Source organism: Scyliorhinus torazame, chromosome 18, assembly GCF_047496885.1.
Source record: "Scyliorhinus torazame isolate Kashiwa2021f chromosome 18, sScyTor2.1, whole genome shotgun sequence".
Classification (NCBI taxonomy): Eukaryota; Metazoa; Chordata; class Chondrichthyes; order Carcharhiniformes; family Scyliorhinidae; genus Scyliorhinus; species Scyliorhinus torazame.
Window position 1 is genome coordinate 34,766,262 of NC_092724.1, and position 72,089 is coordinate 34,838,350.

At 48.7% G+C, this 72,089-nt stretch overlaps 1 protein-coding gene across 1 annotated transcript; it reads left to right on the plus strand.

Annotated features, from left to right (window-relative positions):
* The first annotated feature begins 5,638 nt into the window (after window positions 1–5,638).
* LOC140395773 (mucin-16-like) lies at window positions 5,639–25,199 on the plus strand. Its single transcript, XM_072483931.1, has 7 exons — window positions 5,639–5,694; window positions 5,792–5,952; window positions 12,389–12,525; window positions 12,612–12,679; window positions 14,551–14,714; window positions 21,707–21,774; window positions 25,053–25,199. The coding sequence occupies exons 1-6, from the start codon at window positions 5,639–5,641 to the stop codon at window positions 21,730–21,732; spliced, it is 612 nt and encodes a 203-aa protein (XP_072340032.1). The 3' UTR covers window positions 21,733–21,774; window positions 25,053–25,199.
* Window positions 25,200–72,089: the final 46,890 nt, after the last annotated feature.

A 72,089-nucleotide genomic window follows, 5' to 3' on the forward strand; every position in this document is an offset into this window, starting at 1 on the left:
CAAACTCAAGAGTTGAATATCAATTTGGAGGTGATTGTATGTCTGTTCCTCATTGACAGACACTCATGTGTTCACTTCCATTTTCAATGGATTACCGTTCACTTGCAGTTCCACCATTATTGGGATGACCTTGGTGGTGATGATGTGGTCTGTCCCAGTTTCTGGATGTGGGTCTACCTGCATGCTATGGACCTGTACCAACCTTGGCCTCTTCCCTCAATAGCACTCGTTTTGCCTATTCCCATAACTTTTTCTTGGCTGTTCCTTTTAGCGCTGCTTACAAAAGTCAATCATTTGACATCTGCACTCTTCCAGAATAGGTTCCCTGTCATAACGCTTCCTTAACTGGCGGGTGACACGAGTTCAGATCAGATTTTGTAATCGATTATTTGGCAACTTACTTACACAAGCACCTTCAATTGAGGAATGGTCACTTTTACACAAGGCTCCTCCCCTAATCAAAGGACATTGCTGTCTGATGCCCCTGTAGCTCCTGAGCCCCTTTTCTGCATTTTCCAGTGATAGAGCTATTTCAATGTTTAAAAAAAAATCCAGAATAGGTTCTGCAAGGGAATTCTGTTTGAGTTGTCACATTGATTATTCCACATGCCAACCTGTCTTGCAACATTTTGGTCAGGGATGGTCCGAATTCACAATGTTCTGCCAAATACCGTAATCTGGTATTGGGTTCCATAGGGTTTTCCCTGCTGTGTTAAAGCAGTATCTCTGGAGTACAACAGAACGCTTCAAGTCTTAGTGCTTTCTTACCAAGTCCACTAACTCATTAAAAGTCTTCAAGTCGGGGCATCCGGGTAGGTCAGGCTTTTTAACATGCGAATGACGGGGCTCCCGCATGCTGTGCAAGATCACATCTTACCTCCCCCAGTAGTATTAGCCCGAAGAAATAATGCATGTGTTCTGCCTATTGGGTCCAGTCATCTCTGCTTACATCTAAGGGTTCAAATTTACAGAAGCAAGGTATTTTTTTTCTTACTGGAGAAGGTTGCCCAAAGAAAAAAAACTTGTTTACTCCTCGTTGCCAATGTAATAAGCTTTCCAAGGCTAATCTTCCAGCACTATGCCCTTTTATTAAAGCAATTGAAAAGGCCACTGCCACGACTTACAACACATAAATCCAAGCCAGGGGCCTGCAGAATCCCAGCCCGGGTTAAATCAGTGAGTTTTAAGGTCCCGCTGCTCATTTGCCACTCCCGCCCGCTTTATAGGGGAATTCATATTCTACAAAGCCCAAGGGGAAATCTATTGACGCCCCCCTGTGTCCTTTGTGGCCACCATAACAATAAACATATTAATTATCAGAGAATTAGAGGTAATGGAGAACCATGAATGTGTCATTTGGCAATAGGTTTTCTAGAAAAACTCTGGCGAATGTTTGTTTGTAATATAAAACATATACAGTCTCCAATACAGAACAGGGGAACTAAGTTTCTTTTTGCATGCTGTGGCTTTTAAGGAATGTATGTAAAGTACTTTCTTCGTCAAAACGATTCATTTTAAAAATTTAATTTTAGGTTATCGGGAGTCAAAGCCAAGTGCACAAACGCCAGAAGTGAAGGGTCAGTTATTCAACCTCGGTTTCACAATAGTAAACAGAAAGTTTACAAAAAATCTTGAAAATAAAGATTCACTTGAATATAGAAGTATGGTGACCAATATCACCAATATGGTAAGGACGATTTCTAGTTACTGTGTTAAATTTAAAACAGTGTTAGGTGCTTTTCCACGTGTGGAAGCACAGACCCTTTAAGGGGGCAGGCTTGATGGACCACATGACCAGCTAGGGACTAATCGCGCGGGACCCCACGAACACTGGCCAATAGGAAGTTAATGCGGGGCCCTTGGGCTGGATCCCGGGCAGCGTGGACCCCGGAGCGAAAGTGACCAGACCTGTTATGTTGTGTTCTGTGCTTGCATTTACCTGCCTTTGCTCTTCAAAGGGCAGCACGGTAGCACAAGTGGATAGCACTGTGGTTCACAGCAACAGGGTCCCAGGTTCGATTCCCCGCTGGGTCACTGTCTGTGCGGAGTCTGCACGTTCTCCCCGTGTCTGCGTGGGTTTCCTCCGGGTGCTCTGGTTTTCTCCTACAGTCCAAAGACGTGCAGGTTAGGTGGACTGGCCAGGATAAATTGCCCTTAGAGACCAAAAAGGTTAGGAGGGATTATTGGGTTACGGGGATAGAGTGGAAGTGAGGGCTTAAGTGGGTCGGTGCAGACTCGATGGGCCGAATGGCCTCCTTCTGCACTATATGTTCTATGCTCTATATTCATCAGTAAAACCCTTTGTTAACTACTGGAAGCCTCCAGCGTATGTCTCAAGCCACCATATTGCTTACTGGCATCCATGTCTTCAAGTCATGAAGAGCTTTGAGAGGAGAATGATTGAACCAGGGCACACAGGTCCAATTCAGTTGCCATTTTAAAATCATACATTCCGTTCTTAATTTTGTCTTGCTTTTATATTATTATTTCTAGTTAAACAGTAAAACATACAACAATTTAGGAAGAGAGCTGGTTTGTTTATAAAGCGGGATGAAATTTTGGGGGTCTTGTGGAACAAGCATTGGGGCACAATCCACCTCCCACTATGCATAAGGGAACCCCCCCCCCAATGGGGATCATCAGAGAGCATACCACTGTAGTGCCACCCTGGCACTGCCATGTTGGAAATGCCAGGTTGGCAATACACTGGTGGCAGTGCCATGCTGACAGTTCCAGGGCACTCCTTGGGTATGTCCTTCTCCCTCCAGAGGCTATTCTTAGCTATGTATTCCAGGCGGGTTCTCCTCAACACCTTCAAGTTTTTCTCAACCTGTTGTGAACCTTGCTGACATCACATCATGCTGGCGAGGTATGAGTATTCAATGAAGGGGGAGCATATTGCAGGGGAGTCCTATAATAATATTTATCCAAATTAATTGAAATGAAAGGGTGGGAAACCAATTACATTATGGGCATGGGTGTTGAAAATCGGTCGTCAAGATCTCGCTGGCAAGAATCTCATTTTCCAGCTCTTGTGAGATTTTGGGCCAGTAGCGTCATGTACACTGATGGCTCAGGTGGGCTCAAAATCACCCCCAATATGCCTCAAAAATAATTTTATAAATAACATCCATTCTTTCTAAAATGTAATGCCCAGAATTAGACACAATTCCCCAGTTGAGGCCAAACCCGTGTTTCATACAGGATTATCATAACTTCCTTGTTTTGTAGTCTACGCCTTTTTATAAAGCCGAGGATACCAAATGCCTTTTTGACTACTTTCTCAACCTACCTTGCCACTTTGAACAACTTGTAGCCATATGCCTCCAGATCTCCACGTTGTTTAGAATTGTGCCCTTTATTTTATACTGTCTAAATATCTTTGTTCATCCTCCCTAAATATGCCACTTATGCTTCTCAGCATTAAAGTTCCTGTGCCACATTTCCACCCATTTCAGCAGGTTGTCTCGGTCCTGGTGAAGTCTATCATAGTTCACAATACTTCACAAGTCATGTGTTATTCGCAGATCACAATGTCACAAAATGCCACAAAGGTTTTAATGAAAAATTATGACATGATTATACATTACAGTGGTTAGCACTGCTGTCTCTGTGTCAGGTACCCGGATTCAATTCCAGCCTCGGGTGACTGCGTGGAGTTTGTACGTTCTCCCCATGTCTGTGTGAGTTTCCTCTGGGTGCTCCGGTTTCCTCTCACAGTCCAAAGATTTTCAGATAAGGTGGCTAAATTGTCCCTCGGTGTCCAGGGTTGTGCAGGTTAGGTGGGGTTAGGGTATTATGGGGATAGGGTGGGGGAGTAGGGTCGGGTGCTCCTTCAGAGGGTCTGTGCAGATCCGATGGGCCAAATGGCCTCCAACTGCACTGGAGGGATTCTCTGATTCAATTTAATTTTCCATTGGAAACGTAAACAATGGAAAGATCTGGGATTATGCCAATATTCCAAATCTGCTGGATTTCCAACAAAGCCCTGGAATCAGAATTGGAAGGGCTGGATTAACCCAGGAAAACTGAAGGCAAGGAAAAATCTAAAGAAAGGTTTTATAACAGGCTGATTACCTGAATGAGATAAATAAACGTAATATTTGGGGGAAACTATATTATTTACTATTTTCTTATGAACTATTTTGCAGCTTTCAGAGTTATTTCAAAAAAGTACCTTAAAGGACCGTTATAGATACAGTCGTGTCATCGCATTGAGGTAAGATGATATTCTGTGCAAAATGGGAATACTATATGAAATATAAAGACATTGCAAGTATTCTAGTAATTGTAAAGAAATCCATCAATTAATTCACTGGCAAAATGTTGATGACTTTAATTGCATTGTTTTCTGATCACCAAAAACAACCTTGGCTTAACTATTAGAATTGTCGTACAGGGGTGTCCTGCAGACTTCAGGACCACAACATTAGGATCAAGTGGGGTCCTGAACCGGAATTCCCAAATACCACCCTGCTGGTGGCAATCATCATAATGTGGACCCCTCCTAATTCCATTGTCTCCCTGCACCTCCCTCTACCCCCTGCAAAATGTTGCCACCTCGGGCTGGGATCATTCCATCCTGGTGTTTGAACCTTTGGACCCAACCATTCTCATGTTACCTACATTACTATTGTGACTACACTTCAAAAGTACGTCATTAGCTGTAATGAAGCACTTTATGAGGTCCGGAGGCCATAGATCATAGAATTTACAGTGCAGAAGGAGGCCATTCGGCCCATCGAGTCTGCACCGGCTCTTTGGAAAGAGCATCCTACCCAAGCCCACACCTCCACCCTATCCCAGTAACCCCACCCGGCACTAAGGGCAATTTTGGACACTAAGGGCAATTTAGCATGGCCAATTCACCTAACCTGCACATCTTTGGACTGTGGGAGGAAACCGGAGCACCCGGAGGAAACCCATGCACACACGGGGAGAACGTGCAGACTCCGCACAGACAGTGACCCAAGCTGGGAATCGAACCTGGGACCCTGGAGCTGTGAAGCAATTGTGCTAACCACTATGCTACCGTGCTGCCATGGAAGGTGCTTCATCAGTGCAGTTTTATTTTTATCTTTAGCATCTTTGCAATTCCAACATTGTGTTCTGTATAGCCCCATGTGGCTAGGAATGGACCAGTGCTCTTGCTGAAGCAGATCAGAAACAAATTCATTATCTTCATTCATTTGCATTGGTATTTGCTCATTCCTGCGCTAAACTTTTCCTTTAGATTATGACCAAGTCCTGGATTCAGTCCTTCGAGCCGGCAGGATCTTCCGCTCACACTGACGTAGTGAACGGAGATTTCAATGGTTCGCCAGACCCATTTCGCAAACCCATGGCAGAGAATCTTTGACTCTGAAATGCTGCAGGGGATGTGAGTGTGGGGCGCTGGTTAGTTCAGTTGGCTGGTTAGCAGTTAATACCAACAGCACAGGATTTGATCCCCAATCTGGCAGAAGTAGATTTGGGGTCTGCCTCCTCATCCTACCCATAAGTAAACTGGTTTGGCAAATAATCACCAAGGACCAGCCTTAGAGAACCAAAGAAAAAGCTAGTGTACAAAATGTTTATTATGTATCTGTGAAATCCTCTCTCGACTGCTTCAGTGGACATCAGAATCAGTTTCAAATAAATGGATCAATGTGTCAACTTGAGCAAAGACACAGGAAGCTCAAGTGAATGCATGAAGTATCAATGCATCGCCCAGCATGGGATAAGTTCAGAGTTCACAACTTTAGATGTGAAAATATGCATGTAGCGTCCTTGGGTTGTGCTTTATCAACAGAAATGGATCAATCGAAGTTTTCACTCGGAGCTTCTTTGCAGAAAACAGCACAACTGGACTCGTGACATCAGCTGAAATTGGAGCAGAATTCAGAAATGCAACAAATGGTGTACACTGGCTTGGAACTTTTTACCAGTTGCGCAACACCAGCTTTGCTGTTGGTATGTTCCGAGGTATTTTTGTCTGAAAAGAGTTTCTCCACTTCATGTTGCTCATTAGCATGCATTAAAGGTAGCTGGGCTACTGGGAAATGGAAAACATTTATCTTTTTCAGATGTGCTGCGCCGAACATTTGATCCCTGTTAGAAGTTACACATTTCTGCACTTAGTCAACCCGTGCTTTCTTAAAGTGATTCCAAGTGAAAGGTTTAAATTTAAACATATGATCGTGATCTGGAGGATATATAAGAATCAGTCAGGCAAGAGGTATCCATTAAGTTATCCTGACCAAAACTGAAGAAATATGAAAGTATTTTCTGGAGCTATTTATCTTCACATAACAAGTAAAATAACACCCACACTAACATTACAGAATGGGCCGATTATGAGCTGTGAAACGACAATCTATTACGTAAAGATCATTATGTTCAAGCAGTCATTGGTATTTTGCCCCTAGGTGGTGCTAAAAGTCTTGTTTTGTGACAAGTACGTCAAGGTTTAGATAATAATAAGTAGGCTTACATTAACACTGCAATGAAATTACTGTGAAAATCCCCTAGCCGCCACACTCCGGCGCCTGTCCAGGTACACAGAGGGAGAATTCAGAATGCCCAATTCACCTAACGGGCGGGATTCTCCGGGAATTGGCGGGGCGGGCAGAAACGGCGCAGTGGAATGGCAGGAACCACTCCGGAGTCGGGCCACCCCAAAGGTGTGGAATCCTCTGCACCTTCAGGGGCTAGGGCGGCGCCGGAATGGTTTGCGCCCCGCCGGCCGGCGTGGAAGGCCTTTGGCGCCGCGCTAGCCTGGGCCGAAGGGACTCCGCCGGCGCGGATCCGCACATGCGCGGGAGCGTCAGCGTCTGCTGACGTCATCCCCGCGCATGCGCAGGGGGGTTCACCTTCCCGCCGGCCATTGCGGAGGGATACACTGCCGACGCGTAGGAATAAAGTGTCCCCATGGCACAGGCCCGCCCGTGGTTTGGTGGGCTCCGACAGCGGGCCAGGCCACCGTGGCGCACCCCTGGGGCCAGATCGCCCCGCGCCACTGCGAGGACCCCGGAGGCTGGCCACGGAGCTGGGTCCTGCCAGTAGGGTCCTACCTTGATTGACGCCGGCGGGTCCCAGGAAAAACAGGCGGCAACTCGGCCCATTGCGGGCCGGAGAATCGCCGGGGGGAGGCCGCCGACCGGCGCGCCGCGATTCCCGCCCCCGCCCAATCTCCGGCGCCGGAGAATTCGGCAGCCGGCGGGGGCGGGATTCACGTCGCCCCCCCCCCCCCCGACGATTCTCCCACCCGGCCGGGGGGGGGGGGGGGGTCGGAGAATCCCGCCCAACGTCTTTCGGGACTTGTGGGAGGAAACCGGAGCACCCGGAGGAAACCCACACAGACACGGGGAGAAGGTGCAGACTCCGCACAGACAGTGACTCAAGCCGGGAATTGAATCCGGATCCCTGATGCTGTGAAGCAACAGTGCTAACCACTGTGCTACTGTGCCACCCTATGCTGTCCCTATTATCTGCCATTTACCTTCCTCTCTCCTTCTCACCTTCTGTCAACACCCCTACCCCACAGTGGTTAGCATTGTTGCTTCACAGTGACAGGGTCCTAGGTTCAATTCCCGGCTTGGGTCGCTGTCTGCGGGGAGTCTGCACTTTCTCCCCGTGTCTGTGTGGGTTTCCTCCGGGTTCTCCGGTTTCCTCCCACAAGTCCCGGAAGGCGTGCTGTTCGGTAATTTGGACATGCTGAATTCTCCCTCTGTGTACCCGAACAGACGCCGGAATGTGGCAACCAGGGGCTTTTCACAGTAACTTCATTGCAGTGTTAATGTAAGCATACTTGTGACAATAAAGATTATTATTATTAATATTTTTCCTCACTGCTCCTTTCTCCTTTCCCCCTCACATCTCCTTTCAGTCACCTAATTATCCCCTGTAATCCTGTTTGACCTAAAACATGCATTAGCCCATGATCTGTTCCATTAAAGATTGAGGATTTCAATTTAATTATTGATACAATATTTTAAGTATAGTATTAATAATATTGGCCAATCCCATTTGTGTTCCCACCTTCTGAAGATGATAAATCAGTGTGATCCAGAATCTCATCCCAAATTGCACCTGCAGTATATGAAATGATTAATAAAGTAAATTAATTTTGGTAAGCACGCCAGATAAATCACCCAATCTTCTGTCCATCATCCTCATGGTTCTTTGCATCATCAAACATTAGAGAATCAACAAGAAAACCTGGATAAGAAAATGCTGTTGAACCATCAATTAATATTTCGAAATTCAACATTTTAAGATGGGTCTAGGAAAGGGCATGGAAATAGAACTAAATGGGGAGCTCACAGAATATGATGAGTTGAATGAGCTTGCTCTCTATTGTAAAGTTCTCTGATTCTAAGTTGCCTTCCTTTCTAACGACCAGAGAAAGATTTTCTCAATTGGTTGACTGACATTTCCCCTTTGAAACTTTATATACAACAGACAAAAAACTAGAGTGCATTAAATTAAGTAACCATGGGCGGGATTAACCGACCACGTTGCTCCTGAAAGTCAACTTTCCACTGACCAATGTGGCCGGTAGATGCCAGGAGGTCCCACTACCAGGGTCTACCTGACTCATTGCCCCTCGCAATATCGAACACGATCTCATGAGACATCGCAATGTGAATCCTGCCCATTGTGGGTGGGATCACTTTTTGGCAAATCTGCATTTTCGAGTGAGACAGCTAGTCTCAGTCTGATATGCAGTTCCCTGAGGTAACCGAGGGGTTGGTATCTATATCATTCCCCGTGGAGACCTCGGGCGAACGCTGTTCAGTATTATTCCCCTGAGAACCTCGAGGAACTCAGGAGGGATTACAAAGGTTGGAGAACCGTGAAACCCCTCTTTGAGGCCCCATATCTCTGGTGGGAAGCAATCAAGGGGAATATCAAGAGGTTTTTCATCCTCAAGGGCGTTCAAAAGGTGAGAGAGAGACGAGGGGTCATGTCCAGGCTCCAGAAAAGTATGCAGAATTTGCTCCAGCTGCAGGCGATGGGGGTGGATGTCAAGGAGGATCTCCAAGAGGTGAAGAGCCAGCAAGCCTCGCTCTACACCTCGGAGGCCTCCAAGGTTATCTTCCGTTCCAGAGTCCGCTCCGTGGAGCAGGACGAAAAGTGCTTACGCTTCTTCTTCCAAAAGGTGCACAGAGAGACCTCTGTGATCAGCAGCCTGAAGGAAGAAGATGGCTTTGTAAAGTCATCGCAGTCTGACATCCTGAGGATCAGCCAATCCTTTTATGCCGGACTGTATGACCTGAAGCCAACAGATAGCACTGTTTCCCAGACCTTCCTGTCAACCATCACGGAGGTCATAGGCGACAGCGAGCTGGAAAACCTGGACAAACCACTAACTCTGGATGAGCCGACAAAGGCCGTCAAGTCCTTCGAGATGAGTAAAACTCCCGGAAGCGACGGTTTACCGGTTGAGTTGTATTCGGCTCTGTGGGACTGGATGGGCCCAGACCTGCTGGAGGTGTACGAGAGTATGCTTCTGGAAGGCAGCATGTCAGAGTCCATGAGGAAAGGCATCATCACCCTCATCTACAAGCAGAAGGGGGAAAGGGAAGAAATTTGAAATTGGCGACCCATTTCACTGTTGAATGTGGATTACAAAATTCTAGCCAAGGTCATCGCCAATCGGGTCAGGTCTGCTCTGGAATCGGTGATCCACCCTGACCAGACCTGTGCTGTACCCGGCAGGAAGTTCTCTGATAGCCTCGCGCTACTCAGGGATACGATCGTCTACGTGCAGGGTGGACACCTGCCTCATCAGCCCTGACCAGGAGAAGGCTTTTGACAGAATATCGCACACCTACATGATGGATGTGCTCTCCAAAATGGGGTTTGGGGAGGGAATTCGCAATTGGATCAAAATGCTCTACACAAACATCTATAGCGCAGTCTCAATCAATGGGTGGGAATCAGAAAAGTTCCAGATCAAATCCGGAGTCAGGCAGGGCTGCCCTCTCTCCTCTGCCCTTTTTGTGTGCTGCATAGAACCTTTTGCCGAGTCCATCAGGAAGGATCCGTGTATAAGAGGAGTGACGATCCCAGGCAGTGGAGGCACGCAAGTCAAGGCCTCCCTGTACATGGACGACGTCGCCGTCTTCTGCTCGGATCCTGCGTCTGTACGCAGGCTCTTGACCACCTGCGACCAGTTTGAACTGGCCTCGGGAGCCAAGGTAAACCGTGGCAAGAGCGAGGCCATGTTCTTTGGGAACTGGGCCGACCGGTCCTTTGTCCCCTTCACTGTCAGGCCAGATTACCTGAAGGTGCTGGGGATATGGTTCGGAGCTGCTGGGGCGTGCACCAAAACCTGGGAGGAGCGCATAGCAAAGGCAAGGCAGAAACTGGGCTGGTGGGAGCAACGCTCCCTCTCCATTGCGGGCAAAACCCTGGTCATCAGGTGTGAGGTACTCTCGGTGCTACTGCACGTGGCGAAGGTCTGGCCCATAACCCGACCCTACGCCGCAGCAGTCACCCGAGCCATCTTCAAATTCATCTGGAGATCCAAGATGGATCGTGTCCGAAGGGACACCATGTACAAACCTCTGGAGAAGGGATGGCGGAACGTACCCAATGCCTCCCTCATCCTGTTGGCCACCTTTGTGTCCAGCTGCATCAAGCTGTGCGTGGAACCCCAGTATGCAAACACCAAGTGTCACTACATACTGAGGTTCTACCTGACCCCGGTGTTACGAAGGATGGGCCTGGCCTCATTGCCGCGGAACGCTCCAAGTAGTTGGACCGTACCGTACCACCTGTCCTTCGTGGAAAAGTTTTTGAAGAAAAACACCTTTGACCACAAGGCAATGAAGCAGTGGTCAGCACGTTATGTCCTCGAGGCCCTCAGGGAAAAGGAGACCGTGGAGGACGTTGGATGGTTCCCTGAGCAGACTGCCAGAGTCATCTGGCAGAACGCCTCATCACCAGAACTTTCAAACAAGCACCAAGACCTAGCTTGGCTGGTGGTGAGAAGGGCCCTCCCTGTCAGATTCTTCATGCACACCCGAAGGCTCTGCACCAATGCACGCTGCCCTCGGAGTGGCTGTGGGGGAAATGAGACGGTCACACACCTCCTTGTGGAATGTGCCTTTGCAAAGAAGGTCTGGAGAGAGATGCAGTGGTATTTGTCAAGGTTTATCCCGAACAGATCTGTGACACAGGACTCTGTGCTCTACGGACTGTTTCCAGGGACACACACCGAGACAAATATCAACTGCTGCTGGAAGGTCATCAACTCGGTGAAAGACGCTTTTTGGTCTGCCCGAAACTTGCTGATCTTCCAGTGCAAAGAATTGTCCTCGACCGAGTGTTGCAGACTGGCACATTTCAAGGTCCAGGACTACGTGCTGAGGGACGCACTCAAGCTTGGGGCAGCTGCCGCCAAGGCGCAATGGGGAAAGACCACTGTGTAAGGTCTTACCAGCAAATGTACACCGAGGGGCAGGTAACAGTGTAAACCCCCCTCGGTCTGGGCCACCAACACTCCAATGTATAAAACAAACATGACAATGTAAATATTTAAGAAGGAATTGTAATGTAAAGAGTGATATGTGTATAATAATATCAAAATTGAATGGAAGAAAGTCAAGGCTATGTGTAGCTCTGACGGAAATGTACAGTCAAGACAATTCGAAATGCTCTGTAATGCTTATGATAAATTTTATGAATAAAGTATATTTTTTTGAATTAAAAAAAAAATGATTCCCCACAAATGGGGACCAGACAGAACAGCATTAATGGGGTCTCCCAGTGGATCAGGCAGGATGGCATGCTGGCACTGCTGGTGCCAGCCTGGCACAGTGGCAGTGCCACCTGGGTGCCAGCCTTGGCACTGCCAAGGTGCCCATGTGGCACTGCCAGCTGGCACAGGCAGTGCCAGAGTGCCAGGCTGGCATTTTCCTACTCATGGGGATCAGATCTGGAGGTGCCATGTCCACCTAAGGTGTGGTGAGGGAGAGGTGAGGACCTCCTTATAGGGGTGTTGGGGCTTTGGGGGCTCAGAGGACGTGTCAGGGGTTTGAGATATCTCTTCCTGCACTGAGGTGTTTCGGCAAGCGGGGCTCCTTAGTGCAGGAAACGGGACGAATTGCGGCCTCGGCCACACATTCCTCGCTGATTTCCCGTGTCTAACCGGAGTCGCGTTACATAGCGTTGTGCTTCTCGGCGCTGCGAGCACTTGGAAACACGTAGCTAAATGCACTCGTTATGAAACTCTGTTCCAATTTGGTTAGATCGGACAATTGAAACAACTAAATAGCCTGCGATTTTATATCTTTGGACATTGTCTGAAATTTAACAACCAAGTTCCTTTAACTGATATTAATTATTCTATTCTGCTCAATATTATTCTATGCTTTGTTTTACTATTGTTCCATAACAGCAGAAGAACAAAACCCAAATCAAGTAAAACAAACAATTTATTTTAACCTGCTGTTCAGTATAAGTACGCTGCCACTTCCAGAAGATGAACAAAGTCCCAGCTCCCACATAATCAACTCCAGTATTATTGTTGACATGGTGAGCTACTTTAATATTATTTTTCTGTCAATAGTTTGTATGTTTGTGCTGTTTCCACTAACCTATTGCATATGACTTCCTTGCAGCTCAACAATTTGTATCATAACAGCAAAATCAATGAAACCTTCTTAACCTGTAGGATTTTATCTCTCAGGTGAGCTTTGCTTAAATCTGTACACTGTTTTGCATTTAAGTAGATTTAAGGAAATTGCAATGCCTTTTGTGCTCAGATAGGAGTCAGTAGAACTGTTGCTATTTATGTGCAAAAGGTACAGGCCAGAGGCAGAGGCCATGGGGGTTAAACCTGGATATCTGCAAATTGCCATCTGTAGAATCCGCACAGAGTGACCACAAGGTACAAAGTGTAGGATGCAAAAATGAACGTTTATTAACACGTACATCAAACTACTCTACTCGCCGAAGGGTTCTCCCGCCCCGACCTTTACCTATGTCGGGGTTTTTATACTGCACAGGCTCCCCTCATTAAAGGGGAAGTCCCGCCCAGTTACCTGGGATGTTTATAATTGGTAGACATTACGGGGAACCAGATGGTCCCACCCCGTGACCTCGGTGGGTGTTGGAACACTGTACAAGATGCCCAATCTGCTGTTAGTGTCACAAAGACAGCATCCTGTTGTCAGTCCCAACATCAAAATGCATTGACTGACAGTTTCCAGAAAATTAAGACTTGATGATTTTGTGTAAGCACCCTTTTAACACATGCTAAGTATTAATTCCTACCAATCAATCTCTATGTTAGTAAAAATTTATGACTGCAAAAGAGGATTCTTATTCCTTCAGATTTAATAGTTGCTGATTTAGAAAGTAATTATTTTTTTTTACTTTGTCTGTATCCTTTTTCTCCTGATCCACTTCCCTCCCTTTATTTGTCTTTCTGTATCTGATTTGCCATTGAATTTACAATTTAAATTATACTTCCATGTTCCGGCTTGGTATTACCATTTTCATAACCTTTAATCTGTAATGTTATGTTGCTTACCCTGTTCACTCAGATCACGGGTGCCCTGTAAAGGGCACACGGTTATTTTAGTCTAGCACTGTCAGCAACCTCCAAGGCAAAATATTGTCAACATTTAAAGGACAAGGACAAGTCTAACCAATAATGGGCACCATTTGTTGACCAGTTTCAGGATTGTTTGGGCCATAGTCATGTCCTGGATACTGTATGATTTTATAAATCAATAAATTCATAAATAAATAAGTGTCTTCTCCTTCAGCTGCAAACAAATACTTTTGAATAACAAAATTCCAATTACAAAATCAAAAAGCAAACATTAATTCATCAATGGTATATGATGGTTCAACATTTTCTAAATATATATTCATAATTTTGCAACTGATTATTTTAAATAATAACAATTGCATTAATAGGTCTTTAATACAAAAAAAAATGTGCCAAGGCATGTCACACAGCTTTCGGAAAAAATGGAGAATGAGCCAAAGAGCGATTAGCAGAGAAGGCACAAAGTTGGGGCAAAGTTTGAGCTTTGACTGCAGTCTTCAAGGAGGATAAAATGGAACAGAGGAAATAGTTTAGGGAAGGATATCTAGAGTGTGAGACTTAGCTGAAGGCTATGGTGAGGTGAAGGGAAAGGACGTGCAGAGATCATTGTTTGATGGGTAGAAATAAGGGGTCGGATTCTCCAGTACCCCAGCCGCGTGTTTCTCAGCGGCGCGCCATTCACTGGCGGGGGGGATTTTATGTTCCCGTCACTTATCAATGGGATTTCCCATTGTAATCATCCAATGTCGCCGAGAACCCCGCGGGCATGGGTGCGCTCCCGGCAGGAAACGTGAATGGCAACAACCAGAGAATTCCTGCCCAGAAAAAATCTGTTTGAGTTAAAAGTGAAAAATGACCATGTTCCATTTACATCAGTCATTAATAAGATCTGCATTTGTTAAGATAATTTTGAGTTTTGATTTAGTGTTTTATTGTTATTCTGTTGATTTTTAAACAAAATTTAATTTAAAAAAATTATTGAATTGTGTTTGACTTGGCAGGTCTGCCGGTGAAGTTACCGTTAAAGTTCATGCTGTCTGTAATTTTAAAAATGAGTCCAAGGTCCAGCAACTTGACAGAGCTGTTCTTTATCATGAGTTCAGAGATAAAATCAACAATTTTTTGTCACTTGAACTGTATTCATTGGACAACTTTACTGTAGATGGTAAGAATTTTAAAGAGCTTTCCTAGTAAAATCTGTTTAATTTAATCCTTCTGGCAGCATAAAAGCACCAAATTATTAAATGCCCTAATACTTTTATTTATATTTGTTTTCATTCATCAAGGTGAGGTAATTCATCATTAGAAAGTTGAATAGCATTTGCATCAAATGTTCACAGATTAGATTAACTCGAGAAAAACCCTGTCTGATAATTCAACAAATGGAAACCCCTGTCTGATAATTCAACAACTCATTTGTCCATAATCACAAAGAACAATGCAACAGTGCAATATTTCCATTTCTTCAACGTTATTATTTGAGCAAAACTACCAATTTAATGCAAAGTTATGGATAGTATTGTGCTGCAGATTTATGTGCCTCAAACACAGCTCACTTTGAAATCTGTACCTGCTAGCACGACAGAACTTCCCTCCCATCAGCTTCAGTTTCAAATGTATCCAAAAGACCAACAAACCTCACCTAATTCTGACTCTTTTAGCAGAATAGTTACCCAGGAAAAGTTAAAAGGATTAAAACCAGTTCTAACTCCTGGGTAACTATACTACTATACTACTGACCCCCATCCCCACCATTCCTGAGTACCCCCCATTCACCATCCCCCTGACTACTACTTCTGCAATCCCCACCCCCCCACCCCGATTACCCACAAACCACCCAGCTTACTGGGTAACATCCCAAAACCTCTTGTCCAAACCGTTGATTAAACCCCCATCCCACAACTACCCCCCTCACTATTCCTCCCACCCACTAATGCTCAACCTCCCCACCTACTGACTATCGCATCCCCCCTTCCTGACTATCCACCCATATCAACCGATTAACTACCTCCGACCCTCCCTACCCCATCACACACACATCCCTCATGAACTTCACTTCTTTCCTAGCTTCTCAAGTGGCTAGGACATTTAATCCTACTGGAATACAATAGGTAGTGCCACAAAAAGGGGCATGGTTTCACGTCCCTCAATGATCATGCGCTACACTAAAAGACTTCAGGAACAGCATCGCTGTACATTTCATAGGTGGCCGAAGTACAGGGAAGAAATTTGGAATTTGGGCAGCACAGTAGCATCGTGGTTAGCACTGTGGCTTCACAGCGCCAGGGTCCCAGTTTCGATTCACTGTCTGTGCGGAGTCTGCACGTTCTCCCTGTGCCTGTGGGGGTTTCCTCCCACAGTCCAAAGACATGCAGGTTAGGTGGATTGGCCATGCTAAATTGTCGTTAGTGTCCAAAAAGGCTAGGAAGGGTTATTGGGTTAGGGGGATGGGTGGAAGTGAGGGCTTAAGCAGATTTGATGGGCCGAATGGCTTCCTTCTGCACTGTATGTTCGATGTTCTATATAAATGTTCAGCTCCAGACTAAGGTGAGTAAAAGGAGTGGAGTAGCAATCAAACTCAGCCCAATGCTAATCAACTGCACCTCTAAAGCTTTCTTCAAGATAACATTCTAGAAATAAAGCACAGTTAAGAAGACAACCCTTTTCTTTATTCTTTCATAGGATGTGAGTGCCACTGGCGAGGCCAGCATTTATTGTCCATCCCAAATTGCCCTCGAACTGAGTGGCTTGCTCGGCCTTTTCAGAAGGCAATTAAGAATCAATCACATTCTGTGCATCTGGAGTCCCGTGTCGGCCAGACTAGAGAAAGATGGTAGATTTCCTTCCCTAAAGGACACTAATGAACCAGATGGGTTTTTACAGCTATGATAGTTTTGTGGTCAGCATTCCTGAGACTAGCTTTCAATTATATTTTTAAAATTGAGTTTCAATTCCACCTGCTGCTGTATGATGGGATCTTGGCCTGAGACCCCAGCGCCTATCCTGGACTTCTGAATTACTAGTCCAGTGACATTAACAGGACGCTGCCATCTCCCAAACTGTTTATAAAATGAGTGTATTGGTGGCAAAGCATTTTTATTAAATGTGTTGATTACTCATTTAAAACTGTAGTTCCAAGGCAGGTTTTATCTATAAATATGGATACTACCTTTACAAAGGTATTTTTTAAATGTTGTATTGGGTATTATTCTTTTTGAAAGGCGTGCTCTCATTAAAACAAGGCCATATTAAGTACTTTTCAGCCGATATTACAGACTGATTTAATTGTTAGTGGATTATCAAGGCAGCATGACAAAGGAACCATAAACACCAGCTCAAGGTTTAAGGTCTTTGGGGCAAGGTTTAGAGGAGGTGTGCTAGGCTGGTTTTGTACACAGAGGGTAGTGAGTGCCTGGAATACATTGCCAGGGGAGTTGTGGAAGCAGATACATTAACGGCATTCAAAAGATACCTCGACAAACCTATGGAAAGGACGTAGAGAGGGATATGGCACTAGGTTGGTATCATGACCGGTACAATGGTCAATCCCCCTCACCCACACAAAGACGGGGAGAACTTACAAACTCCACACAGACATAAAAGGCTGAAATTGAATTTGGTTCCCTGCCACTAAGAGCCGACAGTGCTAACCACTGTGCTACCCTGCTGCTTTGAAATGGTGCCTGGTCTATTACAGCTGCAGTTTTGCCTTACGCCCGTATTGCAAGTGTAATGTAAATACAGCAACTAAAACCTATCTCTGGTGGAAACTACATGATATAGAAAATTCACCTCATATGAAGTAATGGCCTAGAATTTCAAGCATGTCTGTTTGTGGGAATGCAGCTGGTACCTGAGTATGCAGGATTCATACCCGCACCTGAAGGGCATGTCCTGATACATGAGCGGGTGAGATGCAGAGAATAAGAGGCAGCTCACCTGGTGCTGCTTGACTGGAGATAGTGTGTGTATAACACCAGCAGCAGAGAAAAAAGGTGTTGCATTCCCAAATTTCTCATGCAGTGTGTATCAATCACAACTGGTTAAAAGGAGGGCAGCAAGGCAGTGCAGTGGTTAGCACTGCTGCCTCATGGCTCCGGGAACCTGGGTTCGATCCCAGCCTGGGCAACTGTCCATGTGGAGTTTGCACATACTCCCCGTATCTGCTTGGGTTTCACCCCGACAACCCAAAAATGTGCAGGGCAGGTGGATTGGCCACGCCAAATTGCGCCTTAATTGGAAAAAAATTAAGAAAAACAAACAACTGGTTGAAAGGAAATTTCTGAGAAAATCATCACAGCTCTGGTTATGGGTATGTGCACTGGGTATGGGCACTGCCTCGGGCCATAGATGCAAAGCCCAGCTGACACCCAGACATAATTTGGATGCTATCCTTTTATTCTAAATTTAGCATCAGCAAAATGCTAAGCCTATTTCCATGCTGGTACTAAACTTGCAATGTAAATATAAGGTTAGCTGCATTATTTGTAGTTACCATATATGATTATCCCACATTTCATGCGTTCTTTAAGAGAGGAATACATCACTTGACATTTGTGTTACGTGGAAAGGTGGGTCTCAGTTTCTTAGTAGTCACTTCCTTACTGGTCCACGTTCTCGGATAATACGACAATTATTTAATTTTATGTTATGGACTCAGAATCTCAAGTTTCAGTCCAAAAATGGAGCCCAAATGAAGTTGAATGTTCATTTCTTTGTGAACACCAGTTTTAGCAACAATGTTCACTCCATCCGATTCACTTGTTAAGTGAATGAACGTTGTACACTGGAAACATTTCGTTACACGTTCACTTTCACAACTTTTGATTTTTGGCCCTGCGTTCTACAAAGCCAGTGCTGTCTCAATAAAATAAGAAGGAGAACAGTCATTGCATGAAATTATTGTAGTTTTATCAACCAGTTTGGGATTAATTATGCTGACTAATTGAAGCTAAATTCAGCCTTGTAGGCATCAGCAGGAGTTTCACCTCCACATGACCTTGACAAAGCTCTGGGTGATAACAGGCACTCCAGTTTACCACAGAATTGTTATCGAAGGAGGCCATTTGGCTGTCATGGCCACACAAAAGCAAAATGACTCCCAGTGACTTAAGGCTGGGATCAGGGGCATCAATGATAGAAACATAGAAACACAGAAAAAATAAGCAAAAGGAGGCAATACAGCCCTAGAGCCTGCCACGCCAATCATTATGATCATGGCTGATCATCAAGTTCAATACCCTGATGCCGCCTTCCTTTCCATATCCCTTGATCACTTTAGCTCCAAGAGCTGTATCTAATTCCTTCTTGAAATTACACAACAATTTGGCTTCAACTACATTCTGCGGTAGTGAATTCCACAAATCCATCACTCTTTCGGTGAAGACATTTCTCCTCACCTCAGTCCTAAAAGGTTAACCCCTTATCCTCAACATTCAGGATTCCTTATCCCTTAGTTCAGGATTCCCCACCATCGGCAACATTCTTTCTGAATCTACCCTGTCTAATCCTGTTAGAATTTTATAAATTCCTATGAGATCCCCTTTCAATCTTCTAAACTCCAATGAATATAATCCTGCCTAATTTAGTCTCTCCTCATATTACCATCCCACCATTCCGGGAATCAGCCTGGTAAACCTTCACTGCACTCCCTCCGTAACAAGAACATCTTTCCTCAGATAAGGTCCCCTAAACTGCACATAATACTCCAGGTGTGGCTTCACCAATGTCCTATACAATTGCAGTGAAACAGCTCTATTCCTCTGCTCAAATCCTCTCGCTATGAAGGCCAACATACCATTTACCTTCTTTACTGCCTGCTGTGCCTGCGCTATGCTGACTATGCAACACTTCTATTAGGCGGCCACTGAACATATCACAAGGATCTACCATGTATGTTCAGGGTCAGTCACAATGTTTGAAATAGAATGAGATAAGTATCCAAAAATGAGAATGTGAAAGAGATTCAAATAAACAGGCCCGAGGCAGTCTCGGCAATGGTATGATGGGCTAGTAACCAACGCTGTTTAATTTCCCTGAATCATTGAGTCACAAAAAAAGATGACCTGCGTGAATATATTTTACCTCCGTGTATATGTTAGAATATGAGCTTGGTAGAAATAAACAGTATTATCATTAATCAATGATCAAAATAATACCTGAATTACATTTTATTCTCCTTATTTTAGGTTATCAAGAAATAATACAAACTCCAATTTCTACAACTATAGAGCCCACAATACCTGAATTTTCAGCAGAAAGTGGGGATCTGGCATTTGAACTTAGGTTTACTATAATCAACCAACGTTTTACAGAACAACTTCAAGATAAAAAGTCCCCTGAGTATAAAAGAATGGTGCTCAAGCTTACTGCCTTGGTAAGAATCATTTTACATTCAATGTGCCGAAGTTAATATATTAACATGCCAGAGCAAAAAAAAACAACTGCAATTGTCTTCCATAAAGCAATGGTTGTTCCCTTCTCTAATGGATGGATATTAATGGCCTTGCCTTTGGTGAACTTGGTAGTGGAGGAAGCATTTAATCGCACCCTATCGCCTTCCCACCTCTGCCCCAGTTAAGTCCATGATGGAAAGGTTTGTGTACAACTTTTCCATCCCACTGCCAATTGAGACCTTTAAGAGGTAATTACTGCCCTTCAAAGGGTCTCATCAACTCACTGGTGGGCACGGGACATGTCATGACAGAATTAAGCCTGATTAGCAAACCCTGTCAGAGCTTCAGGGAGGATCCCTCGCTCAAAGGTACTTATTGCCTGATTGAGGGATCCAACATCAGGAAGCAAGGGGCCGGCTGAAAGCAACTACCTTGCCCTTGCTTCTGACCCCCTCATCCCCTTCCCTATGAACCAAAGCCCAATCGCCCCTCCTTCCATCAATCACCTGTGCCTAGGTCCGTTGGTGATCCTGGGCCTCAGATGGGTGCATTATGGGCAGCAGCCATGCCTCCCTTTGTCATTAACTGTCTCGGTACTGGAAAGTATTTAGGAAACATGAACAAAATATGCAATCGTTCCATTAATGCTAATACATTAAATGGCTAACCTTCAGTATGCACTTAGTGATGGATTTTGACTTCCAGATGAGAAGCCAAGAGAGCTGATGGCCTTCCTCTTGAGTGTTTTGGCAGAAGGTCTCAGCTGTTTATAACAATCAGGCCTCGTTTACTGTCTGAATACCCCATAACACACCAGCCCACTTTGACATTTGACAGATAGGAATTTCCTTGGGCGGCATGGTGGCACAGTGGTTAGCACTGCTGCCTACGGCACTGAGGACCCGAGTTCGATCCCGGCCCCAGATCACTGTGTGTGGAGTTTGCACATTCTCCCTGTGTCTGCGTGGGTTTCATCCCCACAACCCAAAGATGTGCAGGTTAGGTGGGTTGGCCACGCTAAATTGCCCCTTAATTGGAAAAAAATAATTGGGTACTCTAAATTTATTTAAAAGAAGACAGATAGGGGCTTCCAGGCCCTGGGATCTTGGTTTGTTCAATGATGGCCAGGTGCCTTGTTGGCCACCCACCAATGTCAGTGTAAATTGAGCTGGGAATCAGTGCCATTTTGCAAGTGAAATAGAGGCCTGGCAGCACAGGCCCAGACTTTACTCCCGGGGCCTGGAAGAGCACGATGCTCCTAGGTTAGGTGGTTTGGCCATGATAAATTGCCCTTAGTATCCAAAACATTTAGGAGGGGTTATTGGGTTATGGGTAAAGGATGGAAGTGAGGGCTTAAGTGGGTCGGTGCAGACTCGATGGGCCGAATGGCCTCCTTCTGCACTGTAGGTTCTATGTAATCTATGTAATCCTGACTCCACTCTGGAAAGATTTTGGTTTAGCTGAGAAGACCTCCTTTTGTCCACCAGATTTTATCAAATGAAAAGTCAGCTCAGTAGCCTAAATTACAGATGGGTCCTATGTATATTAAAGGACCTCGGTTTACATATATTCATGAGATGTGTACTGGAATCAAGAGACGAACCACTCACTGCAAGATACCGAATCACTACTCTGCACGAGTAACCACAACAGTTATGTGTCTATCCAGTTGATTTATTCTCCTATTTATTCTATATTTCTCTATATTTGTTTAGAAATTACAAAATTGCTCTGAATTATTAAACTACAAATTATTTTGCAGCTTACTCAATTATTCCGCAAAAGTAATCTGAAGGACAGCTATAGGACATGTGAAGTTATTGATCTCAGGTAAATAAAATCAATCATATCTATATATTTTGACCATGTTAAAAATGGTACATTAAGCATATGCACTCATTGGTAACACGCAAGCAACACGGGGTTGGACACTCTGCTGCCCACCGCCATTAGCAGGGTTTCTGATCGGACAGAGAATCGAGCGTTGGGATAAAAATGTGATCGGCGCCTTTTGAACCCATTTGCATCTGACTAACAGGTTGAAACCTGATTTTCCACACCACTGTGCTGCCCTGGCCCCTCTCAGCCAGGATTCATGCAGGTGTGGATTGGTGCAAGTGGCTCTGACGCAGTGGACCCCACGGTGGTTCAAGGTGGCAAGTATGTAACGTTGGTGCCCCTAAAGTCCATCGGAGGGCCCCCGCTCCCCTACAATACAAATCCTGCCCACCCCAGAACTCACAGCCCCCCATCAGACAACCCCATCCGACTCCCCAACAGAGAAATCCCCCGCCCCCATCAGAGACCCATGCCTGAAAACTGAAGAGCAGCCCAGGCAGTAGGTTGATAAATCTCTGCAATTTTGCTTACCCTTTCCTAACCTCTGCTGCCTCAGACAGAAATGATCACAGTAACACCTTTTACAAGTGTGGGCAGCTTCCTTGAAAGGCCAGTATACTTCAAAAGGCTTGAAGTCCCTTGACAGTCTTTGAAATACAGATCTTCCTTCAATTTCACATAGCAATTTCACAAAGCCAGTTATATTACTCCAGACACTGCTGCCTGGTGGATTGCTCATTGATCTTTCCCTTCATGCTTGAATGCATCTCCATTACCCTGCTTTGATGCTAACCACAATGCTTATAAACACTCTTGACTGACAATCTCTCAGTACACCAAAGGCAGCTAAGTGTTTCCTGTTGTGAAAAATAAGAAGTCAAAGCACTTAGCTGCCTTTTATGTGGTGAGGGGCCGTGATACCATAATTACGACGGAACCCGCTAGCTCCCCGCCATGTATAAATTTGCATGGCAAGGAAAAGGGAATCACTTCTGGGTGCCACTCCTAGCACCAGCGCACATCAGGAGTGATTCTATTGCAGTGGGATAACTTAGTGCTTCAGAGCTGGTTTAGCACAGTAGGCTAAATAGCTGGCTTGTAATGCAGAACAAGGCCAGCAGCACGGGTTCAACTCCCCTACTGGCCCTCCCGAACAGGCGCCGGAATGTGGCAACTAGGGTCTTTTCACAGTATCTTCATTGAAGCCTACTTGTGACAATAAGCAATTTCTATTATTATTAGTCCCCTGAATGGAGAATCCAGCCGCACATTTGTACTGATGATAAACAATCCTAAAATGCAGTATACTTTATAGTCAAGCTTGAAATTGACAAGCACTTTTCAAACTACAAAGATCCCTGATCAACTCTCATCTGTACCTATGTTTGCTTAACAATTACCAAAGTAACCTGACAAAATAAAACAAGAAAAAGCATTGTCCTGTTAAGTTGGTCCAATGTTAATTCAAGAAATAATCACTACTTTTTCAGGGTCTTTTCAAAATGAAATGTAAATGGATTAGAAACATAGGCCAGGATTCTCCAGGGCTGTCCGCCAATGAAGGGAATCCTGATGGACTGCTGAATCGGGTGTTCAGCCAAAAACTGATTTCACTCCGGTTGTGAAACCAGTTGTGAGTCTCGCAGTCTGCCCAGATGAGCTTCTCGGCGGCCCAATGAGGTTCCCACCGAGACCCAGAGGGAACATGCAAATAGCTCATTTAGAGGTAGGACGCTTGATTCACCTGACACCTGGGATGTTACAGCGCCCCCAGCCCAGAATCCCGCTGGTGGGAATTGGTGCAAGTCCTGAGAGACCTTGCGGCTTGCAGCCTGAGGGATGGCAGGCAATGTGTAATATCCCTACGATTACCTCCAGGCTGCTGAGGGGGGTCATTCATGGAACTTGGGGGGTCAAAGGGGATATGCTGAGCTGGAGGAGTTCGGGTCGGGGTTCTTTCCTGGGATGGAGTCGTTTGGATGCCCTCCCCATCTGAACTCTTTAAAGCGTTTAAACAGTCAGTCAGTCAGTATGTAAACATTTAAGTTCTCTGACCATAATGTGAAAGACTCTCCATCTGCAGCCTTAATCCATTTAAACAGTCAGTTTAAAGTTCTCTCATAATAAAGTGAAAGTGTTACCATCTGTAAGCCTAAACCCTTTAAATAATCTGCCAATATGGCAAATTCAAAGATCTGTGAGATGATGGTAAAAATATTGCCTTCGATATGGTGGAAACCTTTGAAGTGGTTTTCTCACAGTCATGTTCATTTCCCTTTGAAGTATTGAAGCCTGTTTGTATGCCTAGAAGGCTAAAAGCTTTAAACTGTGTTGTTCACATTCAATTTCACGTACAATTGCCTTGTAAAAGCTTTTTGATTGACAGGAATAGGCAGTTTCAAAGGGACGATTAAGATTGTTTATATATCTCTGCAGGGATGCATTAACTCAGGGGAGTAGCTGGTTTTTCTAACCACAGTTTTTAGGAGGCTGTCTCTTTGTTCTCAAGTATTCCTAGGAAGAGCAGGTGAGAGGGCAGTGATCTTGATTTGTGGGATGGTTTTCGCTAGTTTTATTTTTATTCAGTTTACAAATGTTGGCCAGGCAACTGTGGCCTTTTTAAAATTAATATTTTTTTCATCTGGTTTTGAGAAGATGTCTCTCTGGGCAGAATTTTGCAGCCTTTCCCGCTGGCGGGATCTTCCGGTAGCCCGCCAAAGGCGGAGCCCCGTGACAGGATCCTTAGCAGCGAGGCGGGTGAGCCATGCAAAAGGTCATAGATTTCAGTGGGACCAGATGGTCCCGGCATCTGCCAATGGCGAGCTATCCCTGCCGTGGAATGACTGGAAAGTCCAACCCACTGTCTTGTTCTCACTCTCTCTCTCCAGGCATCAGCAGGTCTCACTTCAGATGGGAGGCTGCTGATTGTGCATTATCAGTGGAGGGCCTCCATTGTCCTTCCAACTTCATGCCATTGCCTGCCATCCAGTTGGCACGGGATCTAGTGTTGGAAGCTGTTAGGTTGGCAGAGTTGGCCATCTGATCCTGTGACAGGAGGGTTGGACAGCTGATGGTGCAAAGGCACAGGTGTTTACCGGGCTTTCAGCTAATTACTGCGACTGTTGGATTTGGGATAGGGTGAATGCATGTTAATTGTGTGTGTGGAACCTCTACCCTGCATCAAATTAATCTCCAGAAGGAGAAAGAGGAATTTGGAGATTTACGTTCCCTGCCTACTTTCTTTACATATTCTTCCCTCAACCCAACAGAAATGGATCAGTCAAAGTTATCTCCAAAATCTACTTCAAACCGAACAATCCCACTGTTCCAGTGACGCCAGATAAAGTGAGAGCAGAATTTGATGAGCTTACAAATGGTACTCGGTGGCTCGCAAATGTGTATCAGCTAAGAAGCAACAGTTTGTTTGTGGGTAAGTGACTATCATGGTTGACTAGATGTCATCAAACTGGTCTGGACTAATAAATATTAAGCAGTAGGTTTCAACTTGTGGCCTACTGGCAGAGCATACTGGTTGCCTACCTATTCATGAAACAAAGAGGCTGGAACCATTACCAGAATGTTCAAAATACTTTTGTGACCAAATGACTCTCAGCGCCATCATTTGACATGAGCAGGTACAATTTGGAATGAGTTTTTACAGCAGAAACAGTGTGATCATGGACCCATTTGAGACAAAAGAAATGGTCTTCAGGCATCAAAAGCGAACATTGGTACCCACCCCCTACTCTCCAAATCCCATTTACTCACTCATGCCCTCCCTCTCAACTCAACCCCACTCACTCACTCGTGCTCTCCCTCCGAACCCCTCGAAGCAACCACTCACTCTTATGCCCTCTCTCTCAACCCAATCCTACCCTCACTCATTTATTCCCTCTCATCCTCACTCAGCCTCATTCACTCATCCTCCCATCCTTTTCCACTCTTCCTTCCACCTAGATTTCACCACCTTGCCCAGATGTGGGAAAGCTCCCATCCGTCACCACCTCACTCAGCCCTGAATTGGGCCTATGACCTTCCACCAGACCTGGGACCATAGCAGAATCTCCGCTACCTGCCACCAACTTGGCCTTATCGTCTGCCACCAGAGAAATGAATCATCCCTGCTTCTGACATGCGCCTGCAGCATGGGCCTGCATTCCACCCCAGCCCCCAATTTCATATCAGCCCTAACCCCACACACTTAACTGCTTTGATCGCCTGTTCTGGCTGCTCATGGCATATGTATAGACACCAAAGATGTTCAGTAGCAGCAAGAGGAAATACCGGACTAATGGAGTCCAGGGAAGCCCACGCATGCGAAGCAGAACAACAAAGCAAATTCCAGGAAAGCTGGGATGGCTGGTCACCCTCAGGCTTCACTTGTTGGCTCCGATCCAGACCTCAGGTCTCGGTCGCCACTGACATTCACCTTACCACTGATCGCTACTCCTCCAATCACAGGATGTTTTTAACTGCATTTGCTGCTGATTGGGTGAGACTTTAGACGGACAGGGCAATGTTCACATTGTAAATCCCAAGAAATGTAATTTAAATTAGTACGGAGATGCAACATAGAATTGTGCAGTTTGATAAAGAAGTATTTAGGTCTAAATGTAGAAGAATCGTACATCCATTCAATTAAACCTTCTCAGAGTTAACACGCAGTCCACATGTCTGCAATTACACTCACTCTGTTTTCTTTCCACACTAAACTAATTTTAACGTGCAAACCCAAAAATAATATAATTTGACTGTTAAAGTTGGACATGTTGGGGGACTGGTTGATGGTTAATTGCTCTATTTTTATTTACTCTGAGCGGGGGCCGACCTGCTATCTGTATAGTTAATTAACTGGTGCGGAGTAGGGGTGGAGTGCTAACTGCAGCTCCTACTTTAGTGGGGTTTCGAGGATGAGTTTAGGATTTTTGTTTACATTTTGTTTGAGGTTAAGGAAGTGGGGGAGGGTAAGTGCCTTTGTTTGCCTTGTTACTGTTTGCTGATTTATTTAGGTGTGGTATTGATGGCAGGTGGGTGGACAGGAGGGTGGAGGGTTAGTTCCCTGATGGTGACTACAACCTTTTCTTTGTTCAGTTCAATGGGGGGTTTTGTGGCCATCTTGGATGGGCCTGGTGTCAGCACTCTCTGGTGGGAATAACTAACTCTGGATCAGGGTGGTGCAGACAGTCCCCTGTTCAGCTGGTCGCTTGGAATGCAAGGGGATGGACTGGCCCAGTGAAAAAAATCTTGGGTGTTTGCGCACCTTAAGAGTCTGAATACTGATGTGGTATTTTTACAGGAGACCCATTTGTGGATCAACGACCAGACAAGGTTACGGACGGGATGGGTGGGGCAGTCCATTCGGGATTGGATAGTAGAGCCGGGGGGGGTTAAGGTTTTGGTTAATAAAAGGGTATCTTTTTCGGCAGCTGATGTTCTGACGGACCCAAACAGGAGGTATGTGATTGTTAGTAGGTCGTGGACAGGTACTCCGTTGGTCCTAGTTAATTTGTATGCCGAGAACTGGGACAATATAGCTTTCCTCAACAAGTTTCTGGCTTCTATTCCCGATCTGGAATTGCACAAGTTAATTCTGAGGGGGGGACTTTAATTGTGTACTAGATCCTCGACTGGATAGATCGAGACCTAGGTCTTGCATAGAATCCCAATATAGATACATAGATACATTGAAGATAGGAGCAGGAGGAGGCCTTTTGGCCCTGCGAGCCTGCTCTGCCATTCATCACAATCATGGCTGATCATCCAACTCAATAGCCTAATCCTGCTTTCTCCCCATAGCCTTTGATCCCATTCTCCCCAAGTGCTATATCTAGCGGTCTCTTGAATATATTCAATGTTTTAGCATCAACTACTTCCTGTGGTAATGAATTTCACAAGCTGACCATTCTTTGAGTGAAGAAATGTCTCCTTATATCTGTCCGAAATGGTTTACCTTGAATCCTCAGACTGTGACCCCTGGTTCTGGACACACCCATAATTGGTAACATCTTCCCTGCATCTACCCTGTCTAGCCCCGTTAGAATTTTATAAGTCTCTGTGAGATCCCCCCTCATTCTTCTGAACTCCAGCGAGAACAATCCCAACCTAGTCAATCTCTCCCCATTATGACAGTCCTGCCACCTCTGGAATCAGTCTGGTAAACCTTTGTTGCACTCCTTTGAGAGAAAGAACATCCTTCCTCAGAGAAGGAGACCAAAACTGCCCACAATACTCCAGGTGTGGCCTCACCAAAGCCCTGCATAATTGCAGCAACACATCCCTGCTCCTATACTCGAAACCTCCAGCAATGAAGGCCAGCATACCATTAGCCTTCTTTACCGCCTGCTGCACCTCATGCTTACCTTCAGCGACTGGTGCACAAGGATAGCCAGGTGCCGCTGCACACTCCCCTCTCCCAATTTACAACCATTCAGGTAGTAATCTGCCTTCCTGTTTTTGCTTCCAAAGTGAATAACCTCACACTAATCCAAATTATACTGCATCTGCCATTGGTTTGCCCACTCGCCCAACCTGTCCAGATCATGCTGTAAGATCACTGCATCCTCGTCACAGTTCACCCTTCCACCCTACTTGGTATCGTCTGCAAACTTTGCGATGTTACATTTTGTTCCCTCATACAAATCATCAATATATATTGTGAATAGCTGGGGTCCCAGCACCGATCCCTGTGGTACCCCACTAGTTACTGCCTGCCAACAGTGCAGAAGGAGGTCATTTGGCCTATCAAGTCTGCACAGACCCTTCGAATTCTACCTGTGCTACTCCCCTGTTCGCCCGCCCTATCCCAGTAACCTCATAATCTAACCTGTACATCCTGGACCCTAGGGGTAAATTAATATGACCAATCTGTCTACCCCATACATCTTTGGACTTTGGGAGGAAACGGGACCACCCGCATGAACCCCACGTACAAACTCTACACAGACAGGTCCCTGGGGCTGGAAGGCAGCAATGCTAACCACGTGACACCATGCTGCCCATTAGGTCCTTTGGAAGAGGCAAAGGCCCGAGTGAAAATAACTTTTTTCTCTCATGTCCATCAGGTCTGTCATAATATACACCAGTATATCATGGTGCAGATACACACACACTGATGGACACACAGCGGGACCAACCAACACAACACGGCAGCCAATCACCAGTTAGAGCACACTCACTATAAAGAAAGGGGGCATTAGAGTACACGCTCATTCGGGATACAGCCTCCTAGAAGGACAGAGCTTACAGCTTACAGCACAGATCTTCACCATGTGCTGAGTGCATAGACTGGTTAGGACAGACATAGGTCTTTAGTTTAATCTAACATCGTGTTAACCCACAGTGAAAGTATGTTCAACAGATTCTAACTTAATAAAATAGTGTTGCACTAATTTAAATGTTGGTGGCCTGTATGTGTTCCACGGATCCAGAGCGCCCAACACATCATGATACCAGGAGTTGAGGGATATTAGAACTTCTTAGACCTACCTGCAAGTGATCTGCCTTCCACCAGCATACAGTCATCCTGCAAAATGGGCAGCGTCCGCCCGCCGCCGCCGCCCCGCATCACCGGTAACCTAGGGGCCAACTGGAAGATATTCAAACAACGCTTCCAGCTCTACCTTGAAGCCACAGATCGGGAAGATGCCTCAGACACCAGGAAGATCGCTCTCTTCCTATCCATGGCCGGGGAACATGCCATCCACATTTTCAATTCTCTCACCTTTGCTGATGACGAAGATAAATCAAAATTCAAGACGGTCCTCCTCAAGTCTGACACTCACGGCAACATAGAGGTGAATGAAAGTTCCGAGCGCTATGTATTCCAACAGCGTTTACCGGGTAAGGATGAACCGTTCCAGTCCTTTCTCACCCACCTCCGCATTCTTGCGCAGTCCTGTAATTACGGGCCCACCTCCGACTCCATGATACGTGACCAGATTGTTTTCTGTGTTCAGTCGGACTCCCTACGCCAGCAGCTTCAAGGTGAAGCAGCTCACCCTAGCGACCGCCATCGAGACCTGCGTGCTACACGAACACGCCACTAGTCGGTATTCCCACATCCAAGTGGCTGAAACGGCGCGGCAAGGTCCCCATGAGGCAGAACGGGTCCAAGCAATCGTGCAACTCCAGGGCCTCAGCCTGGATGAGGGTGGCCATTTTGTGCGCTTTTTGCAGACTCCCGCGCATGTGTGCACTGAACGAGGGGACGGCGACGTTGACGAACGTACTGCGCAGGCGCGCACCACGTATGACCGCGCATGCGTGGTGGCGCAGCGAACGTACTGACGCTACAACGTGCGGCAACTGTGGCTCCGCCCACTTAAAGCGGCAATGCCCTCCCAAATCCCGACGATGCCTGAGATGTGGCAAACTTGGCCACGATGCTGCTTTATGCAGATCAGCTCAGCCTGCCAACTCATATCGCTCCAGCCAGCCTCGCAGGAATTTCCGGGCCATTCAACCCATGGTCACCGAGTCTGATGCGGACCTACTACCCGATATTGACACCGAGGACCCGAAGACGCCTTTTCGAGTCGGTATCGTTACAAAAAACAGGGTGTCCCCGAAGCAAAGAATCCAGCCTCTATCGGTATACAGCATCGATCCAGACGATGAGTGGTGTGCCACCCTTACGGTCAACCGGTCCCAAATACGATTCCGCCTGGACACTGGTGCCTCCGCCAATCTCATTTCGCGAAACCAGCCATCCTCCCATCAGCCTGCCAGCTATTAGATTATAATGGCAATGCCATTGCTGCCAGTGGCTCGTGCCAACTTGAAGTGACGCACAGGTCATGCAAAGCCATCCTTCCCTTTGAAATCATGGGCTCCTCGAAAGCCTCCCTGCTTGGCGCGCAGGCATGCAAGCTGTTGAACCTAGTTCAGAGAGTTCACTCTCTCCTGCTGACGCGTCTGCCTTTCAGGACACCGACTTCAGGGCGCAGCTCGACGCCATTATCAACCAGTACCGCAACGTCTTCAATGGTACGCTCCCGTACACCTACAAGATTTTATTAAAACCGAATGCCATGCCTGTGATGCACACATCTCGCAGGGTCCCAGCACCCCTTAAGGACCGCCTCAAGCAGCAGCTGCAGGACCTCCAGAACCAAGGAATGATTTCCAAAGTCACGGAACCGACCGACTGGGTCAGTTCCATGGTATGTGTAAAAAAGCCTTCCGGCGAATTGAGAATTTGCATTGATCCCAAGGATCTAAATCGCAATATCATGAGGAAGCATTATCCAATTCCCAAGCGCGAAGAGCTCACATGTGAGATGGCTCGCGCCAAGCTCTTCACCAAACTCGACGCCTCAAAAGGATTCTGGCAAATCCAGCTCGATAAATCCAGCAGGAAACTTTGCACATTTAATACCCCCTTTGGCTGATATTGTTATAACAGGATGGCGTTTGGGATCATATCTACATCAGAAGAGTTCCATAGGATTATGGAACAAATGATGGAAGGCATTGAAGGTGTTCGCGTCTATGTTGATGACATAATCATTTGGTCCACCACCCCGCAGGAGCATGTTAGTCGCCTCCAGCGCGTATTCAGACGTATACATGAGCATGGCCTCCGCCTCAACAGGGCCAAATGATCTTTTGGTAAGACGGAACTCAAGTTCCTCGGGGACCACATCTCCCAATTGGGTGTGCAGTCGGATGCGGACAAGGTAGCTGCCACCACAGCTATGAAAACACCAGAGGACAAGAAGGCGGTCCTCCAATTTCTGGGCATAGTCAATTATTTAGGGAAATTTATCCCTAACCTTGCCTCTCTTACCATGGCTCTCAGGAACCTGGTCAGGAAGACGACAGACTTCCAATGGCTCCCTGCCCACGAGCACGAATGGAGAGAACTCAAAACAAAACTGACCACGGCCCCGGTCTTAGCTTTCTTTGATCCAGCAAAGGAGACCAAAATTTCGACCAATGCCAGTCAATCCGGCATTGGGGCAATGCTCCTTCAACGTGATGAGGCCTCATTATGGGCCCCCGCTGCATATGCGTCACGTGCGATGACCCCCATGGAGCAGCGCTACGCGCAGATAGAAAAGGAGTGCCTGCGCCTTCTGACCGGTGTGGTTAAGTTTCACGATTATGTCTACGGACTTCCTCAATTCACCGTCGAGACCGACCATCGCCCGCTGGTCAATATAATACAGAAAGACTTGAACGACATGACGCCTCGCCTCCAGCGTAATCTTCTCAAGCTCCGGCGATATGACTTCCAGCTGGTATACACCCCAGGCAAAGACCTCATCATTGCTGACACTCTCTCCAGGGCAGTCAACACTCCATGTGACCCAGCGGGATTCGTCTGCCAGGTGATGCATGATCAATGACCATTAAAGCGAGGTTGTAGTCCAACTGAAGGCTTTAATAAGCTAGATGTTTCCCCCAGCAGCTCAGGTACAGAATGAAGGCTGCTGGGCGGCATGGGCTCTTATACCCCACCTAGCAGAGCGGAGTTTCCATACAGCTTGACCAATGGGAAGCATACAGTTTCCACCAATGGTGCTTTAGCCTATCAGGTACCGTAATACCTATAATACCACATTCACCCCCTGTTAAAAAAAGTCTGGTGGGGGTGGTGGCCTGAAAACTACAAAACATGGCAACGTGGTAGAATTAGTTATGGAGGTACCGTAATACCTCCGTACAGTGTTTTGTAACTATTTACAATTCTGATAGCTATGTACATTTGATGGTTTATATTTAGAGATTACAATTAAAGTGAAGCAATCAGTTGATCGGGGGCCCTGGTCGTCCTCTGTGGTTGTCGGAGCTTCGGCGGTGACTCCGGTGGAGGTGCGGCCGTCTGTGACTCCGGGAGCGTGGCTTCGATCTCCATGGCAGCGTCGGCACCCCTAGACGGCGCTGGTGGGGATAACGGTTGACCTGGGAAGCGTCAACTTGCTGGGAGCGTCGGTGGGTGGGGGGGCCTAGATAGGGCCGGCGGAAGGACCGATCCTCCTGTAAAATGCTGCGGTGGAGGGGAGGGTGGGACTGGTGGCTGGGGCCAATGAAGGCAAGCATGCCGTATGCCTTCTTGACTACCTTCTCCACCTGTGTTGCGCCTTTCAATGACCTGTGGACCTGTACTCCTAGATCTCTTTGACTTTCAATACTCTTGAGGGTTCTACCATTCACTGTATATTCCCTACGTGCATTAGACCTTCCAAAATGCATTACCTCACATTTGTCCGGATTAAACTCCATCTGCCATCTCTCCGCCCAAGTCTCCAGACAATCTAAATCCTGCTGTATCCTCCGACAGTCCTCATCGCTATCCGCAATTCCACCAATCTTTGTGTCGTCTGCAAACTTACTAATCAGACCAGTTACATTTTCCTCCAAATCATTTATATGTACTACAAAGAGCAAAGGTCCCAGCACTGATCCCTGTGGAACACCACTGGTCGCAGCCCTCCAATTAGAAAAGCATCCCTCCATTGCTACTCTCTGCCTTCTATGGCCTAGCCAGTTCTGTATCCACCTTGCCAGCTCACCCCTGATCCCGTGTGACTTCACCTTTTGTACTAGTCTACCATGAGGGACCTTGTCAAAGGCCTTACTGAAGTCCATATAGACAACATCTACTGCCCTACCTGCATCAATCATCTTAGTGACCTCCTCGAAAAACTCTATCAAGTTAGTGAGACACGACCTCCCCTTCACAAAACCGTGCTGCCTCTCACTAATACGTCCATTTGCTTCCAAATGGGAGTAGATCCTGTCTCGAAGAATTCTCTCCAGTAATTTCCCTACCACTGAAGTAAGGCTCACCAGCCTGTAGTTCCCGGGATTATCCTTGCTACCCTTCTTAAACAGAGGAACAACATTGGCTATTCTCCAGTCCTCCGGGACATCCCCTGAAGACAGCGAGGATCCAAAGATTTCTGTCAAGGCCTCAGCAATTTCCTCTCCAGCCTCCTTCAGTATTCTGGGGTAGATCCCATCAGGCCCTGGGGACTTATCTGCCTTAATATTTTTTAAGACACCCAACACCTCGTCTTTTTGGATCACAATGTGACCCAGGCTATCTACACCCCCTTCTCCAGACTCAACATCTACCAATTCCTTCTCTTTGGTGAATACTGATGCAAAGAGATGGACCCTCTTGACCAACGGGTCCGACTTGTGCGCCCGCACGTGTTTTCGGAGCAGGATGGGTCCGGGTGCTGCCAGCCAGGCCGGGAGTGAGGTCCCAGAGGAGGACTTCCTGGGGAAGACAAGGAGACATTCGTGAGTTGTCTGGTTGGTTCTGGTACAAAGCAGTGACCGGATGGATGGAGGGCATCCGGGAGGACTTCCTGCCAGCGGGAGACTGGGAGGTTCCTGGACTGTAGGGCCAGTAGGACGGTCTTCCAGACTGTTCCGTTCTCCCTCTCTACCTGTACGTTACCCCGGGGGTTGTAACTGGTCGTCCTCCTCGAGGCGATGCCCTTGCTGAGCAGGAATTGACGCAGTTCGTCGCTCATAAAGGAGGATCCCCTATCACTATGTATGTAAGCGGGGAACCCGAACAGTGCAGAGATGCTATGGAGGGCCTTGATGACGGTGGTTGCGGTCATGTCGGGGCAGGGGATGGCGAATGGGAACCGGGATAACTCGTCAATCACGTTCAGGAAATAAGTGTTGCAGTCGGTTGAGGGGAGGGGGCCTTTGAAGTCCATGCAGAGGCATTCAAAGGGACGAGAAGCCTTTATCAGGTGTGGTTTCTCTGGTCGGTAGAAGTGCGGTTTGCACTCCGCGCAGATTTGGCAGTCCCTGGTGGCTGTCTTGACCTCCTCGATGGAGTAGGGCAGGTTGCGGGTCTTGACAAAATGGAAAAAGCGAGTGACCCCCGGGTGGCAGAGGTCCTCGTGGAGGGCTCGGAGGCGGTCCACTTGTGCGGTGGCACATGTGCCGTGGGACAGGGCGTCAGGAGGCTCATTGAGCTTCCCGGGACGATACAAGAGCTTGTAGTTGTAGGTAGAGAGTTCGATCCTCCACCGCAAGATCTTGTCGTTTTTTATCTTGCCCCGCTATGCATTATCAGTCATGAAAACAACCGACTGTTGGTCCGTGAGGAGAGTGAATCTCCTGCCGGCCAGGTAATGCCTCCAATGTCGCACAGCTTCTACTATGGCCCGGGCCTCCTTTTCGACTGAGGAGTGGCGGATTTCGGAAGCATGGAGGGTACAAGAGAAGAAGGCCACCGGTCTGCCCGCTTGGTTGAGGGTGGCAGCCAGAGCTACGTCGGACACATCGCTCTCCACCTGGAAGGGGAGGGACTCGTTGATGGCATGCATCGTGGCCTTGGCAATGTCTGCTTTGATGCGGCTGAAGGCCTGGCGGGCCTCTATCGACAGGGGAAAAGCTGTGAATTGGATCAGGGGATGGGCCTTGTCCTCATAGTTGGGGACCCACTGGGCGTAGTAGCTAAAAAACCCTAGGCAACCCTTCAGGGCCTTGCAGCAGTGAGGGAGGGGGAACTCCATAAGGGGGTGCATGCGTTCAGGGTCGGGTCCTATAACTCCATTTCGCACTACGTAGCCGAGGATGGCTAGGCGGTTGGTGCTAAACACGCATTTACCCTTGTTGTATGTAAGGTTAAGGATTTTTGCGGTCTGGAGAAATTTTCGGAGGTTGGTGTCGTGGTCCTGCTGGTCATGGCCGCAGATGGTGACATTATCGAGATACGAGAATGTTGCCCATAAACCGTACCGGTCAACCATTCGGTCCATCTCTCGTTGGAAGACCGAGACCCCTTTAGTGACACCAAAGGGAACCCTTAAGAAGTGATAGAACCGCCCATCTACCTCGAAGGCAGTGTATTTGCGGTCACTAGTGCGGATGGGGAGCTGGTGGTAGGCGGACTTGAGATCCACCGTGGAGAAGACCTTATAATGCACGATCCTGTTTACCAGGTCGGATATGCGGGGGAGAGGGTACGCGTCCAGCTGCGTAAATCTGTTGATGTTCTGACTGTAGTCGATGACCATCCTATGCTTCTCCCCGGTCTTTACCACCACTACCTGAGCTCTCCAAGGGCTGTTACTGGCTTCATTGACCCCTTCCCTCAGTAGCCTTTGGACCTCTGACCTAATAAAGATTCGGTCCTGGGCACTGTACCGTCTGCTCCTGGTGGCGACGGGTTTGCAATCCGGGGTGAGGTTCGCAAACAGGGTAGGCGGGTCGACCTTAAGGGTCGCGAGGCCGCAGACAGTAAGGGGGGGTATAGGGCCGCTGAATTTGAAGGTTAGACTTTGGAGGTTACACTGGAAGTCTAAACCCAGGAGTGTAGATGCGCAGAGTTGGGGAAGGACGTAGAGACGGAGATTTTTGAACTCTCTTCCCTGGACTGTGAGGTTTGCTACACAAAACCCCTTTATCTCCACTGAATGTGAACCGGAGGCCAAGGAGATATTTTGATTAACGGGGTGGATGAGGAGAGAACAGCGCCTTACCGTGTCAGGGTGTATGAAGCTCTCTCGATTAGGCAGGACATCTCGTGCCCATTGATGAATACGGTCGTTGTAGCAGTTGAGAGTGTTCGGGGCCGGGACTGATCCAGGATCACCGATGCTAATCGCAGCAATTGAGAGTTCTCTTCGGGCAGTGCGTGGTCAGCTGAGCTGGAGTCCTGGGGGTCCATCCAAGATGGCGGCTCCCATTGGTCGTACATGGCTGGGGGTGCACAAAATGGCGGCGCCCATCCCACCAACGTGGCGTCCGCAGGACAAGATGGCGGCGCCCGGGGTCCGCAAGTGGCCCTGGAATATGAAGATGGAGGCGACCACTGGCCGCACGGGGACCATGGAGAAGTTTGTTGTTGCGGTCCGCATTCGCCGCCGGAGACCGCGGCAACCGCACGGGCCTGACATACCCCCATGAAATGGCCCTTTTTGCCGCATCCCTTGCAGGTGGATGCGTGGGCCGGGCAGCGCTGGCGGGGGTGCTTGGCCTGCCCGCAAAAGTATCAGCGGGGCTCCCCGGGGTTGCCAGGCCGCCTTGCAGCGTAGGGGTTCCACGCTGCCAGGGGGCTGCCGCGCGGTCGGGAATGTAATCGCTGGCGTTCCTGGAGGCCACGTCCAGGGAGCCTGCAAGGGCCCGTGCCTCCCTGAGACCCAGGGTGTCTTTTTCTAACAGTTGCTGATGGATTTGTGAGGATAGCATACCTGCCAGGAAAGCGTCCCGGACTAAGAGTTCGCTCGCCGAAACTTGCGGGCAGCTGCAGCTTCTCCCCAACACCAGGAGTGCACGGTAGAATTCTTCCAGCGATTCCCAAGGAGTTTGTCGACTTGTTGCAAGCAGGTGCCGGGCATAGACCTGATTTACCGGGCGAATATAGCGTCCTTTTAGCAGCTCTATTGCTGCATCAAAGTCTTCCGCTTCCTCGATGAGGGTGTAAATCTCCGGGCTCACCCTTGAGTGCAGGACTTGAAGTTTCTGCTCTCCCGTGGGTGTGTTTTCGGCCATCCCGAGATACCCTTTAAAGCACGCCAGCCAGTACTTGAAGATTGCCGCTGAGTTCGCCGTATGGGGGCTAAGTTGCAGACACTTCGGCTTGATTCGGAGCTCCATCCTTTCTTCTTAAAAAAAAATAGCTTGGGACTTCCGGGTGCAGCTATGCAGAGCTAGGTCGCATATTCGGTAGCTCCCGCTTGGAACGGACTTTTGGGCTCTTTTACAGGGCCCCCACGGCATTTGTTTGACATTTCCCGGTGTGGGAAGAAGACTGCAACATTCCCCTGACAGTGTCCCCCAGGAATGTTATGTCTTTTGGCTACCAGACCCGGCAGAAACAGTAAAAGATTTGGCTGCAACAGGATAAACAGGGCCTCTTCCATCATGCAGGCGGGGAAGGGCAAGCTTAAAGCTGCAAACTGACCTGAGGGCCTTTATCAAAAGTGAATTCTAACAGCAGAGGGAACAACTGTGAAATGATCTCACCAAGGCCACTGAAGAAGCGGTGACGAGGCTTCCGGTGGCGGCCATGGAGGAGTAGGTCGCTCATTCAGCAGCTCCCGTCTGGAACTCTTAGACCTTTTTCAGGAGTTTCCACAGACATTTTGGGGCCGATTGGTGAAGCGAACACTGCCAAAAAGATTCCCTCTCGAGACTTTTGGGCTCTTTTCAGGGCCCCCAAGGGCACTTTTTCGATGTTTCCCGGTGTGGGAAGGAGTTAATAATAGCTCCCCGTCAGTATATGGCTTTAACTAGGAGCGGGGTGACAAAAAAGGTGGTGGTGGACCAGAAGAAGGGAGGGAAGAAGGACAAAATGGCAGCGGGTGGAGACCAGGCAGCGTGGAGGCAGTGGGCGGAGGAGCAACAGGAGGGTATCCAGCGCTGCCTCAGAGAGATTAAAATGGATCTGCTAGAGCCGATGAAGGCTTCTATTGATAAGCTGCTGGAGTCACAGACGGCCCAGGGGGTGGCGATCCGAGAGGCTCAACAAAAGATCTCTGACAATGAGGACGAGATCTTAGTCCTGGCGGTAAAGGTGGAGGCGCATGAGGCGCTCCACAAGAAATGGCAGGAGCGGTTCGAGGAGATGGAGAATCGGTCGAGGCGGAAGAATCTGCGGATTCTGGGCCTCCCGGAGGGGCTGGAGGGGCCGGACGTGGGGGCCTATGTGGTCACCATGTTAAACTCGCTGATGGGAGCGGGGTCCTTCCAGGGGCCCCTGGAGCTGAAAGGGGCCCATAGAGTGTTGGCGAGGAGGCCCAAGGCTAACGAGCCTCCACGGGCGGTGCTGGTGCGGTTCCATTGGTTCGTCGATCGGGAGTGTGTGCTCAGGTGGGCCAAGAAGGAGAGGAGCAGCAGGTGGGAGAACGCAGAGGTTCGGATATATCAGGACTGGAGTGCGGAGGTGGCGAAGAGGAGGGCTGGGTACAATCGAGCGAAGGCGGTGCTGCACAGGAAGCGGGTGAAGTTTGGCATGTTGCAGCCGGCGCGACTGCGGGTTACCTACAAGGACCGGCACCATTATTTTGAGTCTCCGGATGAGGCGTGGGCCTTTGTTCAGGCCGAGAAGCTGGACACAGACTGAGGGTCGGGATGGGCGATTGGGGACTGCGGTGGATATGTTATGCCTATTTTTGGTTCGGGGGGGGGGGGGCCTTTGCATTGTTTTGGGTTTCTTTTTCTCTGTGTTTTTCTCTTTTGGGTTGGGGAGGGTGGATGGGGCAGGTTGGGCACTGTTTTGGTTGGTGGCGGGGCCTGGTAGGTGGAGAGCGCGGGATTTTTTTCCCGTGTCGAAGACTGGGGGGGGGTGGGACCGGGGCGGGGAAGCGAGGATTGTTTCCCGCGCTTAGAACGGAGGGGGAGAGCCTGTGAATGGGGAGCAGGAGAGGAGGGTGTGCCACACAATGGGAGGAGTCGAAGGGGAGGCGGGAGTGGCCGGGGTCAGCAGGAGTCAGCTGCTTTGCGGAAGTGCAATGGGGGGAGTAAACCAGCTAGGATGGGTCCTAGCCCGGGGTGGGGGGGGGGGGGGGATCGAGTTGCTGCTGCTAAGATCAAGGAGGAGCTGCAGCGAGTGGGGTGGGTTGAGACGGGGGTATGCCGCTGTGGGGAACGGGCCGGGTGTGGGGTGCGGGCGCGTGGCTGGCCGAGGAGGGGTCTTGGCTAGTCGGCGGGGGAGGAGGGCGGGTAGCCCCCTGATCCGGCTGATAACCTGGAATGTAAGGGGACTGAATGGGCCGGTTAAGTGGCAGACCAGGTAAGACTGAGGAAAGGGTGGGTAGGTGTAGCGCACAATGACTTACGAGAGAGACGAATAGAGATGAAGTCGATGAGGCTTTATTAAGCGTGACTTGTTCCCCGCAGTTCAGCAACAGACTGGAGCGGCGGGGAGAAGCCCGGGTTCTTATACTCCGCCTTCAGGGCGGAACTAGGGGTCAACAGCCAACCAGGACCCGGGATCTGTCAGCCAATAGCATCACGGCTTCACAGTCCCACATGACCCCTAATACATACTACCACATTCACCCGATGTTAAAAAATGAACCCGGCGGGGTGGTGGTTCGCATGGTGGTATGGGTTTACAAGGCTGGTCCTGGGAGGAAAAACATTTTTGGCATGTCATTACAATCTTAGCCCTACACTGGGCTATGTACAGGGTTTGTGAACTATTTACAATATTCGTAAGAGGAAAAGAACATTTTCGTTACAGTCCAACAACATTCTTCTGTTACACCGATGCCACGAGTCGAGCGGGCGGTCTGGTCTTCCTTGTCGATCGCCTCAGCCCCGGTGGTGGTGCAGGTGCTTGTTCCAGCGTTGTCGTCTCCGGGAGCGTTTCGGTGTCTGTTTCTGTTTCGCTCCTGGTCGGACACGGGAGGAGGACCGATCCTCCCGGGAAGGGGGCGGTCGCGGGGTGCGCCGGTGGCAGGGAGGGGGTGATCGGTGTCGGGGGGGTGTGCATGTTGCCGGCGGGTGCCAGGTCTCGCAGGGAGACCGTGTCCTGTCGGGGTACGCCACGAGGCGTACTGCGGGTTCGCGTGGAGGAGGTGAACCCTCTCGACCAACGGGTCCGACTTGTGCGCCCGCACATGTTTCCGGAGCAAGATGGGTCCTGGGGCCGCCAGCCAGGTCGGCAGCGACGTTCCGGAGGAGGACTTCCTGGGGAAGACAAGGAGGCGCTCATGAGGCGTTTGGTTAGTGGTAGTACACAGCAGCGACCGGATGGAGTGGAGAGCGTCCGGGAGGACCTCCTGCCACCGTGAAACTGGGAGAGCCCTGGACCGTAGGGCCAGTAGGACGGTCTTCCAGACCGTGCCGTTCTCCCTCTCTACTTGCCCGTTCCCCCGGGGGTTGTAGCTGGTCGTCCTGCTCGAGGCTATACCCTTGCTGAGCAGGAACTGGCGCAGCTCGTCACTCATGAAGGAGGACCCCCTGTTGCTATGGATATATGCGGGGCAACCGAACAGTGTGAATATGGTGCTAAGGTCTTTAATGACTGTGGTCGCTGTCATGTCAGGGCAGGGGATTGCGAAGGGGAAACGGGAGTACTCGTCCACCACGTTCAGGAAGTATGTGTTGCGGTCGGTGAAGGGGAGGGGCCCTTTGAAATCCAGACTGAGGCGTTCAAAGGGGCGGGAAGCCTTGATCAGGTGCGCTCTATCCGGCCTGAAAAAGTGCGGTTTGCACTCTGCGCAGATGTGGCAGTTCCTGGTGACTGTACGGACCTCCTCCGCAGAGTAGGGGAGGTTGCGGGACTTTATAAAATGGCAGAACCGAGTGACCCCCGGGTGGCAGAGGTCCTCGTGGAGGGTTTGGAGACGGTCTATTTGTGCGTTGGCACATGTGCCGCGGGATAGGGCACCGGACAGCTCGTTCAGCTTTCCGGGACGGTACAAGATCTCGTAGTTGAAGGTGGAGAGCTCGATCCTCCACCTTAAGATCTTGTCATTTTTAATTTTGCCCCGCTGTGCATTATCGAACATGAAGGCTACCGACCGTTGGTCAGTGAGGAGAGTGAATCTCCTGCCGGCCAGGTAATGCCTCCAATGTCGCACAGCTTCCACTATGGCTTGGGCTTCCTTTTCCACTGAGGAGTGGCGGATTTCTGAGGTGAGGAGGGTTCGGGAGAAGAAGGCCACGGGTCTGCCCGCTTGGTTAAGGGTGGCCGCTAGAGCTACGTCGGAGGCGTCGCTCTCGACCTGGAAGGGGAGGGACTCGTCGATGGCGCGCATCGTGGCCTTTGCGATATCCGCTTTGATGCGGCTGAAGGCCTGGCGAGCCTCTGTCGACAGGGGGAAGGTAGTGGTCTGTATTAGCGGGCGGGCCTTGTCTGCATACTGGGGGACCCACTGGGCGTAATATGAAAAGAACCCCAGGCAGCGTTTCGGGGCTTTGGAGCAGTGGGGGAGGGGAAATTCCATGAGGGGGCGCATGCGTTCGGGTCGGGGCCTATTATCCCATTGCGCACTACGTATCCCAGGATGGCCAGCCGGTTTGTGCTAAAGACGCACTTTTCCTCGTTGTATGTGAGGTTCAAGGCGTTAGCGGTCTGGAGGAATTTTTGGAGGTTGGCGTCGTGGTCCTGCTGATCGTGGCCGCAGATGGTTACGTTGTCGAGATACGGGAACGTGGCCTGCAACCCGTGTTGATCAACCATTCGGTCCATCTCCCGTTGGAAGACCGAGACCCCATTTGTGACGCCAAATGGGACCCTTAGGAAGTGGCATAGACGCCCGTCTGCCTCGAAGCCTGTGTACTTGCGGTCACCTGGGCGGATGGGGAGCTGGTGGTAGGCGGACTTGAGGTCCACGGTGGAGAAAACCTTATATTGGGCAATCCGATTTACCATGTCGGATATGCGGGGAAGAGGGTAAGCATCTAGCTGTGTGTACCTGTTGATGGTCTGGCTATATTCTATGACCATCCTTTGCTTCTCCCCGGTCTTTACTACTACCACCTGTGCTCTCCAGGGACTATTGCTGGCCTGGATTATGCCTTCCTTCAGCAACCGCTGGACTTCAGACCGAATAAATATCCGGTCCTGGGCGCTGTACCGTCTGCTCCTAGTGGCGACGGGTTTGCAATCCGGGGTGAGGTTTGCAAACAAGGATGGCGGTTCAACTTTGAGGGTTGCGAGGCCGCAGATAGTGAGTGGGGGTATTGGGCCGCCGAATTGAAACGTTAGGCTCTGCAGGTTGCACTGGAAATCTAATCCCAGTAATGTGGGCGCGCAGTGTTGGGGAAGGACGTAGAGCCTGTAGTTTTTAAACTCCCTCCCTTGCACCGTTAGGGTCACCATGCAGAACCCTTTGATCTCTACGGAGTGGGATCCTGCAGCTAGGGAAATCTTTTGCGTACTGGGACGGATGGTCAAAAAACAGCGTCTTACCGTGTTGGGGTGGATGAAGCTTTCGGTGCTCCCGGAGTCGATCAGGCATGGTGTCTCGTGTCCGTTGATCAGCACCGTTGTTGTCGTCGTCTGGAGCATCCGGGGCCGTGCTTGATCCAGCGTCACCGAGGCCAGTTGTGGTCGTAGTGTCTCAGCGTCTTCTTCGGACCCCGTGGAGCCGTCGATGCTGGGGTCCTTTGTTGTCATCCAAGATGGCGGCGTCCATGAATCGCACGCGGCCGGGGGTGGACAAAATGGCCACCCCCACGGATCGCACGTGGTCGGGGGTGGACAAAATGGCCGCCCCCATGCATCGCACATGGCTGGGGGTCACAAGATGGTGGCGCCCATCCTCCCCTCGTGGTGGCCGGGACCCAAAATGGCGGCGCCCGCGGATCGCACATGGGGCGCTGGGGGGGTTGGGGAGCGTTTGGGATGCGCTGGACTCTTTCTTCTCCGGGGACAGCGGCGACCCCCCGGGACCGGCACACAGCCGCGAAATGGCCCTTTTTGCCGCAGCTCTTGCAAATCGCTGCGTGGGCCGGGCAGCGCTGCCGGGGGTGTTTCGCTTGCCCGCAGAAATAGCAGCGGGCCCCCCCGGGATGATCTGGCGTCTTAACCGCGCAAGCCTGTGAGGGAGGGGGGGTTTGTCGCGACGGGGGTCCACGGGGCCCAAGGGGCTGCCGCGCGGTCGGGGCCGTAGGCGCGGGCGTTTTGCGAGGCCACATCTAGGGAAGCTGCGATGGCCCGTGCCTCATGAGAGTCCTAGCGACTCTTTTTCTAAAAGTCTTTGGCGGATTTGGGGAGAGTTCATACCTGCCACAAACGCATCGCGAATTAACATGTCCGTGTGTTCAGTCGCGTTTACCGGTGGGCAGCTGCAGCCCCGTCCCAAAATTAGCAGCGCGGCGTAGAACTCCTCTAACGATTCTCCGGGACTTTGCCGTCTCGTTGCGAGTTGGTAGCGTGCGTAGACCTGGTTCACTGGGCGAACGTAGATGCTCTTCAGTGCTGCGAGCGCCGTTGGGAAATCCTTTGCGTCTTCTATGAGAGGGTAAATTTCCGGGCTTACCCTTGAGTGCAGGACCTGCAGTTTCTGGTCTTCTGTGATCCAGCCGGGGGCCGTTCAGAGGTAGCCTTCGAAACAAGCTTGCCAGTGTTTAAAAACTGCTGCTGGGTTCACCTGCGTGGGGGCTGATCCGCAGGCATTCCTGGGCGATCCTGAGCTCCATAGCCCTTTAAGCACGCTTAATAAATTGTAGCGCACAATGACTTACGAGAGAGACGAATAGAGATGAAGTCGATGAGGCTTTATTAAGCGTGACTTGTTCCCCGCAGTTCAGCAACAGACTGGAGCGGCGGGGAGAAGCTCGGGTTCTTATACTCCGCCTTCAGGGCGGAGCTAGGGGTCAACAGCCAACCAGGACCCGGGATCTGTCAGCCAATAGCATCACGGCTTCACAGTCCCACATGACCCCTAATACATACTACCACAGTAGGTCAGGTGTTTCACTCGGGACTAGATGCCAAAAATCAAGGAGTGGCGATCTTGGTGGGAAAGAAGGTGTTATTCGAGGCGTCGAGCATTGTGGCAGATAATGGCGGTAGGTACATAATGGTAAGTGGTAAGTTGCAGGGAGAGAGGGTGGTACTGGTCAATGTTTTTGCTCCGAACTGGGACGATGCGGGTTTTGTGCGGTGTATGTTGGGTTGGATCCCAGACGTGGAAGTGGGGGGCCTGATAATGGGGGGAGACTTTAACACGGTGTTGGATCCTGCACTGGATCGCTCCAGGTCTAGGGCGGGTAGGAAGCCGGCGGCGACTAGAGTGTTGAGGGGATTTATGGACCAAATGGGAGGGGTGGACCCTTGGAGATTTGCAAGGCCGGGGGCTAGGGAATTTTCATTCTTCTCACATGTCCATAAGGCTTATTCTCGAATCGACTTTTTCATTTTGAGTAGGACGCTGATAGTGAGAGTAGAGGATACCGAGTATTCGGCAATAGCCATTTCGGACCACGCCCCGCATTGGGTGGAGTTGGAGATGGGGGAGGAGAGGGATCAGCGCCCGCTGTGGCGCTTGGAGGTGGTGCTGTTGGCGGACGAGGAGGTGAGCGAGCGGGTTCGAGGAAGTATAGAGAGGTACTTGGAGACCAACGACAACGGGGAGGTCCGAGTGGGGATGGTATGGGAGGCACTGAAGGCGGTGGTGAGGGGAGAGCTGATCTCCATCAGGGCCCACAAGGAGCGGAGGGAGCGGGGGGGAGAGGGAGAGGCTGGTGGGGGAGATGGTGAGGGTAGACAGGAGGTATGCGGAAGAACCTGAGGAAGGATTGTTGAGGAAGAGGCGCAGCCTCCAGGCCGAATTCGACCTGGTGACCACCAGGAAGGCGGAGTTGCAGTGGAGGAAGGCCCAGGGGGCGGTCTACGAGTATGGGGAAAAGGCAAGCCGGATGCTGGCGCATCAGCTTCGGAAGCGGGACGCAGCTAGGGAGATCGGGGGAGTTAAGGACAGGGGAGGGAGTGGGGTTGGCATCAATGGGGTCTTCAGGGACTTCTACGAGGAATTGTACCGATCCGAGCCCCCACAGGAGGAGGGAGGGAGGGATGGGCCGTTTCCTGGACCAATTGAGGTTTCCAAAGGTGGAAGAGGGACTGGTGGCGGGATTGGGGGCCCCAATTGGGCTGGAGGAGCTGATCAAAGGGATAGGAAGCATGCAGGCGGGGAAGGCACCGGGGCCGGACAGTTTCCCGGTCGAGTTCTATATATGGACCTGTTGGGCCCGCTGTTAGTTAGGACCTTCAATGAGGCAAGGGAGGGGGGCTTTACCCCCAACGATGTCCCGGGCACTGATCTCCTTGATCCTGAAGCGGGACAAGGATCCCCTGCAATGTGGGTCTTACAGACCGATTTCCTTGCTAAATGTAGATGCCAAGGTGCTGGCAAAGGTCTTAGCCACCAGGATTGAGGAATATGTGCTGCAGATCATCCATGAAGACCAGACGGGGTTTGTGAAGGGGAGACAGTTGAATGCGAATGTGCGGAGGCTTTTTAATGTTATCATGATGCCGGCGAGGGAGGGGGAGGCGGAGATAGTGGTGGCAATGGACGCTGAGAAAGCCTTCGATAGGGTAGAGTGGGGGTACCTGTGGGAGGTGCTGAAGAGGTTTGGGTTTGGGGAGGGGTTTGTCAGGTGGGTTAGGCTGTTGTATGAGGTCCCGATGGCGAGTGTGGCCACAAATAGGACGAGGTCCGAGTACTTTCGGTTGCACCGAGGGATGAGACAGGGGTGTCCCCTGTCCCCCCTGCTCTTCGCACTGGCGATTGAACCCCTGGCTATGGCACTGAGAGAGTCGAGGAACTGGAGGGGGTCGGTGCGGGGTGGGGAGGAGCATAGGGTGTCGCTTTATGCGGACAACCTGCTGCTGTATGTAGCGGACCCGGTGGGAGGAATGCCAGAGGTAATGAGGATGCTTAGGGAATTTGGGGACTTTTCGGGGTACAAGCTCAATATGGGGAAGAGCGAGCTGTTCGTAGTTCAGCTAGGGGACCAGGAGAGGGGGGATTGGCGAGCTCCCACTAAAAAGGGCGGAGAGGAGTTTCAGATATTTGGGGGTCCAGGTGGCCAGGAGCTGGGGGGGCCCTGCATAGGCTTAACTTTACAAGGCTGGTGGAGCAAATGGAGGAGGAGTTCAAGAGGTGGGACGCGTTGCCGCTGTCCCTGGCGGGTAGGGTGCAGTCAATCAAAATGACGGTGCTCCCAAGGTTTTTGTTCCTGTTCCAGTGCCTCCCCGTGTTTATCCCAAAGGCTTTTTTCAGGCGGGTTAACAGGAGTATAATGGGGTTTGTGTGGGCGCGAGGGACTCCGAGGGTGAGAAGGCTGTTCCTGGAGCGGAGTAGAGATAGGGGGGGAGCTGGCGCTGCCCAACCTCTGTGGGTACTACTGGGCCGCCAATGCGACAATGGTGCGCAAGTGGGTGATGGAGGGGGAGGGGACTGCATGGAAGAGGCTGGAGACGGCGTCCTGTGTGGGTACGAGTCTGGGGCACTGGCAACGGCACCGCTGCCGCTCCCTCCAAGGAGGTATACCACGAGCCCGGTGGTGGTGGCGGCCCTCAAACTTTTGGGGCAGTGGAGGCGGCATAGGGGGGAAGTTAGGGCCTCGGCGTGGACCCCATTATGGGGGAACCACCGGTTCGCCCCAGGAAGAACAGGTGGAGGGTTTTCGGGGTGGCACAGGGCAGGCATACGAAAGTTGGGGGACCTGTTTGTGGACGGGAGGTTCGCGAGCTTTGGTGAGCTGGAGGAGAAGTACGGGCTCCCCCCCGGGGAACACCTTCAGGTACTTACAGGTAAGGGCGTTTGCCAGACGGCAGGTGGTGGAATTCCCACGGCTACTGCCACACACAGTACAGGACAGGGTGCTCTCGGGGGGGTGGGTGGGAGTGGGGAAGATCTCGGAAACTTACCAGGTGATGCAGGAGGAGGAGGAGGCCTCGGTGGTGGAGTTGAAAGGGAAGTGGGAGGAGGAATTGGGAGAGGAGATCGAAGAGGGGACGTGGGCAGATGCCCTAGGGAGGGTGAACTCTTCCTCTTCATGCGCGAGGCTCAGCCTCATATAGTTTAAGGTGCTGCACAGGGCACACATGACCGGGACAAGGATGAGCAGGTTATTTGGGGGTGAGGACAGGTGTGTTAGGTGCTCAGGGAGCCTAGCAAATCACACCCATATGTTCTGGGCATGCCCAGCGCTGGAGGAAGTTTGGAAGTGCATAGCGAGGACGGTGTCGAGGGTGGTAGGATCCAGGGTCAAACCGGGCTGGGGGCTCGCAATATTTGGGGTGGCAGAGGAGCCGGGAGTGCAGGAGGCGAAAGAGGCCGGAATTCTGGCCTTTGCGTCCCTGGTAGCCCGGCGAAGGATTCTCCTTAGTGGAAAGATACGAGGCCCCCAAGCGTGGAATCCTGGATCAGCGATATGGCAGAGTTCATTAAATTGGAGAGGGTGAAATTCGCCTTGAGAGGGTCGGTACAAGGATTCTTTAGACGGTGGCAACCGTTCTTAGACTTTCTGGCAGAACGATAGACATTGGTCAATGGCAGCAGCAGCTCGGGGGGTGGGGGGGGGGGGGGGGGGTTTACTTTATTTTTGTTTATGTTATTTACACTGGAAGGGTCTGAGGGGGTGTATACACCTGTTATCTTAAGTCGGGGTGTTAATTTATTATTTAGGTACGGGGATGGGGGGGTTTGGGGTGTTGCTTTTTTAGATTGTGTTTTGTACTTAACCCTGTTGGGTTCTTTTTTCTTTCTCATTTTGTTATTGATATTTTATGAAAACCTTTAATAAAAATTATTTTAAAAAAAAAACTAGCTTATTAAATTGATGCACGATCAATGACCACTAAAGCGAGGTTGTAGTCCAACTGAAGGCTTTAGTAAGCTAGATGTTTCCCCCAGCAGCTCAGGTACAGAATGAAGGCTGCTGGGGCGGCATGGGTTCTTACACCCCGCCTAGCAGGACGGAGCTACCATACATCCTAACCAATAGAAAGCATACAGTTTCCACCAATGGTGCTTCAGCCTATCAGGTACCATAATACCTATAATACCACACCAGGTTGATGCCCATGTGGCATTCGCGGCCTCCAATCTACCTGCCACGGATGAACGCCTCGTCCAAATTAGCCGCGAGACGGCGGCTGACCCTTTGCTACAGCGTGTCATGCGCCAACAAACGGACGGGTGGCTCATGGGCCAATGCCCTCAGTTCTATAATGTCAGAGATGATCTGACAGTAGTAGACGGGGTACTTCTAAAAGTGGACCGCATTGTCATCCCGCATACCATGCACCGGCTTGTCCTGGAACAACTACATGAGGGCCACCTTGGCGTGGAAATGTGCCGCCGACAGGCCCGAGAGGCAGTGTACTGGCCCGGCATTAATGAGGACATAGCCAACACAGTGCTCAACTGCCCCACTTGTCAGCGCTTCCAGCCGGTCCAACCACGTGAGACCCTGCAGCCCCATGAGTTGGTCACGTCACCATGCACCAAGGTGGGCATTGACCTGTTCCACACGCTGGGTAGAGACTATGCCCTGATCATGGACTACTTTTCGAATTACCCAGGGGTGATACGGTTACACGACACCACGTCGTCTGCAGTCATTCATGCATGTAAAGAAACCTTTGCTCGACACGGCATCCCGCTCACGGTTATGTCGGACAATGGCCCCTGCTTCGCCAGCCAGGAATGGTCCAACTTTGCCAGGCGGTACAATTTTGCCCATGTGACATCCAGTCCCCTGTACCCCCAATCCAACGGCAAAGCGGAGAAGGGAGTACATATAGTCAAACGGCTCCTATGCAAGGCGGCTGATGCTGGGTCCGATTTCTACCTTGCCTTGCTGGCCTATCGCTCCGCCCCACTGTCCACTGGCCTATCGCCCGCCCAGTTACTCATGGGTCATACCCTAAGGACGATGGTGCCATCCATTCATGTCCCAGACCTCGAGCACGTTGCGGTCCTTCGCCAGATGCAGCTGTCTCGTGCACAGCACATGGCGGCTCATGACTCCCATGCAGCTGATCTCCCTGCTCTGGCTCCAGATGACAACGTCCGCGTCCATCTTCCAGATGGTGGCTGGTCTGCAACCGCTGTTGTCCTTCGGCAGATGGCCCCCCGCTCGTTCCTGGTTTGTCTACCAGATGGCTCTATTCTGCGCCGCAATCGATGCGCCCTTCGTCTCGTTCCGCGCGCGCCACGTGATCCTCCAGTGTCGCCTGCTGACCCTGCCACGGACTACGCAGAGCTCCCTGTCACTCTGCATTCCCCTGACTCTGACGCTTTGTTTTGTTGCTTTGTTTGATCGTTTCCCTGGTTTGTATATAGTGTTGATCTCATTATTCTTGTTGCATACTGCTTCTCTGCACCAGGCATCTTCCCATGTAAATAGCTTAGTTCTCATGTATGTAGTCCTGGAGACACGTCTTCGCACCCCACACGTAGTTAGGAACATTCTCACCATACATTATTTATTGCCACACACATACATTCTTTTATAAAAGGGGGGATGTCATAATGTACACAAGTATATCATGGTGCAGATACACACACACTGATGGACACACAGCGGGACCAATCAACACACACAACACCACAGCCAATCACCAGTTAGAGCACACGCACTATAAAGACAGGGGAGTTCCCGCTCATTCGGGATGCAGCCTCCTAGAAGGACAGAGCTTACAGCTTACAGCACAGATCTTCACAATGTGCTGAGTGCATAGACTGGTTAGGACAGGCATAGGTCTTTAGTTTAATCTAACATCGTGTTAACCCACAGTGAAAGTATGTTCAACAGTTTCTAGCTTAATAAAATAGTGTTGCACTATTTTAAGTGTTGGTGGCCTGTATGTGTTCCACGGATTCAGAGCACCCAACACATCAGGGTCTACTCTCGGACTGACTTTTTTGTGGTGGCTTGGTCTATCCTTCTGGGGTGATGAGGGCGGGATATTCGACAATAGTTATTTCAGATCATGCACCACATTTTGTGGATTTGGTATTGAGGCTGGACCCCTCTCAGTACCCCCTGTAGAGGCTGGATACGGTTTTGCTGGCAGACCATGGATTCTGTGAGCGGGCATCCTCCACCATTGGGGAGTACATTGAGTTTAATAGGAATGCGACTATCTCGCCTTCTACGTATGGAAGGCCCAGAATGTGATTATCAGGGGGGATATAATCTCCTATAAGGCACACAAGGAGAAGAGTGAAAGGATGGAGAGGCAGAGGTTGGTGGACTTCATCCTTGAGGTAGGCCGCCAGTACTCGCTTGCCCCAACACGGAGTTGTTGGAAGTAGGAAGATGCTCCAGATGGAATTTGAGCTGCTCTCGATGGGCGAGGTGATGAACTAGCTGCCATGCTTGAAGGGGACAATTTATGAATATGGGGAGAAGGTCAGTCACCTGTTAGCGTACCAGCTGAGGCAGCAGGCTGCCTCCCGGGAGATAGCGCAAGTGAAGGACGCGAGTAGCAGGTTGGTCTCTGCCCCAGGGTTGGGTCCTTTCGCTGACTGAGGGGATGATATCGGATATTTCTGGTTGGATTTTGTCGGTGGAGGTAAAAAGGAAATGGGAGAGGGAACTGGATCCAGTGTTTGATGTGAGGCTGTAGAGTGAGGCTCTTTGCAGGGTCAACTCCACCTCCTCATGTGCTGGGCTCAGCTCGATTCAGTTCAAGGTGGTGCATAGGGCACATCTGACCAGGGCACGGATGGGTGGTTTTTTTTCAGGAGTGGAGGATAAGTGCGAGCATTGTTCTTGGGGGCCAGAAAATCATACACACATGTTCTGGTCATGTCCTAAACTAGTAAGCTTTTGGGCCTCCTTCTTCAACACCATGTCAGGAATTATTTGGATTGAGCTGGAGTCTTGACCGCCGGTGGCCATTTTTGGGGTCGCGGACCTTCCGGAGCTGCAGAAGGGGGTGAAGGAAGATGCTCAAGCCTTCATCCGGAGGTGAGTTCTTTTGGGTGGAGGACTCGGTTCCGCCCAGTGCTTCATCCTGGTTGACTGATCTTTTGGATTGTTTGTAATTAGAGAAGGTTAAACACATCATGAGGCGATTGGCAGAATCTACGTGAGACGGCAGCCTTTCATTTCCTATTTCAGGGAGCTGATCACCGTCAGGTGTTGGGGGGGTTGGTTTCTGGTTCTGTTTTGTTTGCTTTTGGGGGGGATGAGGTTGGGAGTGTGGGAGGGTGGCTACATTTGTAATTGTATTTGTTATTTGGTTTTATTGTGTTGATTCCCAACTTGGGTCACTGTCTGCAGAGTCTGCACGTTCTCCCCATGTCTGCGTGGGTTTCCTCCGGGTGCTTGGGTTTCCTCCCACAGTCCAAAGATGTGTGGGTTAGATGGGTTGACCATGCTAAATTTCCCCGTAGTGTCCAAAAGTTAGGTGGGGTTGCTGGGTTGCGGGGATAGGGTGGACATGTGTGCGTAGGTGGGGTGCTCTTTCAGAGGCCGGTGTAGATTCAATGAGCCGAATGGCCTCCTTCTGCATTGTAAATTCTATGATTCTATGATTTGATTGGTTGACAAGTTCTTTAATTTCGCTAAATTGATCTTCGCCTGTGTGTATAATTAATCTTGATACTGGAACAGTGAACTGTGTTTCCTTCATCTGATTTTGAAGACATAGCATTTGTATAAAGCTTTCCATAGAACCTCATAGAATCCCACAGTGCAGACGGAGGTCATTCAGCCCATCGAATCTGCACCAATCCTCCAAAAGAGCACTCTATCTGGGCTCTATCCCCGTAATCCCACCTAACCTGCACATCACTGGACAATAAGGGACAATTTAGCATGGCCAATCCACCTAACCTGCACATCTTTGGACTGTGTGATGAAACCAGAACACTCGGCGGGATCACACACAGACATGGGGAGAGCATGCAAACTCCACACAGTCACCCAAGGCCTGAATTTAATCCGGCTCCCTGACACTATGAGGCAGCAGTGCGAATCACTATGCCACCGTGCTGGCCGGTTTTCTTCTAATCGGATTTAAATGCATTCTTTGCAATCATTTTGTGTTTGCACTTTAACTGTGTATACGTAAGATTTTATATTAATTTCTGACATAAAATCCCATTAGGAACATATGACTAAATAATTAATAGTTCTTTAACTATAACTGAAGTTCAGTCCTAATTTTGTGGCTGGGGACCAACCATTCACGTAGGTTGATAGATTAAGGTCTCAGCTGCCAATTGTCCTTGTTTGTTTTTACCATAGCTACGCACACTCTAATGGAGCAGATTTACCTTGTTTGTTTTAAGCAACAGGAGTAATTCCAGAGAGCTAATCATAATTCAAATGTAGAGACTTTAGAAAAAGTAATCAAATACAGCTATATACTTACAAAAGGTGAACTAATAACGCCAGTTCTTTTAATGATCAAGGGTTAAATCTATAGCTGTCTTTAAAAACGCATACTGCTTGCAATGTTGTTGTTATGGGCACATGTTTCAATACAGTTATACATTGTCTCACTGTAAATCACATGCAGTAATTACGTTGAGCTGACGAGAAATTTTTCAAAATTGCAGTGTCACGCGTTTTATTAAAAGAAGACTTGTTTTCAAAGGGGTATTACTGTAGCTAAGCCTCGTAAAATAACTTGATTCATCTAATGCTTTCAATTAAAATTAATTGAGGTTCACTATTTGAAAATCATCTGTCGCTGGTTTGCCTTACTCGTTTTCAGTAAAATGATTACCGTTAAGGAAGGGCGAGCAGGGGGAGAATCGTCCCCAGACTTTTGGCTCAAAGTCTGACACACGTATGGAGGGATTAATGAGAAATCTGTAGAAGCTGGTTTGGGTGCATATGCTACTTGGTTTTTGAGTGTGGTGTGTCTGACTGCAGTTTGCCTATTGGTATACACTGACTGCGCAATTACTGAGAACATTAAAGTATAAGATAGATTTTGTAACTCGTGCAATCCTGATAAATCTGTATGTATCGGTACAAGTATAATTGGGGTGAAGGAGTAATGTATTATATAGTTCATCCATTCTTGATCAATAAATTTTTTATTCTTCTGTTGAAAGACCATCAACTGATTTCCAGGACTCTATTCTGGCCGCCTTCCATGTAACTAATCAAAAAATAAAAGTTCGGGGGCGGGATTCTCCATTCCCCGACACCAATTGTGTCATTGCCGATAGGGTGGAGAATCCCTTTTTATGATGAAATCAGAGGCGGAACTTGTTTTCAGATGCTCCACCACCTCCAAAACGGCATCATCGAGGAGTGCGCCGCACACCATTGAGACGGCTTCAGGACGTTACCTGGAGGCCCTCCCCCGATGCTCCGCCCTCGATGGGGCAAGTTCCCGACCGCACGGTTGATTCATGGTCTCAGCGATCGGGAACACGGCATGGCAGCTGCGGACTGCGTCCAGTGCCGCCAACAGTCGGGCGGGAGCCGTGCTGCTGGCCGGGAGGGGTTGGGCGAGGGCTGGGGGGAGGTGGCGAGAGGGTGTCGAGGGGGCACTATCTGGCAGGTCAGGACCACGCATGGCTGGTAACATATTGTACGGTGCGACCACTGTAGATCGTTGCCGTGCGCACGTGCAGCCATGGACCCGGCAAAACTCCAGGCGCTTATATCGGGAAGGCCGTGCGTTTTATGTGGCACGGCTGCTCGCCCCTCACCGGTTGAAGAGTCGGTGCTGGGGCCACGCTGACGTTTCCCATGTAAAATGCCACGGATCCTCCGGAGAGAGCCTGGAAATTGGAGAATCCAGCCCAGGAACTATAATGCTGTGTTCCACCATGGGACCTGATTTGTCCAGGAGTAACATTAGCTGTGATCATAACAATAAGTCACATGGGCTTGTCTCTGGACAGATTTCATAGGAGGTCACATGCCCCTCTCCAAATATTCGTTTTTACCTTAAATTAAAGAAGACAGTTTAAAATATAACCATCTTACCAAGTTCAGTGTTCGTAATAACACTTAATCATTATTTGTCTGTTTTTTAATTCAGAAGCTCAAGCATCAGTCAGTTATGCCACATCAAGATTACCAGTTTGGGCCATAGTATTAATTGTACTGGGCTGCCTGCTTGCTCTGTTTCTGGTGTTCCTCTTCTATTTCTTGGTAAGTGGAAACAATATTCAGGATATATGTCTTTTGTGTTTTTTGGAGCAATTTATATCTTGAAAATATTTAAGACTGCCTTAGTAAATTGTGACAGTGTCAAACATAAGTTCCTGCACCTCCTTTAGTTTCTCACTATTTACCCTGACCATACCCCTCAGAATCTTGAATACCTCTATCATGTCCCCTCTCAGCCTTCTTTTTTCTCAGGCAAACAGTCCCAACCTTCCCAATCTATCCTCATAGCTACAGTTCCTTATTCCTGCACATCCTTTCGAGTTTCTCACTTTATTTTACATTGTCTTTCCATATTCTTCATGGCAAAATGAATCACTGCACACTTCTCTGCATTGAACTTCATCTGCCATTTGTTTGCCCAATCCACCAACATGTCTATGTCTTTTTGAGGTTCAAGTCGATTTTCAACACAGTTTCCAATCTTTGTGTCATCTGCAAATTTTGAAATCATAGCCTGAAAACCACATTGTAGGTCATTAATATATATGAGGAAGAGCTCCACTATAATCTTCAGCTATGCTGAAAAACAGCCATTTGTCACTACCCTGTTTCCTGTCACTCAGCCAATTTCTTATCTAAGTGCCTTGTTTCCCTTTTATCCCATGAGCTAGAATCTTGCTCACAAGTCTGTTGTGTGGCACTGTATAAAACGCCTTTTGAAAATTGAAATACGCCACAACAACAACAATGTCCTTATCAACCTTCTCTGTTATCTTCTCGAAAAAACCCGAGCAAGCTAGTTAAGCATGATTTTCCCTGAATGGATCCCTTCTGCCTTTCCTTAATTATCCTGCACTTGTCTGACTAATTTTTTCCCCCCAAATGCCAATTTCCAACAGTTTCCCTACCATTGAAATGAAGCTGACTGATATGTATAATAATAATCTTTACTGTCACAAGTAGGCTTACATTAATACTGCAATGAAGGAGGCCATTCAGCCCATTGAATCTACACCGGCCCTTGAAAGAGCACCCTACTTAAGATCACACCTCCACACTATTCCCGTAACCCAGTAATCCCACCTAACCTTTGGACACCAAGGGGCAATTTAGCGTGACCAATCCACCTAACCTGCCTATATTTGGACTGTCGGAGGAAACCGGAGCAAATCCATGCACACACGGGGAGAAAGAGCAAACTCCACACAGAGTCACCCGAGGCCGGAATTGAACCCGGATCCCTGGAGCTGTGAGGCAACAGTGCTAACCTCTGTGCCACCCAGCTTTATCCTTCCCCTCTTTTTGAACAAAGGGTAACATTTTCAATTCTCCAGTCCTCCTGTGTCAAAGGAAAACTGGAAGATTATCACCAGTACCTCTGCAATTTCCACTGCCACATTCCTCAGTACCCTCGCATGCATCTCATCCAGTCCTGGTCCCTTATCTATTTTAAGCCTAATGCCTCATCCTTCTCAATTGTAAAATATCCTAGTGTACCAGTTACCTCCTGTCTCCCCTTTTTCCCCCCGTTTGAGCTTGCAATGACCAGCTTAAGTTTAGACCCATGTTTAGGTGTGTCATAGCAACTGCTTCACTGTGTTTAGAAAGGCTCTAGTTTCAATTACTGTGGACTGCAATTTGACAATTATCTTCAAATGCAACTACATCTGGAACAATATGCTGTCCTAATACTATTTATTTATATCATTAGCAAAATTTCAATGCTCAGGTGTAAATTAATGTTGCCTTTTCATTCACCAAAAGGTTTTTGGAGGAGGTATAAAAGCTGACAGCTTAATATAAAGGAACATGTTAAGTCATCTTTCACTCATTGAACCACCTAGAATTTCCTTGAAGTTGTCTTTTTATCAGCCCCATGTTGATTATACAACCACCCTGTTTGTGTTACTCATTTATTTAAATTCTATTCCACTCTAGATGCTTCAGTGAATAGAAGATGACCTAACATTTTCTTTTACATTAAAATGTCATGGCTCAAGTATACAAGATTTTAATAATGAAAGCAACTCTCAGCTTTCAGTCTTTATGACAAAAAAGGACACGTTTTGGTGCAAGCAGACACAGTTTTAGTAAGAAGCAACAAAATCTGTGGAGTCTCATTGAAAACAGTGGCAATAGGAGCAAAATATTAGCATCAGAAAGTCACGAGGACAGTCGCCATTTACGAAGCAGTGCTATGTTCACATTTTTCGAGACAAACCTGAAAAGGAACAAGTTTACAAATTTGGGCTTTAGATGCAAAATGTGCTGGCTGGGAATGCATATAATGGAATGTGGGTGCAGAGATCTGCAGGCTATAACTCAATTAATCCTGTCCAAATCTTGACATGAGTTCTCAGTTGGTGAAGCTGGGTTAATAAAAATCTAACCCTGTATATTTTTATACACTTAACAAGCAGCATAAACTAGAGGAGCAACAGCAAAGCATTTCAATGGTGAGAATAAAGCAGAACATTTGCCTTAATAATCAAATAGAATCTTGAAGTAGTGAGTTCTGTTTCAAGTGCTTTTGAACATGGTCATATACGTTCTAAGAATGAGCAAATTAGTGTATGCTAACTGGTGAGTTTTCAACTCTGCTTTTGATTAAGAGGGAGGAGTATTTGTCAGTCTCACATGATCTTGCACAACTGCACTTTCCGTATTTTCAGTTTAAATCCTGTAAATTTAAGAAAAGTGTTAATAGTTCAGCATTTGATGGAATTTATGTTAGCGATTTAATCCTTTGCTTTTCTTGCAGATTTGTATGTACACGAGAAGGAAGTTCCGTGGTTCCTATGACGTAATACAAGATCCCAATGATGTCCATTTTTCACATTTTATTCCATGAAAATAATAATAAATAATAATAAATCGCTTATTGTCACAAATAGGTTTCAATGAAGTTACTGTGAAAAGCCCCTAGTCACCACATTCCAGCACCTGTTCGGTGAGGCCGATACCGGAATTGAACCCGCGCTGCTGCCTTGTTCTACATTACAAGTCAGCTGTTTAGCCCACTGTGCTAAACCCAAATATCAACCCAAATAAATGAGAAATTGCCAAATTTTAAACTCAGCATAACTAATTCACAGATTTATATGCAAACATTGATAATATAAATACTGCTGCAACATTTTACATTTTATAAGCATTTATTATTAAAATAACATACATCATTCATTTTAGGAGCTTAAAATTATTTGTCTCAGGCACAAGATTGATTGATTCTTATATAAATATAAATTATCGTAATGTTATAAACAAATTCATATTCATGCAAAATAGACATTCTTATTCATTTAATCAGCTTTTAATTTTCAGTTATTTTGCTTGAGACGCACACAATTAAACACACATTTTGAATGGCAATGTGACAGGGAATCAATGTTACATCAAATAGGCAATACTTGATCTTTTCAATGAGATAAGCAAGAACAGCGATAAGAGACAATTTTATTCATTATTTTATCTGTTTTAAAGCAGTTTTAATTGTTAAAAACAACAATAGTTAGCACTTAGCATACACATAGCACTACAGTATAATTACATTTAATGTTTAGTTTAGTTTGTACATTTATTTCAAATACTTGTGAGATTGTAGCCTTAGTGTAGTATAGTTCCCACCTTTGGGAGCATTGGTGTTGGTGGATGGTAAAAAAAATAGCACTTCTCAAACTTGATCCTATTGTCTACTAATTTGTCTACTATCTTCAAACGATTTCTCAGTTACTGTTGACATGATTGATACCAGTATTTTCCGAAGGACTGCAATCTCTGTGTTATCGTTCTAAGATGCCAACTTTTGCCTCCGCAACATTGTGAGATTCTGTTCAACCTGCTTCAACTCATCTGCTGTGAAGAGGCTTTTCATATCTTTTTGACTTTTATGCTTGACTACTCCATTCCTCCTGCTGGTCTTCCATCTTCCACCCTCTATAAAAACTTAATTGGAAACCAAGTTGCCTATATCATAACTCACATCAAGTTCTGTTCACCCAACACCTTGGAACTTGCTGACCTACACTGGCTGCTGGCTGTGCAATGCCTTAGTTTTAAAATTCTCATCCCCTTCTCTGCAGCCTCCTCCAGCCCTACAACCCTTGGAGATAACTGCAGTCCTCCAATTCTGTCCTTTCGAGCATTCCCGGCTTTAACCGCTTCACTATTGGCGGCCGTGCTTTCAGCTGCCAGGCTCAATGCTCCGTGCTTCCCTCTTGTCAACTTCTCCAAACTCTCTTTCCCCGTTCAATATAGTCCTTAAAGCCTTGTTCTTGGAACGACCTTCCCTCATATTTTCTTGGATTGCTCCATGCCAGGTTTTGCTTTTTGTATGTGCCTTGGGATGTTTTGCTGTGTTAAATGTGCAATATAACTGCAGATTGTTGCTGTTGTTGGAGAGAGATGCTTTGTATACCTCTGAGAGAACTGCCCTGGAGTTGGTGTTCATTAGTACAAGCTGTAACCCAGCACTAATTTCCACATTAATCACATCTTAACCAGACATAAACTGTTGGCTAAAAAGATGAATCTGCCTGGTATAGTTGAGTTTGTACATCACAGGCGGTGCCTGTATAATTACGACCATTGGGAATTGTAAACAGCAAGCATTAGTTGCCCAGTGTAGGAAGCTGTTCACAATAACTGCAGGTGATGTAAGTGGCGCTGACTGTTTTAATTGAGAATGGACTCTGTTCTAATCTACTTTCTAATCTAGCATAGTGTCATCTCTTCCACTGGGGTTGAATATATTTTATTTGCCTCCATTTCTAATGCATGCACTTTAATTATTGCAATGGCTAAGTATAATTGTGAAAGGAACGATTTTTAAAATCCCAAACAGTTATCTATCAAAGGGAAACATGTTGTTTACACATATGTTATTTTTATAATTTTCTATGCATGTTTACTTTTAAAGCTTTGATGCTATATATTTATTCAAACACTTCATAATGCTGAATAAACTATTGTATATACCAATTTGTCCATATGTTCTTTTAATGGAAGTATTTAGTACAGAAATAGATTCTCATTCTTCTTTGATGATGAACCTCTGTACAAGGTGACTGACATCAGAATATGCACTACATATACCTTCATTGGACATTGTATTGGTTCCTGTATTAGTTAATCTAGTGGTGATGACAGTATTTGCCTTGGAAGAATGCTGGGGTGTAAACAGCCTTAAGAACTAGAACATTAATGCAGTAATCTGATGCTTGAATAATTAGATAACTTCAAAAATTCACAATTTTATTCAACTAAACTTCCAGTTTACGTGCAAAAATCTTGCTGCAGAGCGACTTTGTAAAACTCTCCAATTCAAAAAAGCACTTTCGGCCTATTATGCCTGGGGAACTTGCTGAAAGAACCATTTAGCCCTACTCACCTGCCCTTTCCACATATCCTTCTAAATTTTACTGCATCAGAAGTATACTCAGTTCCTTTTTAAAAGCTTTTCTGGATTCTGGTAGATCATCGCAGCTAACACCCAACTGCATTGACAATTATATATTTTGCATGAGCAGCAAGAACAGTAGTTTTTCCATGGACAGATGGACAGTATTTAATGGGTTCCAATACATTGCTTCAGGTCCCGAGAGGTATTCAGTTACACACTGCTGCCCTGCCCCTTCCATTGGTGACAGGGTGCAAAATGTTAAATTATTATTGTTGAGTACAGGAAATTAAGCAGACGAATACACAAGGTTTTAATTTATTTGCTTTTCCTGTTGGGACATTGGCATGGATCTCATTGAAACAACTATAACCCGTTTGCTTACCACGGTCCCCGAGAAAGAAAGTATGGCCTGTCACAGTCATTTTTAAATCCAGGGTCACGACCCACGGGTGGGTCATGGGAGGTTCGCGATGGCATGCATCGTGATGTTCCCAATCATGGGGCCATGAGTCATGCCATTCCCGATCATGGGAAGAAGTGCCCAATGGCGTGACCGGCTTTAAAAAGATGCCAGCCACGACCGACTTTCAGAATGCTGACCGTTCTGCGCAGGCCTGGAGCCTAGCAGGGCAGAACGCCACCTCCTGACGTCAGCGCGTGGACTCAGGAGCAGATTTCATTTTAAGTCGCTGGAGTCTTCCTGCCCGGAGGGTGGCAGAGAGCAGGTTACGTGCCCTGTGCACTGACGTCACGTGTACTGGGCGCATGAGAGACATTCCTCCATTTTGTTGCTGTTAGCAGTACTGGTGTGAATTCCAGGGCCTCTGATGAACCCCAACCCATGAAGAATAAGCTGGAAACAGGAACACAGCAGCATAAAGATGATTACTTGAGGTATGGGTTATTAATTGTGCCACTGCAAATCTGGATTCAAAGTTCATGTGTGTGATATGCACTGGCAAGTAACTGGCAAAATAAACCCTCAAAACATCAAAGACAAAGGGTAGATGGTGGCTTAGTGGTAATGCCAAAGGATTAGTAATCCAGAAGCCCAGGCTAGTCCTCTGTGGTCACTGGTTCAAATCCCACCATGGCAGCTGGCGAAATTTAAATTTGATTAATTAATTCTGGGATTGAAAGTTAGTCTCAGTCATGGTGACCATGAAACTATCATTGATTGTTTGGGCAGCACGGTAGCACAATGGTTTGCACTGTTGCCCCACAGCTCCTGGGTCCCAGGTTCGATTCCCGGCTTGGGCCACTGTCTTTGTGGAGTCTGCACGTTCTCCCCGTATCTGCGTGGTTTCCTTCGGGTGTCCAGCTTCCTCCCACAAGTCCCGAAAGACGTGCTTGTTAGGTGGATTAGCCATTCTAAATTGCCCTTAGTGTCCAAAAGGTTTAGGTGGGGTTACTGGGTTACGGGGATAGTCGGAGATATGGGCTCAAATAGGGTGTTCTTTCCAACGGCAGGTGCAGATGCAATGGGCCGAATGGCCTCCATCTGCACTGTAAATTCTATGATTCTATGAGACATTTGAAGATGAAGCATGGTGCGTATGAGGACAAATCTCTTTATTTTTTTCAACGGATGCAGTGAGATCATCAGCTGAAGTAACTATCAGGAATGTAATATTGAATAACAAAGCAAGTGAGATTGTGAGGACGAAGCTGGCTCCCCTGTTAAAGGTAAGTGAAAATGGTGGGTCTCGTAGGTCAGCCGGTGTGGGTCCCAAAGGATGGCCGGTTGGTAAATCTGGGTCCTGGGAAAAAACACTGGCCTAACAACCTAATTCTCTACTGTTAACTCCTTGGGGTGCTACCATTGACCAAAGCTCATTTGGTATCAACGATATAAATACCATGGCTAATTGTGCAAATTGGAGCTTATTCTGCAGTGAGTGATTCATTATATCTGTTCATCAGATTCTCACTGTTACATCAAAGGCTGCCTAATGTAATTTTCAAAAATACATTGATATTAGTGCTCCAATAATTTGCTCACCCTCCTCTACGACCTACAAGGCATAAGTTAGGAAAGTGATTGAATACTCTCCACTTGCTTTTTAAAATATTTTTCCAATTAAGGGGCAATTTAGCGTGGCTAATCAACCTACCCTGAACATCTTTGGGTTGTAGAGATGAGACCCACGCAGACATGGAGAGAATGTGCAAACTCCACATGGACAGTGACCCAAGGCCGGGCTCGAACCTGGGTGTTGGGCGTCGTGAGGCAATAGTGCTAACCCCTGGCTCCACTGTGCCGCCCCATACTCTCCACTTGCATGGATGAGTGTAGCTCCAGCAACACTTAAGAAGCTCAATACCATTCAAAATAAGGCAGTCTGTTTGATTGGAAATCCATTGATTACCTTAAACATCCAATCATTATGCTAATGATATATTGGCTGCAGATATCATGTACATATTGACCTTCAACAACCTGCTAAAGTTTCATTAGCAGACTGCCCAAATCCCCGATTATTCCCAACTGGGAGCTCAACAGCATAAGTATGTGCAAATCCCATCACTTCCAAGTTGCTACCAAGTCACACACCATGCTGACATATATTGCCATTCCTATATATTGTGGATTCTTTCATTGTTGCTGGATCAAATTTCCCCTTCATGAAAGCCTAAATGAGGGTGTATTCTAAATTATCTACCTCCAAAGTGCCAGATATATATTTTTTTGCTGAATATCCTGGAGACTCTGATCAAAATCTTCCATCGTCATTCATGGCTGGGATTTCCTAGTGTCGCTGAAAGATGATGGAATTTTGGCTGGAATGCTCGCAACAGGTCCCCCATGGACTAGTCTGGAGAATCCCCTCCTCTGCATGGGATGAAAAAGTTGCTCAAGGGACACACCAGTGACTCAAAACAAGTCCTGGCAAATCTTTTAATATTCAGTCACGCTGTTTATATTCACTGATACAAACATTTTATTTTGTATAATGATTTGTTCAAGCATATCTATATTATATAGAATGATAAGTTACAGTACAGAGGATATTTGGATGATTGAGTCCAGGCCGTGACTCTGCAAGAGCAATTCAGCTAATCACCGTTCCCCGCCCTTTCACTGCAAACCTGCAATTTTGTTTCCCCTTCAGGTGCTTATCCAATTTCCCTTTGAAAGCCATGATTGTATTTGTGTCCACCACCCTCTCAAGGCAGTGCATTCCAGTTCGCAAACACTCGCTGTGCAAAAGGTTAACCTTTGGTTGTTTTTCTATAATGTTGAAATCAATCAGATCTTTGCTCTGTCTTTTACAAGAAACTGCCATAGAATCATGAATAATATCCGCATGTGATGATCTGAAAGAAACCAGCATGCGACTTGTGCCATTTTTGTACCCAGGCCTTATTTACATTAATTCATCAAGTTGCCAGTCTGAATACAGTCCCCATAGCGAGCACCCTGAACTCTGTAATGTTACTCAGATGCTACTCCTGATATTTGATGGGAAGGAGCTGTTACTGCTGGTAATCTGTCAGGCAGGGACAAAATGAGCATCAAGATTGTAACTCTGCCATCTGACCCTGATCAACATACGTTCACGAGATTCTTGCTTCTTCTATTGGGACAACCGATTGGGCGGAGAAACGCGATTGGGCGGAGAATTGGTTCTGATGCCAAAATCGCAGCGGGCGCTGATTTGTCGCCAAATCGCAATTCCCCATCACCTCGACAGTGGCGTTAATGCATTCCAGAATGCACATACAGTAAACACCAGCTGCATATCATTAGCGGGTCGGACCTGGTATTCTTCGGGGCCTCGACAATTCTCCGCCTCCGATGGGCCGAGTTCCCGATGGCCCTGCTACTTGTGTTTTAAAAATCGTGAAACCGGCGTCCTGGCTGATGAGCGAGAGAGAAAGGAGGTAGGACACAAAGAGGCACGACTGTGGGCTGCCGGGCAGGACACTAGCTGGGCTGGCTGGGGTGAGAGGTGCCCTGCCAGGGCCGGGGAGTGACGGGAAAACAGGCCGAGTGGCCAGGATGACACCCCCATGGGACTGTGGTAGTGTCCACTTACGGACCACCATTGCCGCGGCCTGCAAGGCAGCCATCCTGCTGCCCCCCCACTGACCACTCACCTTGGCCCGCCGTTCTGCAGAGTGACACCGGCCTTATAGGTGCCTCCATCCATGCACCCACCCTCCACCATACCCCACCAACCCGGGCATCAGGCGGCTCACCCAGGGCAATGCCCACTGTAGCCCCTACAGGGGGCACTAGGTGGGTGCCACGAGCTTCACACTGGCAGGGCCAGTGCCAGATGACAGTACCCTTGGCATCAGGAATAGGCACCAGGTCCCGAGACCCCCACGATGCTGGGCACCGACTGGGTCAGGGTTGCAGGGATGGGGGGGGGTATGTGGGAGCAGAGCCCGCAGTGCCACCATGTAGCCCGTTAGACGTGGTTGTGCACGGGGGTATGCACCATGCTGACATGTCAGCCTTTCACCCCCTGTAGACAATGGATATTGGAATTCAACCAGCAATGGTGTCCTTCCTGCTCGTCACCACAGCCCTGGGGGTTGTCCTGCGGCTGCGTGAGCTGGAGCTGTTCGAGAAGGAGGAAGCTGCAGCAGCGGAGCATGCCCTAGAGGAAGCAGCCTTCCAGGATGGAGAGCCAACCGCCCAACAGGCCAAGGAGGAGGAGGTGCCAAGGAGGCGCCACATGAGGCCCATGTGTACCGGCAGCGCCTGCCATTCGCAGACCTGCCAGACTGGGCATGCGTCGAGGGGTGACAGTGCGACATATCTGCTAGATTATGGCACACCTGCACTGCAGGGGTATGGGAGAGGTTACCCGCTCCCGGTGGCTATAAAAATGGTGCGATGGGTCCTTCCAGGCGCCAAGTGGGGACCTGTCAGGGATCTCACAGATCTCGCTGCACAGGTGCATCTGTGCCGTCACTCAGGTGTCTCAATACATCGATTTCAATGTGGACCGAGCTCAACAGCAAGCCCGGGCAGCGTGGTTCGCTGCCATTGCCGGGATGCCCCGGGTCCAGGGGGCGATCAACGGGATCCACGTCCCCCTACGAGCACCTGCAGATGACAGGCTGCTCTACACCAACCGAAAGGGGTTCCACTCGATGAACGTGCAGCTGATATGTGACCATCAGCTGCGCATTATACACGTCTGCGCCCGATACCTGGGCAGTGTGCACAACGCCTTCATCCTGGCACACTCGACTATTACTGACATGTTCAAGACGCCCTCCATGTTAGGGGATTGGCTCTTGGGTGACAGGGGCTATCTGCTGCGGTTGTGGCTGATGACGCCCATCCGGAGGCCACAGACCGACGGTGAGACCTGCTATAACGACACCCATGCTGCAACCAGGAGCCCTCCAGTATGACGCTGAGAGGGTCACCCGCATCGTGGCAGCCTGCTGCGCCCTCCACAACATCACACAACAGAGGGGCGATGTGTTGGAGGAGGAAGGTGAACACCAGTCCTCACCTGACGAGGAGGGTGTGGGATGGGCGAGGGCAGTCAGAACATAGGGCCCAAGCAGGCATGGGAGGCAGCACGACGGGTATGCCAGAGCCAACCCGCATGGGACGCTCTAAATCATCTCCAGGTTCAGCAACTGGGGACTTGGGGGCAAAATTGGCCAGGGACACGGACACCACATCCTACGCCCACACACACCCCTCCTCTCCCCCACCTGCAACTGCCCTCCGTGATACATACTTGTGCACTACTGGACCCTGGGTTGGCAGTAACACAGGGTCTGGTACAGGGGATGGAGGATGATGATAATCGACTATGCGATGAGCTTTGGTGCTCTGCATCATTTTACAACATAAGAACATAAGAACTAGGAGCAGGAGTAGGCCATCTGGCCCCTCGAGCCTACTCCGCCATTCAATGAGATCATGGCTGATCTTTTGTGGACTCAGCTCCACTTTCCGGCCCGAACACCATAACCCTTAATCCCTTTATTCTTCAAAAAACTATCTATTTTTATCTTAAAAACATTTAATGAAGGAGCCTCAACTGCTTCACTGGGCAAGGCATTCCATAGAGGAATTCCATAGAGGAACAACATCTGACTCCTGCCCACAGTAGCACTTTCCACCATCCACCTGGGTAATCCCTGCATGCGAGCTGGCAATTCCATCACACAGTTGAACTGAATCCCTGGGGTGACGGTGGTGGGGACGGTCGGGGGGGGGGGGGGGGGGGGGGGGGGACCTTGAGCCCAGGCCATCCGCAACATCCACCCATTCCCCTCCGCCCGCACCCCATCTTTGGCCAGCCCAGACAAGCCCATTCCTTGCACCCATCTGACAGAGCACTGAGGCAGGTTGTAACAGTGTGAATCGGTGTTTAATGTGACAACGTATATTTGGATGCTCACGGCCATGGAGCACAGGAAGTGAACCCTCTCCATCTGGGACTTCTCCACTACCTTTACTCTGCCACTACCTTCTGGGTCTGTGTCACATCAGCCAGTGACTGCGCAATCTCCCTCTGAGACTGGGACACCTCCCTCTGTGTCTGCGCCATGAGGGCCAGCCAGAAGTGCTGCTGCAACGTCCAGGTGGCTCTGGCACATGGCTGCCTGTGAAGCGGCAAGCCTGTGTTGGGTCTCGGCCAGCGCCTGCACAGAATGCCCCAGGCCTTGGACATGCTGATCCATAGCCAAAACCCATCGCCCCCAATGCCGCCACCGCAGAAGCCACCCATGCGGTAATGGCCTGGGTGGCACGCATGCTTTGCACCACTTCCTGCTCCTGCACGCGGTTGGACTCCTCCAATTGCCCCTGCAGGTGCCGAATGCTTGCCGATAACCCCTCATGCAAACCCTGGCTCTACGACTGCATCTCCACAATGGATGGGACAGTCCATTCAGGAAGCCTGAAACACGTTTGGATGGCTGCTAGTCCCCGGGGTCGGCCCACCCTCCGACCGTCTGCCCCCTTGGGTGTTACTACCTCCACCTGATGTACCGGATAAGTTGTGTGGTGCACACCAAAGGGTGTTCCAGGAACCTCTTCTCTCAAGTACCCAACCGAAGTGAGTGTCTCTGGGATGGCGGAGGGTGTTGGAGACAACTATGATGGGAAATCCATGTCATCGTCAGACTTGAGCTCCGGGTGCCGTGAATCTCGGGTCGAGGGCTGCCGTCTGTGCTGCTCTCGTCATCAGTGCGTGGCTCACGGGGGCTGTGGCACTGGTTGGGGGCGGGGGACACCGAATGGACCTGCCACACCTATACACAAGACATGACACATGATTAGACCCGGGAGCGGAGCGAGGGGGAGAGAGGGTGGTGAGGGTGCAGGTGAGGGTGGGGCTGAGGGGGTGGTGAGGGTGAGGGTGGTGTGGGGGGGGGGGGGTTGGGGGCGATGTTGACACTTGTGTCACGGGGAACGGCAATTCAGCGGGGCCTCACATCCTCACCCGCGGCAAAACTCCACCCCGGCGAACTCCGTTTCCTCCAGGCCGCGGACCATGTCCAGGGCCCTCTGCTCTGCCTCAGCTCCGGTGGTTCCCCTCCAGTTTTCTCCAGCTCCCAGCGGTTATGGGTGGCCTACTCCTGGGGGTGGAATGAGGGAGGGGGCAAACGGAAAATGACATTGTTAGACAGTCTGACGCATGCATTTCAGGGAGTGGGTAGCTGGTGGTCTCAGTGGCCAGGGCACCCGGCCGTGGCGGCGATATGGGTACCGGCACATGGTGCAGAGTGGGGGTTTAGGAGCCTTCCAGGTTATTGGGGAAGGGTAGGGTGACGGGTGTGTGGGATGGGGTTAGTGGCCAGGGGAAGAGTGCTGCCTACTCACCCTGGCAGCCCTGAGGAGGTTGTGCCGTTTTTTCCGGCTGTGCTCGACTGTCCGGCCAGTGTTGCTGACAGCGCTCACCGCCTCTACCACCTGCGTCCACGCACGACGAATGGCGGCAGCTGGCAGCTTCCTTCCCGAGCCAGTGTACAGGGTCAACTTCCTGTCTTCCACCGCGTCCAGGAAGGTTTCCAGCTCGGCGTCTGTGAAATGGGGCTCCGCTCTCCTCGCTGCCATCTTGTTGGCTGGGATGGTGTGTGTGGGGAATGTGTGAGAGGCTGCAGCTTGTCAGCCTCCTGAGTGTCAATCCCAAACCGTTTCTCATTGGAATCGATTGTGTTCCACGTGGCGCAGGTGCTCGCCCCTTAATAGTCGTTGAATCGGTCCAGGTGTGGCGGCAGGTCTGCTGTCGAGAAAACCCTGCGCCGGCATCAACACTTTAGCCTCAGAAATGGAGAATCCCGCCCGTTGTATTTACTTCTGTGCAGTTTAAATAATCAAGAATATTTCTTCCTGACCAGTTCATGATCTTTAGGGGATTTGTTTCATTTTAAATTCTCTTCAGCATGATTCAGCCTCACAGAAAATACAGATGTTGCTGACTTCAAATATGTAGAACTTGCACAACGAGTTTTTACTAATTTGAAACTGAATTAATTGTCCCATCAGATTCAGTGCTGGCAGTGTTCCCGTTAGGTGCGGTCCTACACTTCAAGCGAGTTGACTCCCACTGGCCTTTGTATATTTTTGTACCAGTGATCTGGGCCAGCTATCTCTGCCTTACACAATTCCTCCAAAGGCAATTTACGTTAACATTAGGTGAGGCTAATTTTGATCTGAAACAGGAGCTGCTTTTTCCACAATTGATAAAAATGCACAGGGTACGTAATGATGAATGCCACTTGGCTCAATCAGTGTTCCATCTGCTTACTGTTAGATGCAAGCAATAGTAGACCCCACCGGAAATTAATGCAAAAGTTAAAAAATTTAACTTCTAACCACTTTTCAGACATTTCCCTTTGTTCTTCATCTCTCATTTTCTCTGACTCCGTACTTGCTTGTAAACTATTAAAAAGTTTTTTTCCCAGTCCTGTGAAAGCCCATCAATCTGTAGACACCAGTCTGACACCGTGCCAGGGTTTCTGCCTATTGAGCAATCGGTGAGAAAGCTGTAGCACCAACGGCACCGTCGAGTTGTCCTTTGCTGACTTTTAGCTGCAGCCTCATCCAGGGTGGAATTGACTAGTCTCGTAATCCCTTTCGGACCACAATTGGCTCAAAACACCTCCGGTGTGAAACACAGCTCATTTCAAATGCTCACCAATCTGGGAAAAAAATAACTGCCTGACATACAGACCATTCCTACTCTTGCATAGCTTAAATGGACGTGTGCTAAATGGAAATAATGGCCTGAATTTAATCTTCTCCACCAAAGTGAGTTGGGCGGCTGATGAGGGTGTTTAATCAGGTAGGAGGGTGGCAAAATCCTGTTATCTCCCGACCTCCATCCCGATTAAGTCCACGATGGACAGACCCATGGATAGCATTGCCTCCCGTTCACCAATTGAGGCCCCTAGGTGACCAATTAGTGCCCACTTAAGATTCAACACCCCACTGGGTTTGACCCAGTGCAAGCAGGGAGCGCGGCAACCAACCTTTGCAATGTCGCTTTTGTCCTACCGCGTGGGGTGGGAGGGCTGTTCTCTCAGTCAAATGCATCCCCCCTGCTGGTGGGACCCAGCATCAGAGAATAGACTCTTCCTTCTCCATCCACCACTCCGCCCCCCCACCCTGCCCCCACGTTACAGCAGGCCACGCCGAAAAGAGATGTGGAGCTCTTGTTTTATAGACACCTTTGTTCACACTGCTCTAAAGTAAATAGATTTGGATCCTGTCACTTATCTAAGTAGTTAAGGTTATTTAAGTTAGGAATTAGTCTTCCACGTATTCTCTTGGTCTATTACCCACTACATTAGAGGATCAAAACTGGGCACAGAACGCCAAATAATTCCTAACCAGTGACCTGCATAATGATGTCCTTTGATTTTTTCCAACACTTTTCTTATTCTATTGATCATACCAGCACTAATGCTAAATTCCTCTTTTCTTGACCACTTAGCCATCAAGATTTATTTTCTTGATTCCCCGGAGACCAAACATCTGTCTATCTCAGCCTTAAATATATTCAATAATGACAGCAACCAACTGGGGTAGAGATCTTTCAAGATTAGCAACATTTTGAGTTCAGAAATTTCTCCCTATCTCAGTCCAAACTGACTTGCCCCTAATCTTAAGGCTTGGCTTCCTTGCTTTGTATTGCCCTGCCAGAGGAAACAATCTCTTAGTGTCTCTCCCTTGTACCGCTTCAGAATCATTTGTGTTTCAGTGAGCTCACCTTTCACTCTTCTAAAACTCCAGGGAACATAGACCCAATTTACTCAGATACACATCATGCCAGAGATAAATCGAATGAACATTAACTGTTCTACCTCGAATACAAGCACAAGTCTGCTTGAATATGGAAACCAAAGCTGCACAGAGTACTCCTGGTGTGTCCTCATCTAAACCTTGTACAATTGAAGAAAGATTTATTTGTTCCTGTCCTCCAATCCACTTGCAATAAACGCTAACATGCCATTTGCCTTCCAATTTTTCTCTGTATTATTTTGGGTATCTAATGACTCCTTACCTAGATATCAGTGCCAATGAAGATCTTCTTGAGTTCCTGGGCAGTTGGAATTCATAGAAACATAGAAAATTGAAGCAGGGGACTTCCGGTGGCGGCTATGAAGGAGTAAGTCGCACATTTGGTGGCTCCCGCTCTGGTCGGACTTTTGGACTTTTTCCCCGGATTTTTTAACGGACTTGAATTGTAGAACGGATAGTGGACCAAATGAGGGACGATTTCCGGAGATGGGACGCGCTCCTGTTGTCGCTGGCCGGGAGGGTACAAATGGTGAAAATAACAGTCCTCCCAAGGTTCCTATTTGTATTTCAATGTCTCCCCATTTTTATTCCGCAGTCCTTTTTTAAGTGGGTCAACAGGCTGATCACGGGTTTCGTCTGGGCGGGCAAGACCCCACGGGTAAGGAAGATAATGCTCGAGCGGAGCCTGGTAGAGGGCGGGCTGGCGCTGCCAAATTTTAGCAATTATTACTGGGTGGCTAACGCAGCCATGATCAGGAAGTGGGTGGTGGGGGAGGGGTCGGCATGGGTGGGTCTGGTGGCGGCTTCTTGTAAGGGCACCAGTCTGGGGGCGTTGGTAACCGCGCCTCTGCCGCTCCTGCCGCTGCAGTACTCCACCAGGCCTGTGGTGGTGGCAGCCCTGAGAGTTTGGGGCCAGTGGAGGCGGCATGTGGGAGCAGTGGGAGTATCGGTCTGGGCACCAATTTGTGATAACCACCGGGTTGCCCCGGAGAGTATGGATGGGGTGTTCCGGGTATGGCGGAGAGCGGGGTTTGAGAGAATGGGGGGATGTGTTCATAGAGGGGAGCTTTCCGAGTATGGGGGCGCTGTAGGAAAAGTTTGGGCTGGCGAGGGGAAATGAATTAAGATATCTGCAGGCACGGGACTTCCTTTGTAAACAGGTGGCAACCTTCCCGCTCCTACCACTGAGTGGGATTCAGGATGGGGTAATTTCCAGAGGGTGGGTAGGGGAGGGGAGCATCTTGGACATCTACTTATGGGGTCTGAGGGGACGTACACCGAGGAGTTGAAGCGTAAGTGGGAGGAGGAGCTGGGAGGTGAGATGGAGGATGGTTTATGGGCAGACGCGTTGAGTAGAGTCAACGCGTCCGCAACATGTGCCAGGCTCAGCCTGCTACAATTTAAGGTTGTACACCAGGCTCACATGTCAGTGGCCGGATGGGCAGATTCTTTGGGGTCGAAGACAGGTGCACAAAATGCGCGGGAGGACCAGCAAACCATGTCAACATGTTTTGGACATGTCCAAAGCTTCGGGGATTTTGGTAGGGGTTTGCGGACGTCATGTCCAAGGTTTTAAAAGCAAGGGTGGTGCTGAGTCCAGAGGTGGCGATTTTCGGGGTGTCGGAAGATCCGGGAATCCAGAAGGAGAAGGAGGCAGACATTCTGGTCTTTGCTTCCCTGGTAGCTCGGAGACGGATACTGTTAGCGTGGAAGGACCCAAAGCCCCAAAGTCGGAGACCTGGCTATCGGACATGGCTAGCTTTCTCTGCATGGAGAAAATTAAGTTCGCTTTGAGAGGTTAGGGTTCATCCGGAGGTGGCAATCGTTCGTCGACTTCGTTACGGAACATCAATCGTCGGGGGCGGGGGGGGGGGGGGGGGGGGGAGTAGTTTAGGTTAGAGTAGGGGGGTAATAAGGGTGGGACGAAAGGTAAACAGTTTTTGCACTGTTTATGGTTTCATGTATATTGTCTATTTTGATGTTATTTCTCTACCAAAAATACCTCAATAAAATGTTTATTTAAAAAAAAAAGAAAATCGAAGCAGGAGGTGGTCATTCGGCCCCTCGAGCCTGCTCCACCATTCATTATGATCATGGCTGATTATCAAGTTCAATACCCTGAATTCACCCATCAGAGTATATTTTTTTTAATGCATCCAAAAAAACTAGATATTTCAAAAGTTCAAT

Coding starts and splice junctions, on each gene's coding strand:
- LOC140395773 (XM_072483931.1), top strand. CDS start 5,639: ATGGATCAATGTGTCAACTTGAGCAAAGACACAGGAAGCTCAAGTGAA. Junction 5,953..12,388: donor CAACACCAGCTTTGCTGTTG/GTATGTTCCGAG, acceptor GTTCCATAACAG/CAGAAGAACAAAACCCAAAT. Junction 12,526..12,611: donor CCAGTATTATTGTTGACATG/GTGAGCTACTTT, acceptor ACTTCCTTGCAG/CTCAACAATTTGTATCATAA.